Genomic DNA, 72,089 nt, shown 5'->3' with positions numbered 1-72,089 from the left:
TGATAGCATGTTTTAAATATTTTTTTTACAGTTCTACTCACTGGGCATCTAGCTCACCCCTCTCCCCTAACCCCCAGGTTTGCAGGTACAGGATAGATAGAGAAGGCAAGAAGAAAAAGTCCTATGTATGTAATAGTTAGTGTGTGGACATGACAATTGTATTATGATGAAATGTAAAAATATTCAGGATGTTATGTAATGAGGTTATTGAGGATAGAGTTGTGCTTGACCATAATGTATTGTTAATCCCTTTTGTATATACATGATCTTATGTTATGATGTTTATGTAAACTAACTCAACACCGGTTGTTTTGCCTTTAAGGCTTGATGAGATCCCACAGAGGGACTATGTTATGTATATGATCAGAGTATGCACAGGTTGAGTTAGTTGATGACAGTATGTATGAAGAAAAGTTTTAATTTTTATGCAGGTTGTTGATCATGTATGGGATTATACAGGTTTACAGGTTTTATGTCAGGCTTGCTACGGGTCCCGGCGGCCTTAAGTCGACCCGGATCCTAGTGCCGGTAGCGGTCCGGATTTCCGGGGCGTTACAGAATGGTATCAGAGCCCTAGGTTCATAGGATCGGACCTAGAGTGTCGGGCTCATAGATGTTCTAGAAGGTCAAGCATAATAGGAAGGTCATGTCCACTAGGATAGGATGTGGAGTCCTGTCTTGCATGATGATGTGAAATGCCATGACTTTATGCATGTGCATTAATGATATGCTATGCTATGTGATGTATGTGATGAGGGTTCATGTGTGCCCACATGAACCATATGATGCTAATGTTTGCTTGTTATGAGCTGTTTTTCAGAGAATAGGATGAGAGGAACTCGTCGATCTGCGCGATTGACTGGAGTGCCACCTGAGGATGAGGGCACAAGCGCCCGTCCTCCTACATTGCCTAGGGCAATGTCTTGTAGAGCCAACAGAGAGAGAGTGTCAAGGGACCCTAGAAGGTCTTTTGATGCTAGCAGAAGGGGGACAAATAGAGGAGGAAGTTCTTCAAATGTGAGGGAGGTTATGGAAGAGGATCAGAGGAGGGATGGGAACCTGGATGTGAGCATGCAGGAAGAAGGGACAGGGGAGTCTCAGGGAGGCGTCCAGGCCTCGGGGTATGGTTTTCCACCCCATTATCCACCCTTCCCACAGGGTTCAGGGTATCCAATGGGAGGCACATCGGATTACTCCAGCTTTAACCCCTACCCTACCTACATGCCTTATCCACCTTTCTACCCACCCTATACACAGTACCCAGCTTATCCACCCTCACCCTTCTACCCAAATCCGGCAAACCCCACCTCGGGGAATGCTGCACCTCCACCTCCACCACCTACAGAACCAGCAGCCCCAGTTACTCAACCTCCTAGACCTAGCTCAGCTGATGGGAGCAAGGTAAAGATGACAGATTACCTCAAGCTGGATGCTCCCAAATATAAGTCAGGGGATGACCCCTGCGAGTATCTGAGAGTAGTGAAGACAATAACTGATGAGCTAGGGGCAAGTGACAGCAGGGCCATTCAGATGGCAGGGTTCACTTTAAAGTGCAAGAAGGCACGGGAATGGTTCAAGTGTTATGTGGACCCGAGACTAGACGGTATGACATGGGAAGAATTTGCGAATGAGTTCGCTGGATGGGCTTTTCCAGACAGTTCTAGAGAACTGAAAATGATTGAGTTTGAGCAACTGAGGCAGTCAGAGCACATGAGTGTAGAGGAGTTCATGGATAAATTCTTGGAGCTATTGCCTTTTTCAGGGCAAGCTCTAGATTCAGATACGAAGAAAGCCAAGAAATATGTTATGAAGCTGCATTCAAGGTACTCCTCGTTGGTTCAGTCAGCTGAGAGAGAAAGTTTCCACACTGTGGTGGATATGGCTCGAAGAATGGAGGCAAGTGCTATAGTTGAGGGGTCAGTGAAGCAGTCAGTGACCCAGTCTTCAGGGGTTAAGACCCCAAGCAGAGGAGGACCAGGTTTCTCTTCTCAGAGCTCAGGTAAGAAGAGGTGGGATAGTACCACCAAGAAGCCGAAGAAGAATAAGTTTTGGAACAAGTTGAAATCCAGTATGGGATTTGGCGGTGGCTCGAGCTCAGGCTCAGATGGTACAGAATGCCAGAGATGTGGAAGACCGCACAGGGGAGTGTGTCGAGCTGGGACTAATGCATGTTTCAGATGTGGACAGGAGGGACACATAGCTCGGGATTGTCCTAGAGCACCTTTTATGGGCCAGCCCCAGCAGACAGCTTCTGGTAGTTGTAATACCCGGCAGATTCAGACATCAGACGTTCTACCGTCCGGTGGACTTCAAGGATGTTAGAGCGTTCGAGAAGGGTAAGAGAAAGGTTTTCTACAATATGTTCAAGTATCTTAAAGGTTTAGAGTGAAAATGATTGAGTTCTGAAGAGAAAAGGCCAAGGAGGCAGAATGCAGGTTCGGCCCCCGAAAGTTAAAGTTCGGCCGCCAAAAGTCCCCTAGTTTCGGCCCCCGAAGGCAATGTTTGGCCGCCGAGCGTTGCATGGTTTTGCATGCAGGTTTGGCCGCCGAACCTGAGGCGGTTGCTCATCTATAAGGGCACCGAGTGGCAGAAAAAGAGGGAGACTTCTTCTCTCCTTCTGGCCTAGGTAAGTTCTTGATCTCCTTGAAGTGTTTTCATGGTTTTTTCTTCAACTCTTTCAAGGTTTTAATGAGTTTTACCCTTGTTTTGAAAAGCTATGAGCTTTAAACAAGGTTTTGGAGTTTGATGCTTTTGAAGCTTAGTTTCTCCATATCTTTGAGTTTGAATCATACCAGCCTTTGTTCTTCAAGAGGTAAGTGTTGATCCATGGTTTTTATGATGTTTTATATGAGTTTTGTAAAGGGAAAAGGGAGCTAGGCATGAGTTTGCATGAGATGGGCATAATAGGGTTTATGAATCCTTTATGTTTGATGTGTGCCTTGTGAGCTTGTTTTGTTGGAGTTTAAGTTGTTTTAAGCTCCTTTATGCTTGTTAATGTGTTTATGCATGTTTTAGAGGGGTTACATGTATGTATTGAGGGCTGAGCAGGTGATGGAGGGACTGGCAGGCGTCCTTGTGCACGAAACTGAGTTCTGGCTGAACTCAGGTTCGGCCGCCGAAAGTCCAAGTTAGGCCGCCGAACATGCCTGACTTTCGTCTCTGGAGGAGACATTCGGCCGCCGAAGGTGCTGCCGAAGGTGCCCTGTCCAGCTTTCCTTTGCTTGTTTTGCATGCATGTTGTGAGGTGTTTTAGAGGGGTTTTGGGAAGGTGTATAAGAGATGTTTATCTGGTGTATAGAGTATATTTGGTACCTCATTTAAGTCCTCCATTGTAGGATTGGACCCGAGAAAACGAGGTGTTTAGCAGTCTTCAGAGTTAGAGTTGGTCCAGAGCTAGTCAGCCCAGAGTTAGCCAAGCAGAGGCTACAGGTGAGTGGAACTACACTTTCTAATTGTAAATTCAGAAATGACATACTTCTAGCATGTTCCATGCATCATAATGCCATGTTTTATATTAGGTTGTATTGCATTCGTTTCACGAATTTGATGCATTGCATAAGATGATATTTGTATGGATGAATGTTGGAGGATCCTTAGCCCTTGATAGAGCACAGAGTACAGATACAGAGTTATGGCATGAGGTAGCCATACCAGGTCGCTCCTGGATAGGCCAGGTCGCTCCTGGTACTATGAGTTAGACAGACAGTCTGTCAGATCAGAGATCAGAGTAGTCCAGGTGAGGCCTAATCGCCCCTGGCACAGTTGGACATGTTATGATATGAGTTATTTCAGAGTAGTCCAGGTGAGGCCTAATCGCCCTTGGCACAGTTGGACATACTATTATGTATGTAGAGGGCTATGGTGACAAGTTCATCCTTGAGGTGATATGTTTGTGATGTGATACATTTCATGAAAGCATGTAATTAATGAACTGTTTACTGTTCCTTCTCACTGGGCTGTAGTAGCTCATCCCACTCCCTTAACCCCAGGTTTGCAGGTTCTGAGATAGCTAGCTATGGGAAGTCAACGTCAGCAAGAGTACAGAGAACAGTGATGCATGAATGTATGTTTGTAATAGCCATAGTGGACATGATGTAAGTAAAAGATTAGTTGTCATGTAATGTATCGATATGTACTGTCAGTTACTGGATAGACTTGTGCTTTCTCTAGTGTCTTTGCCATAGTGTGATGTATGATTAATCCCTTTGTACATGCATCCTGTTTTACGTTTCTTGATGAGAAATGTGTGAGTTGGGCTTAACGTATGGCTTTGATGAGATACCAATGGGATGTGTTACAGATTAAAAGGGTTTCAATCCCTTGACCCACAGCAGATAGTAGTCCCTGGTATAGGCCCTGAGGGCCATTTCAGATTGACATATCTGAGTAGCAGCAGTTAAGCCTACAGAGTTTTACAGGATTGTTGAGTCGTTTTGTATCATGTATGGGATTTATCAGGTACACAGAGAGTATAGTTGGCTGACTACGGGTCCCGGCGGCCTTAAGCCGATCTGGATCCTAGTGCCAGTGATGGTTCGGACCGTTACTAAGGGGTACCGGTTTCCGGGTCGTTACAGTAGTGTGGCACAGCCAGCAGTTCCAGCCACAACTCAGGGCAGTGGCAGAGGTAGAGGGAGAGGGGCAGCCTCTTCTTCTGGTTCCCGAGGTGAAGGTCCATCAGCTCCAGCCAGGATCTTCACCATGACACAGCAGGAGGCTAACACATCCAACACCGTGGTGTCAGGTAATCTCGTCATTGGGTGTTCTGATGTGTATGCATTAATGGACCCGGGTGCATCTCATTCATTTATTGCTCCGAGAGCCGTTGAGAGGTTAGGTCTGATAGTCTCTGGGTTAGAGTGTCCCCTATGGGTCAGTGGACCCAAGTGTGACCCGTCAGTGGCAGTGTCAGTCTGCCAGTACAGTCCAGTTTTTATTGAGGGAAGATGCCTCTCCGCCGACCTTGTGGTTCTAGATTTGACAGACTTTGACGTCATTCTAGGGATGGATTGGCTATCTACCCATGGTGCTACCTTGGACTGCAGAGACAAGGTAGTCAGGTTCAGAGATCAGGACGGGTCAGAGGTCGTCTTCAGAGGAGACAAGAGGGGCACACCTAGAGGTCTGATATCAGCTCTTCAGGCTCGTAGGTTGCATAGCAAGGGATGTCAGGGGTACTTAGCTCATGTGAGAGAGCTAGACAGTCAGGTCAGGGAGCCGGCCTCGGTGCCAGTTGTCAGCGAGTTTCAGGATGTCTTTCCTGATGAGCTTCCAGGTTTACCACCTGCTAGGGAGATAGAGTTCGAGATAGAGTTGGTGCCTGGAACTAGACCGATCTCTATCCCTCCCTACAGGATGGCTCCAGCCGAGTTAAAGGAGTTGAAAGAGCAATTGCAAGAGCTGGTAGAAAAGGGTTTCATCCGACAGAGTACCTCACCTTGGGGTGCTCCGGTCTTGTTTGTGAGGAAGAAGGATGGATCCCTTAGACTTTGTATCGACTACAGGCAGTTGAACAAAGTCACTACCAAGAATAGGTACCCATTGCCTAGGATCGATGATCTATTCGACCAGCTAGCCGGAGCGGGTTGTTTCTCCAAAATAGATCTAAGATCGGGGTACCATCAGCTAAGGATAAGGGATGAGGATGTGCCAAAGACGGCTTTCAGGACCAGATATGGGCATTTTGAGTTCCTTGTGATGCCGTTCGGGTTAACTAACGCCCCTGCAGCATTCATGGATCTCATGAACAGAGTGTTTAGCCAGTACCTGGATCACTTCATTATTGTCTTCATAGATGATATCTTAGTGTATTCCAGGGATGCAGAGGAGCATGCCCATCATCTGCAGTTGGTTTTGCAGACTTTGAGGGAACATGGCTTGTATGCCAAGTTCTCTAAATGTGAGTTCTGGCTGAGGAGCATTTCGTTCTTGGGGCATGTAGTGTCAGAGAATGGTATTGAGGTAGATCCCAAGAAGACATAAACTGTGGCTAACTGGCCTAGACCCACTTCAGTGACGGAGATCAGGAGTTTCTTGGGTTTGGCAGGTTACTACAGGAGGTTCGTTCAGGACTTCTCGAAAATAGCAGCTCCTCTGACCAGACTAACCAGGAAGAATCAGAAATTTCTGTGGACCGACCAGTGCGAAGAGAGTTTTGAAGAGCTTAAGAAGAGGTTGACTTCAGCACCAGTGTTAGCTCTGCCATCTAGTGATGAGGACTTTACAGTCTTTTGTGATGCGTCCCGTGTGGGACTGGGTTGTGTACTGATGCAGAATGAAAGGGTGATTGCTTATGCTTCTAGGCAGCTAAAGAAGCACGAGTTAAATTACCCCACACATGACCTTGAGATGGCAGCAGTAATCTTTGCACTCAAGATGTGGAGGCACTACCTCTATGGGGTAAAATGTGAGATCTTCACAGATCATAAAAGCCTGCAGTACATCTTGAGTCAGAGGGATCTGAATCTGAGGCAGAGGAGATGGGTAGAGCTGCTGAGTGACTATGATTGCAAGATTCAGTACCATCCGGGTAAGGCGAATGTTGTGGCAGACGCCTTAAGCCGGAAATCACTCGGTAGTTTATCCCACATATCAGCAGAAAGGAGGCCAGTGGTGAAGGAGTTTTACCAGCTCATTGAGGAAGGTCTACAGTTGGAGTTGTCTGGTACAGGTGCCTTAGTGGCCCAGATGAGAGTAGCACCCGTGTTTCTGGAGCAGGTGGCTCAGAAACAGCATGAGGACCCGGAGTTAGTAAAGATTGCCAGGACTGTTCAGTCAGGCAAATGATAACGAGTTCAGATTCGACAGTAAGGGGATCCTCCGCTATGGGAGCAAACTATGTGTACCAGATGACATTGGGCTAAAAGGAGACATTATGAGGGAGGCTCATAATGCAAGATACAGCATTCACCCCGGAGCCACCAAGATGTATCAAGATTTGAAGAAAGTTTATTGGTGGCCAGCGATGAAGAAAGAAGTGGCACAGTTTGTGTCCGCCTGCGAAATATGTCAGAGGGTGAAGCTGGAACATCAGAAGCCGGCTGGAATGCTTAACCCGCTACCTATTCCAGAGTGGAAAAGGGAGAATATAGCTATGGACTTCGTAGTGGGGTTACCGGCGGCGTCCAACAGAGTGGACTCCATCTGGGTGATTGTGGACAGACTCACCAAATCTGCTCACTTCATTCCTGTCAGGAGTGGCTACTCTGTGGACAAGTTGGCGCAGGTATATGTGGATGAGGTCGTCAGGCTGCATGGGGTTCCTGTTTCGATAGTGTCAGATAGAGGGCCCCAGTTCACCTCCAGATTTTGGCGGAGTCTGCAGAATGCCATGGGTACTAGGTTGGATTTCAGTACTGCCTTCCACCCCCAGACTGATGGACAGTCAGAAAGGACCATCCAGACTATTGAGGATATGCTCAGAATGTGTGTGCTGGACTTTGGCGGTTCTTGGAGGCAGCATCTACCTTTGGTGGAGTTTGCCTACAACAACAGCCATCATGCTAGCATCGGGATGGCTCCATATGAAGCTTTGTATGGAAGGAAGTGCAGATCACCTGTTTGCTGGGAGGAAGTTGGAGAAAAGGCCTTGGCAGGGCCTGAGTTAGTAGAGATCACCAGCAGGGTGGTACCCATAATCAGAGAAAGAATCAAGACTGCTGTAAGCAGACAGAAGAGCTATGCAGACGTCCGCAGAAGACAGTTAGAGTTTCAGGAGGGGGATCTGGTATTGCTCAAGGTGTCTCCAATGAAGGGAGTGGTTCGTTTCGGGAAGAAAGGTAAACTAGCCCCACGATACATCGGACCCTTTGAAATCTTGCAAAAGATTGGGAATGTGTCGTGCAAGCTGGATTTACCTGCTTCGATGGAGAGAATCCATCCGGTTTTCCATGTTTCAATGTTGAGGAAGTTTGTGTCAGATCCGAGCAAGGTTCTTAGTGAGCCTGATGTAGAGGTCCAAGAGGATCTCACCTATGTTGAACAGCCAGTGCGGATCATAGACACCCAGATCAGAAAGTTAAGAAACAAGGAAATCCCGATGGTGAAAGTCCTGTGGAACCACCACAGCTTGGAAGAATGCACTTGGGAGACACGGGAGTCCATGCTCCAGCAATATCCCCACCTCTTTTAACGTTAGTCCCCATGTGTTATATGTATGTTATGTTATTTTACTATGCATGTACTAGTTGAGGAACATTCGGGGACGAATGTTCTTAAGGGGGAGAGAATGTAATACCCGGCTAGACTCCGGTATCGAAATTCCTACCGTCCGGTGGAATCTCGGATGTCGGAGATCTCTAGAAGGGTAGAATCATGTTTTACAAAATGTTTTCATGTTTTAATAGTTTTAAGTATGAAATTAAATGAGTTTTTGCATGAAAATCTTTGGAGGAAAACCCAGGTTCGGCCGCCGAAAGTCAAGTTCGGCCGCCGAACATGCATGCGTTTTGGAGGCACGTTAGGCCCCCGAAAGCATGAGTTAGGGAAGTCCAGGTTCTGCCGCCGAAAGTCAAGTTCGGCCGCCGAACATTGCATGGATGCGGAGGCACATTCGGCCCCCGAACGTGGCCTGGCCAGCCACCTATAAAAGGGGCACTTAGCCGAAATGGGCGAGCTTTCTCCCATTTTCGGCCACAGCAAGCTTCCGACTTTCCCTTTGCAACTCTTGTGTTCTTCTTCCAAATCTCTTCCATTTTTCTTGAGTTTTGAACTCACATTGCAAGTTTTGAACATTTAAACCAAGTTTTGGAGCTTTGGGAACTCAGGAGCTCATTTTCGTGGATCTCCAAGTTTGGGTCGTCTTCCTCTCAATCTTCAAGAGGTAAGAGCCGATCTTAAGCTCCTCATGTGTTTTAAGTAAGTTTTAAGTGATTTTATGGGGTAGAATGGCATGTATAGGGTTGTATGAGTTTTTAAGTTAATGTTAGGTTTTATGTGATTTATGAACAATGTGGCATGTTTGAGTATATTTGAAGTGTTGTAGTTGGGGTATATGCTTGTTTGAGGCCCCTAGGAGCTTGTATGCATGTTTTGGTTGAGTGGTATGCATGATTGGTGAGTTTGGAGGCGAAAATGCACAAAGGAGCCAAGTTTCTGCCCTTTGGCAGAAACCAGGTTCGGCAGCCGAAGGCACTTTCGGCCGCCGAACATGGCTGGGGAGGCAGGCCTTTCGGCTGCCGAAGTTGCCCCCGAAAAGAGACTTTCGTCTCTGTCTGGCACTTTCGGCCGCCGAAGGTACCGCCGAACCTACCTGAGTTTCGTCTCTGTCCAGGACTTTCGGCCGCCGAAGGTGCCGCCGAAAGTGCCCTGTTCAGCCACTCCATGCATATCTCTATGTGATATTTTCAGGATGTTTTAGGGGGTTTTTGGGGAATATATTAGAGTGATGTTTATGTATGTTTGGTCCCTCATTGGAGTCCACCTGTGTAGGTTCGGACCCGAGGAACCAAGGACCCCAGCAGTGAGCCAGCTGCTACAGAGTTTGTCAGAGTCAGCCAGAGGTGAGTGGAACTAAACTTAACCTTTTAAATTAAGAAATGAAATGCTTTTATCATGCTTCATGCATCATGATCATATTATAGGTTGTTTGCATTAGAATTCATGACTATGCCGCATTGTATTGTTGTGATAGATGATAGTGGATGGACATTAGGATGATTCATTAGCCTTCTATATACGAAGTCCTGTGGTGCCCATAATAGGGCCGGGCAATACGAAGACCTGTGGTGCCCATAATAGGGCCGGGCAATAACTCCGAGTACGAAGTCCTGTGGTGCCCATAATAGGGCCGGGCAATACGAAGTCCTGTGGTGCCCATAATAGGGCCGGGCATGGAGTTGAGGGATTTTTGAATCAGTCCATCCGTGGTGTGATTTATTTGTGCAGTGACGCATTTCATGATAGCATGTTTTAAATATTTTTTTTACAGTTCTACTCACTGGGCATCTAGCTCACCCCTCTCCCCTAACCCCCAGGTTTGCAGGTACAGGATAGATAGAGAAGGCAAGAAGAAAAAGTCCTATGTATGTAATAGTTAGTGTGTGGACATGACAATTGTATTATGATGAAATGTAAAAATATTCAGGATGTTATGTAATGAGGTTATTGAGGATAGAGTTGTGCTTGACCATAATGTATTGTTAATCCCTTTTGTATATACATGATCTTATGTTATGATGTTTATGTAAACTAACTCAACACCGGTTGTTTTGCCTTTAAGGCTTGATGAGATCCCACAGAGGGACTATGTTATGTATATGATCAGAGTATGCACAGGTTGAGTTAGTTGATGACAGTATGTATGAAGAAAAGTTTTAATTTTTATGCAGGTTGTTGATCATGTATGGGATTATACAGGTTTACAGGTTTTATGTCAGGCTTGCTACGGGTCCCGGCGGCCTTAAGTCGACCCGGATCCTAGCGCCGGTAGCGGTCCGGATTTCCGGGGCGTTACAGATATTTTTCCCTGACATCTTTGCTATTATTGTTTGTTTTTGTTGGTAGAGTTCAACCTGTTGTATTTGATGTGAACAATTACGGTGGTAAAGCCGACGGCAAGTAAGATATTAGTAAGGTATGCTGACGATTTCTAATTTTGAATTTCGCTGTGATTTTCTTATACCTCATTTTAACTGAACTTTCATATCCGTTTTTTTTCCTTTTCAGGCATTATTGAGCGCGTGGAAAGAGGCGTGTTCAGCAACGGGTTCCAACAGAGTCGTAGTACCCAAAGGGACATATTCCATAGGTTTAACTGACTTAAATGGTCCATGCAAGGGAGCCATGGAGCTTCAAGTCCGAGGAACCTTGGTGTCACCGATAAACCCTAGCGAGCATACCAAGGACAACTGGATTATTTTTGCATACATTGATCGATTCACATTATCCGGTGGTGGAACCTTCGACGGACAAGGGCAAGTTGCTTGGAAGCAAAATAATTGCGGTCGAAATCCAAAATGCAAGAGATTTCCAGTTGTAAGTTTAATTGAATCGTATATTATGCATATATCTTTAGTGCTGTGTAAGATTATTAATAACATTTCCTTTATATACTTCTTGTCCCTTTAAAAACACGCAAGAGTTTATGGTTTGACTTCATCACCAATAGCGTGATTCAGAACATATTGAAAATATTCCCATAAAAATATTTTTCAATAAAAAACTCGTTTTCTATTAATTAATTTTAATTTTAAAAAATAAAAAATATTAATAAATTTATATATAATTGTATTAATAAGATTTTTAAAAATATAAAATGACTTATTCTTTGAAAAAAATCGTTTAAAAGAAAAATACATCGAATAAAAAGGATTGAATCCTTTTTATTTGAAAAATATTTTTTTGTTAATTAATTTTTTAAAATATTTTAAAGCATAATCTACGGTATAGTTTTTGAATTTAATAAAATCTATAATTTAATCTCTATTTTTTTAATAGTGAACAATTTAATTGGAAATTTTTTTATTAATAAAATAATATTTCTGTCAAATTTATTATTAAACTATTAATCGAAAAAATAAATTTAAATTAAAAAATTAAATTATTATAATATTAAATTTATAAAAATTAAATTATTATAAATAATTAAAATAAAAATAATTAAATTAATATAAAAAATAAACTAAATTATTATAATACAACAACAAATTTTAATTAAAACATTATTTTGTTAATAAAACAAATTTTAAAAATTAAATTATTTATTATTAAAATAATAAAAACTAAAATGTAAATTTTATTAAACTTTCATAATTATATTATAAATTATTATATTTTAAAATAATTAAAAAAATAAAAATATATATCTATAAAACAAATAGAATAAATATATTTGGCCTAAATAAAACGGATCAATGAGCAAACTTTAGGGAGGTTCTAAATTATTAAATAAATAAAACAATTGATGGGATGGTCGAGTCAGCTATGAAAAGATATCGCTGCCTTTTACAGTATGCAATGTACTCTTCTTTGGATACACGTAACATATCCGTCTCCTTACAACATAGCCTTAGAGCTTAGACATGTGGGCTCCTATGCCCCCAGCCTAGGCTACAAATACAACATATTTTTCTTTTCCAAAAATATTTTTCTTAACTCATTAAACATTTAATGAAAATTTAATTCGTGTCTTTATTTGAAATGAAAGTATTTCATAATAATTTATTTTATTTTAATTTTTTTTATTAATTTTTTATTTAAAATAAAAATATTGTTTTTTAATTTATATAATATTTTAAAATTTAAGATATAAGTTTACACCGGACGTGTAAATTTAATCAGAAAAAAAGATGTTCATTCTTTTTTATTATATTTTTTTATCTGTTAGTGATATCTAACCGTTTTTTTATTATAGTGACACTTGTTTTTGTTACTAGGTTCGTACGTACGGAAACATCAGAGCACTCCTTCATACCATACAATTATTTAATTCTATCAGCACGTATGCTGATAGGACTGCGAAGTGATTGGACCCGTTGATTGGACCCGTTATTCTCTCTCACTTCATATCACCGCGCTGAATTATTTTTTATTGAACCCGTACTCACGATTGATTCGGCCTGTCCAATGTATCTGAATTAGAACTTACGGTGTTAGATCGGTCTGCTTGAGAATGATCTGATGAATTTTGAGTTTGCATCTTTTTTTAGGATCTGATCTTACCTCAGACGTAGACGTAGGAAATTTAACTGTGATCATTATAAAATTTTTATTTAAAAAAATAAAAAAATAAATGATTTTTATATATGCAAAATTCGTCACATAAGTAAGATAAATTTTATTTATTTCATTCCATAATTTTATATATGCTTTTTATAATTAAAATAAATAGATTTTAAGAAAGTTTGAACTAGAAAAAAACCCTTATAAATGACAACTTAAATATGTTTCTAAAGTAAAATCAATTTATTTAATTTTTAAAACTATAAAAATTTAAAAAAATAACTTTAAATACAAAAATTAATATGTAAATTTCATTGAAAATTTATCCTAAAAATAACCTTACAAATTATTTTAAAAATCTATATTACTTATTTAGTATTTTTATTTTTGATTACTGCAAGAATAAATTTAATTTTTATAATGATAAATTTAATCAATAATATATTTTGATTTGATTGATTATAAGATAGAAGTAAACTTTTCTAGTTTGATTTACAAATTAGCATAGAAATTATAATTGTTAATTTTTACTTCAAACAAATAAATAAATTATTCATCCCCAAATTAAAAGCTCCTAAACGGCCGCTTTTTCACTTCCTTGTCGTGACTGCACATTAGAATAAATTCACCGTTAACTAACGGACAAATTGGAAGGCGTCAACTCTTCTTCTCTATATAGTCCCAACTTATTCTTTTTCCTAGCCTCCAAGTTTCTTCATTTAAAGCTGCTCCAACCGTCTGCCTGTGATATCCAAATCCGAAACATTCCATTTTCATACATTTCGCAGATGTATCAATTTTCTTTTCCTTTCTTCTTTTCGCGTCCTGCTTAGTAATTGGCGAAGTTAAAGCGGTTCCAATGATCATGATTTTGGTGTGGAATTGAAGAGAAAATTTATTGAGATGAAGATTTAGAGGAATTTATGTATGCTGTGCTTCAATCAGTAAGAAACTGCAAGGAACAATCAAGGTGGGCTGATTCATTTCATGGGTGATTTTCTTTGCATTTGATGTATACCTTCATCGCTTTTAGGGGCTTTTCAGTGAGAGATACCTCTCTTATAAACCAAGTTTTAAAAAGATGTTGAGGTGTTCTAAGGCAGGAATCTCTATTTCTTTCTGTTTTTTTTTCCTTAGTTATTTTCTCTTCATTTTCTCAGCAACCAAACGCGCGCATTATTTTACTCATGCTATTTTCGACTTTGTTTAGCAATTAGCATGCTTTTCTAGTCAACAGATGCGAAGTATTTGCTAAAGATAAAGAGCTTCAATCTCCACTCTTTACTGTCTGAAGCATTTTCAACTTTCTCGAAGAGCAAACAGAGAAACACTTTCTGATCTTTGTATTGCATCTCATTCTCTGTTTAAATTCCTTGTTATTCTTCTTTCTCTTTTTATCAAAGCTTTTTGGGCAAAACCCATTCCCGAATTTTTATTTCTGAAAATTTCCCTTTGCTTTTCCTGCATCTGTCTTCCAGTGCCAGAATTTTTCCCTGGATTTATTGTTGATTTAATATGCAGCTGATTCGGTGGAAACTGAAGGGAAACAGAAAAAGAGAGAGAAACCATGAGCAAGTAAAGCGTATCAGGAATCATACAAGGAGATCAATATTTTATGAAGATTAGCTAAGCGAGAGAAAGAGGAACTGCAAACAGTATGTTTTTTTCCAAAATAATAATGCAATAGTTCTTTTTTCTAACAGAAAATGATTTTCCATCTTGTCTCCTTTGTCTATTGAAACCCCCACATCTTTTTTCTCATCTATTATTTTCTTTCTACTATTTTATTATTGGTCCATCATTTCTTCAACAATATTTACTTTAAAAAAAAAAAAAGAAAAGGAAAAGCAAATTAATGTTTTATTATCGGATTCAGACTTTGCAAAGTCTGTAATTTAGACCCACTTTCGAAATTGGGTATGTATGACCCATTTTTGTTTCCTTTTTCATTATTTGAGTCCCAGTTATTATCCAGCAATTGTCGTCTTCTTGGTCTCTTCTCCGATCCCAAGTTGGCTCTTTTCTTTAGCTTTTCTTTTTGTCTTTCTCCAAAACCCACTCCCCATTTCTGTGGCGAACATATACCATCTGTGAAGGAATTTTCTTTTTCCTTTTCCCTTTGGATTGTGTGTACAGTTTCCTTTCCTTTTCTTTTCTGGTTACTACTATAAATCTCTTTATCCTTCGTTTAGATCTCAAATCGTAACATGTGTTTCCTTAGTAGCATAAATCGGCTTTTTTTTTTTTTAATAAAAATTTATTATTTAATTTCTATATTATTATAAACACATTAATTAATTCTTTCATTTAAAAAATACATTAAAATATTTTTAAAATTTTAAAAAATTACTAATTAATCTTTTATAAAAATTTAACTATTAAATTTACATTTCTATCCGCATATTATTAAATTAAAATAGTAATTTAAAGAGCAAACTTTTATTCTAACATTAAGATTTCTTATTTCACATAAAATAACTTGTAACTAGAAAGTATTTTTCAATTTTTTTTTAAAAATCTTATTTTATACTGTTTGTTACATATTAAGGAAAAACCGCCGTAAGTAAAATTTATGTACAAAAATCTAGTAATAACGTTCTCAAATTTTATAAAATGATTTTTTCTTATTTTTAAAAATTATTTTTCTTAAACATTATTTAATTTTTTCTTAAACTAAAAAATATTTTCAATTTATTATTTTTTATATGACCCAAACCCCAAAAATGACAAAAGTCGTCTTTTAAAAAATAAATGGAGCCTAAAAAACTGTTTAAACCTTAGCATTCAATGTTTACTTCTGGATAAATTTCCTTTTCTTTTTATTTATTTGATTTCACCTTAAATTTTACCTTTTTTTAAACATTAAATTTAATTTTAAAATAATAATCATTCGGTCATAATTTTCCTACACTTCACTTTTTTACATATATTAAAAAAATAATTTTTTAATTATATTTTTTAAAAAATATTAAATTTTATTAATGTTAAAAAATATTTTAATTTTTTAAATAAAATAAAATTAAATATAATTATAATAATAAATTTATATATTATTATAGTATAAAAAAATGACAATAATTTTAAAATAATTAAAAAATGAATAAAAATTATAAGATAAAAGAAAATATTATTATTAAAAAATATTAAAATAATCTGCATTTGATTTAAAATTTCATAATGTATAATTCGTTTTATAATTTTTATTTATATTATTTTTTATAGATATTAAAAAAATAATTTTTTATTATATATTATTATAATAAAAAATAAAAAATAATTTTAAAAAAAATAAAAATTATAAAAACAAAGAAATAATATTTTTAATTATAATGATATTATAATTGATTAGATTATTAATTTATAATTTTTTTTCCGAGGGGCAAATGGGTTTTAATGTAATGAATCACTGTTATTTATGTTCCATTTATTTAATTCAGTGTGTTCACCATTAAATACTAATTACTAACAAACTAACAAAATAAACTTTACTTTATTTTTAAATAAAATTACCGTATCAATTCTCCCCATTGTACATCTGCACTCTTTATTTTTGTTTTGTTTTGTTTTTTTTTGCAAGATCCTGGTCAAACATGTCTCAAACGTAATTTTCACTTGTTACTATCCTGCAAAAAGTTAATTTTTAAATAAAAAATAAAAAATATATATATATAGTAACAAATTTTGTAATATGATGTCATAATCAGGGGTAAAAAGGTAATAAAAGAAACAAAGCAAAGAAATAGAAGGAGATGTTTACGTGTATAGCGTGCACAAAGCCAGTGGCAGAAGACGGAGATGACGGAGCGCGTGGAAGTGGAATACCAAGTACTAAAGAAGCCGTCAAAAGCCTGACGGCTCAGGTCCTTACTTCTTATCTCTCTCTTAATATTAAATTCTTTTATTTGCTTTTTCCAGTTTCGTTTTCTTTTAATCTGATTTTATGCTTGATTCCCAAAACAAACATTCAAACAAAATCATGAGTCCAGTCGATACGCGGCGGGTCCACCCGCATGGACCAGCCACTTCCCTCTTTGGCATCTTTATAGGAGTGGCAATGGGGATGGCTTCCTGGTCCTGTCCACGTGTTTGTTCTGGGATGATTTTGAGCCGGAGCTCGTGATGTAAGGCCCGGTCAGGAATGAATCGTTATTGAATCAGTTAGCATTGTTTCCTATGATTCAGTTTTGATTTTGATTTTTTGTTGGAAAATGATTTGGCATACATGACTCCTTCTAAAGTTGCCATTTGTTTTAATCTATTCCAATCTACGAATTAGGGAGGAAGACCCAAATCGGCTACTTATAGCCGTTTCACTTCCAACTCAAGCCCTTAAATAGTTAAATTGAACCAGTTTTTGAGTTTAACTCAGTTTGGTTTTATCAAGTCCAAAACGTAAGGATAAGAAAAAAATTAAATAAGTTTTTATAAAATTATAATAATTTTAATTTTTATTATCTTTTTTAAGTTTGAAACAATTGTATTTTTTATCAGTAACAAAAGAATCAATAGAAAATAAATAAATTTAATTTAATTCTACAAAATTCTTAATTTTAAGGGGGGAATGTATGATCAGCTCAGTCTGCCTATTTTCCAAATAAATTTCATATAACTGCAAGGATAAGTTGCGTTAGTTTTTGACATGATTGGAGCATTTAATAATTTTCCCTGCTGACGTGGTTAAGGGTCACGTTTTAGATCGGTTAATTTATTTAATATGTAAAGAAATTAGAAGGATTTATTGGTCATTGTCTGATGGGCCCAAAGAGGTGGTCAGTGGCTTTGAATGGATTCTAATTGATTGTAGATTCCCTACAATCTGCAACTGCCAGTGGCTATACCTGTGTGTGCCTTATGCCTAGTCTCTCTATTAACAACTGTCAACTGTCAAAAGAGGTATGGTGCAGCAATAAAAAAGACAGATTTTAAGCCACATCAACCAGATTCCTCCAGTAGCCAATTTAGTTCACTCTCCTGCCTGCCTTTATTGCCTTTAAAAAATATTGATTTCTTGCCCTTTTCCTCAAGTCAAACATCTCCTAGATTTGCGAGAGACAAGACCAACAGAGACTTGAGCGCCTCAAGAGATTTTATTCTGGCTTTTTGGTGCACGTTTCTTATCCTCAAATCCCACGGATTTACCATTCATATTTTTATAACCTTTGTGACGATGAAGTACTCAACCAGCCTGGTTTGATTTAATTAAAATATAATTGCTAATTGGAGGCATCCCTTATGCTGGACCTTTATTGCTTATACGAAAATTATCATACCCATAAACCTTGCACCCTCTTCTGCCATGACTCATATATATTTGAAAACTTTAATTTTACAAGTGTAACTTTGATGCAACAAATTGTTTATCTACCTCCGTTGCTAGTAGAAGCATTAATCTATATACTTGAGATGCTTGTCTTGTTTCTTAGGCAAAGTTACCAGTTAAAGTCACATACCAGGAATATCTACGGTTAACGTGCATGTGCATTTAGTATTTTGTTATGGATATATTGTTGCTTACAAGCCTTGGAAATTCAGTCTTTTTCATGAATTTTCTTTTAGCTTTTTTGTTTCTTCTCTGATATTTCATAATGGTTTTTTTTTTTTGAAATATGCAACAAACGATGTTTTGCTCATGAACTTTATGTTAATTTTGAATTTCAATGATATTCAGATCAAAGAGATGGCAATGAAATTTTCCAGTAGGCAATGCAAGCCCTGTACAGGTTCCAGCAGTTTCAAAAAAGGACAGAGACCTTATCCTGACTTTGATATGGCTTCTGAAGGGGTTCCATATTCCTATTTCGGAGGTGGAAGCTCAACCTCAACACCTGCGTGGGATTTTACAAACACTGCTCACCATCGAGGCATAAGATCTGACTCAGGAAGTACTGGACTGTTTAATGGCGATCAGACCCCTGGAAGAGCCGAGTCTATCTCAGCTCAGACTTGTGACGTGGTGCTAGAGGACGAGGATGAACCCAAGGAGTGGATGGCACAGGTGGAGCCAGGAGTTCATATTACTTTCGTGTCTCTTCCTAATGGTGGGAATGATCTAAAGCGTATTCGCTTCAGGTATACATCAGCTATTCATGATTTGTTGTATTGAGTTACACTTTGTGCTGCCATTTTAGTGTTTATCTTTGGCATGGTACAACAATTTGAATTAATTTATATTATAGTCTTTAAAATTTAGCAAAACCATAACTCAGTCTTTACTTTTTTTAATATTAAATAATTTGGTTCTTAATTTTTTTTATTTTATTAACAAAATAATTATTTTGTTAAATTTACTCACTATTTAATTTAAAGAGACTAAATTACTATAAATATTAAAATTATAAAAAATAAATTATTACGTAGGGATTAAATTATTATAAAAAGTGAAATTTTAAAAACTAAATTATTATAAATTGTGAATTTTAACAGAATACTATTTTCTTAAAATAATAAAATTTTTAAAATTAAATTATTTTTTATTAAAATGATAGGAATTAAACTGTTTGTTAAATCTCAGAGATTATTTTATAAATTACCCAATTAATTAACTTGCAGCATTCCATAAAATGTATTATAAGGGAGTGACAGTTAAAATTGTTCAAGCCTAATTACCTTGCACAAGAGCAAACTGACTATACATTTTGGTTTATAGTCGAGAGATGTTTAACAAGTGGCAAGCTCAGCGATGGTGGGGTGAGAATTTTGACAGAATCATGGAGCTCTACAATGTCCAGAAATTTAATCGTCAAGCTCTTCATACACCTTCGAGGTCTGAGGATGAGGTAAATTGCCTTTAGTCTCAATTTCAAGTACAGCAGCTTAGATAGCTAATTTTGCAGATTGGCTGTGACTTGGTGACTCTCCTAAGAGTCCACCAAGGATTCAAGTCATAACGTTTAGCTTATATAATTTTCAGTTATCCTTAATAGGGATGTAAACCAGTAGCATAGCCGTGAGAAATCACCATATTTTGATTAATATTATCAATGTCTAAACCACTATTAAAAATGGAAATATTCTGATAAAATTTAAAAATTATAAAATTAGAGAAAATGAAAGGAGTCCTGTAAATCACTTTCTCAATAAATTTTAGAAATCTCTTTCTCATTATAATTCTTCACATTACAAACTATTTATAGATAAGACTCGAAGAAAACTAAAAGTTCACGATAAATATAATAGATGATCAAAAGTTTCATGAAAACCCAAAAAACTTAATAAATATTAATAAATGACCTCGATAATACAATACTTATTATCTAAGTAAACTTTTAGACTTTTTTAAATGGGATAAACTTGAATTTTTATTTTTAGCAATCCTTCAACGGTCGTCCTTTAAACTTTTCTTGCAAATTTCTATCAATTTCTCAAACTCCTTAAATCCTCCAACGGATAAAGCTTTTGCAAAAAAATCAACAAGTTAAATTTTTGACTTGCAATAAACCAATTTAATTTCTTTTATTCCTTTTAAATTACCTTAGAAAATGAAACTTGATTTTAATATGTTTTATTATTCCATTGAATTTTCTGCAATAACAATTACTGATTTGTTGTCACAAAAAATTACAGTAGGATCCTGCTATTCCAGTCTAAAATCTGCTAATAATTTTCTGATCCAAAATTGTCTGGTTTGCTATTGAAGCCGCTGCAACATACTTAGCAGTAGACTACGCAATAACTTTTTACTTTTTTAAATTCCAGGAAAATAATTCTGAACCAAAAGGAAAATAAGTAACCACTAGTGCTCTTCCTGTTGATAAAACTGTCTGTCCAATCACTATCATCATAACTTTCAAGCTTGAATTATTTTCCTCTTTCATAAAATATACCTTGTTATCATTACCTAAATTATATTTGAACTTGTCTAATGTAACGACCCGGAAACCGGACCGCTACCGGCGCTAGGATTCAGGTCGGCTTAAGGCCGCCGGAACCCGTAGCAAGCCAAACATACATCCTGTGAACCTGTTCAATCCCATACATGAACCAAAACATACATAAAAATTAAAACTTTTCTTTCATTTAAACATTTCTTTACCCAGCCTAGCCTGTGCAAGCATAACCATAACATAAACCCCTCATTGGAGTTCTCAACAAATACTCCAATGGGGTACATAACATATATCAGGCTTGGGTTACATAAACATCATAAAACATTTATCTCATGTATTCAAGGGATTACAACAGACTCTAGTCAAGCACACTATATAACTTACATTACATTACATAACATACTTTTACATTATGAATAAACCATGTCCACTTCTATGCTATTACAGAGACTTCTCTTACTCTTGCTGACTTCTCTATCTACACAGTACCTGCAAGACTGGGGTTAGGGGAGAGGGGTGAGCTAAAAAGCCCAGTGAGTAAAAAGTAAAAAACATGATATTAATTCCTCCCTTTTTAGGTATTTTATTCTTAATTTTATTATTATTATCATTTGATTTAGTTCCACACTTTTTAGGTATATTATTATTCATTTTATTATTAACATTGAATAACTTAACTTTTACTTCACATGCTTTCATGAAATGCAACACATCACATTTAATCACATAAAGGATGGTATTGTCACCATTAGTCCTCACATCTCCAAGTGCCAGGGGCGTAGAATGGGCCTCGCTGGTCTTTCTCTTACATAACATACATATCATAACATTCCAAAGTGCCAGGGGCGTAGAATGGGCCTCGCTGGTCTTTCTCTTACATAGTGCCAGGGGCGTAGAATGGGCCTCACTGGTCTTCCATAACATATCATCATAACATAACATTAGAGGACTATGGATCACCCAATAACCATCCACATCAACATCAAATTATGCAATGCAACATATTCGTGAATTTCTAATGCAAACATCCTGAACATCACATGGCATTAATGATGCATGAGTATGCTATCAGATTCATTCATTTGTTCATTCATTCATTACTTAAAAACTTAGGGAATAATCCCACTCACCTGGTGACCGAAGCTTTAACGACGGACTCTGAAAGACTATCTCACAACCGGGGGTCTCGGGTCCTCGGGTCCGAACCTACACAGGTGGACTCAAATGAGGCACCAAACAACAAGAACATAACTCTAATCATACCCCCAAAAACTTCCTAAAAACACCTCAAAACATCCCTAGAAAACATGCAAGAAAAGGCTGGGAAGGGCACTTTCGGCGGCACCTTCGGCGGCCGGAAGTCCCTCCAGAGCCGAAAGTCAGGCAGGTTCGGCGGCACCTTCGGCGGCCGAAACTCCCAGACAGAGACGAAACTCATGCATGTTCGGCGGCACCTTCGGCGGCCGAAAGTCTCGGACAGAGCCGAAACTCAAACTTTCGGGGGCAGGCTTCGGCAGCCTAAAGCTGCCTCCCACGCTGGTTCGGCGGCCGAAAGTACCTTCGGCTGCCGAACCTGGTTTCTGCCAAAGGGCAGAAACTTGGTTCCTCTTGCCCAAAACAACCCCCTACACAACCAATCATGCATAAACCTATTCTACAACAATCATACTCAAGCATACAAACTCCTAGGGGCCTCCAACAAGCTTAAACCCCAACTACAACACACAAGCAAGCCACATTGCACATAAACACACATTAAACCATGGATTTTTCATAAAAACTCATCAAGCCTACTCATGCATTTCTACCCCAAAAACTTGCATAAAACTTACTTAAAACACATATAGAACTAGAGATCGGCTCTTACCTCTTGAAGATCGAGAGAGAAACGATCCTAGCTCGAAGATGGGGAGATTCGAGTTCTTGAACCTCAAAGCTCCAAAACTTGCTTAAACTTTAAAACTCTTCAAAAACAAGATGTAACTTGTTAAGATCTAAAGGATTTGAGGGAAAACACTTAAAATGATCATAGGAGGGCTAAAGCTTACCGTCGGCCGAAATGGGAGAGAAAACCTCGCCTGTTTCGGTCACGGGGTCTCTTATAGGGCAGGTTCTGTCACCTTTAGGCGGCCTAACGTGCCCCCACATCTCATGCATGTTCGGCGGCCGAACATGAGGTTCGGCGGCCGAACCTTGAGTCTTTCAAACAAGGCTTTCGGAGGCCTAAAGCGCTCCCAAAACCCCACCATGTTCGGCGGCCGAACCTCACTTTCGGCGGCCGAACCTGGCAAAGCCTCCTTTGGTCTTTTTCATTCAAAAACTCAATTTCCTTTTTGTTTAAAACATAAAATACATTAAAAACATTTCATAAAACATGGTTTTACCCTTCTAGAGGTTTCCGACATCCGAGATTCCACCGGACGGTAGGAATTCCGATACCGGAGTCTAGCCGGGTATTACATTCTTCCCCCCTTAAGAACATTCGTCCCCGAATGTTCACCAAACAACACATAACATGGCAAACATATAACATACATACTAAGCACATCAACACATAGGGATCTAACCTTAAAAGAGCTGAGGGTACTGCTGGAGCATAGACTCCCGTGTCTCCCAAGTGCACTCTTCCAAGTTGTGGTGGTTCCACAGGACTTTCACCATCGGGATTTCCTTGTTTCTTAACTTTCTGATCTGCGTGTCTATGATCCGTACTGGCTGTTCAACATAGGTGAGATCCTCTTGGACCTCCACATCAGGCTCACTAAGAACCTTGCTCGGATCTGACACAAACTTCCTCAACATCGAAACATGGAAGACCGGATGGATTCTTGCCATTGAAGCAGGTAAATCTAGCTTGTACGACACATTCCCAATCTTTTGCAAGATTTCAAAGGGTCCGATGTATCGTGGGGCTAGTTTACCTTTCTTCCCGAAGCGAACCACTCCCTTCATTGGAGACACCTTGAGCAATACCAGATCCCCCTCCTGAAACTCTAACTGCCTTCTGCGGTAGTCTGTATAACTCTTCTGCCTGCTTGCAGCAGTCTTGATTCTTTCTCTGATTATGGGTACCACCCTGCTGGTAATCTCTACTAGCTCAGGCCCTGCCAAGGCCTTCTCTCCAACTTCCTCCCAGCAAACAGGTGATCTGCACTTCCTTCCGTACAAAGCCTCATATGGAGCCATCCCGATGCTAGCATGATGGCTGTTATTGTAGGCAAACTCCACCAAAGGTAGATGCTGCCTCCAAGAACCGCCAAAGTCCAGCACACACATTCTGAGCATATCCTCGATAGTCTGGATGGTCCTTTCTGACTGTCCATCAGTCTGGGGGTGGAAGGCAGTACTGAAATCCAACCTAGTACCCATGGCATTCTGCAGACTCCGCCAAAACCTGGAGGTGAACTGGGGCCCTCTATCTGACACTATCGAAACGGGAACCCCGTGCAGCCTGACGATCTCGTCCACATACACCTGCGCCAACTTGTCCACAGAATAGCCACTCCTGACAGGAATGAAGTGAGCAGATTTGGTGAGTCTGTCCACAATCACCCATATGGAGTCCACTCTGTTGGACGCCGCTGGTAACCCTACTACGAAGTCCATAGCTATATTTTCCCATTTCCATTCTGGAATAGGTAGCGGGTTAAGCATTCCAGCTGGCTTCTGATGTTCCAGCTTCACCCTCTGACACACTTCGCAGGCTGACACGAACTGTGCCACTTCTTTCTTCATTGCTGGCCACCAATAAACCTTTTTCAAATCTTGATACATCTTGGTGGCTCCGGGGTGAATGCTGTATCTTGCATTATGAGCCTCTCTCATAATGTCTCCTTTTAGCCCTATGTCGTCTGGTACACATAATCGACTCCCATAGCGGAGGATCCCTTTACTGTCGAATCTGAACTCACTATCATTGCCTGACTGAACAGTCCTGGCAATCTTCACTAACTCGGGGTCCTCATGCTGTTTCTGAGCAACTTGCTCAAGGAACACGGGTGTCACTTTCATCTGAGCCAACAAGGCACCTGTACCCGACAACTCTAACTGTAGCCCTTCTTCGATGAGCTTGTAGAACTCCTTTACTACTGGTCTTCGTTCTGCCGTGATGTGGGATAGACTGCCGAGTGATTTCCGGCTTAAGGCATCAGCTACTACATTAGCCTTACCCGGATGATACTGGATTTTGCAATCGTAGTCACTGAGCAGTTCTACCCATCTTCTCTGTCTCAAATTCAAATCTCTTTGACTCAGGATGTGCTGCAGGCTCTTATGATCTGTAAAGATCTCACATTTTACCCCATAGAGGTAGTGCCTCCACATCTTGAGTGCAAAGATTACTGCTGCCATCTCAAGGTCATGTGTGGGGTAATTCAACTCATGCTTCTTCAGCTGCCTAGAAGCATAAGCAATCACCCTCTCATTCTGCATCAGTACACAACCCAGTCCCACACGGGACGCATCACAAAAGACTGTAAAGTCCTCATCACCAGATGGCAGAGCTAAAACTGGTGCTGAAGTCAACCTCTTCTTAAGTTCTTCAAAACTCTCTTCGCACTGGTCGGTCCACAGAAATTTTTGATTCTTCCTGGTTAACCTGGTCAGAGGAGCTGCTATCTTTGAGAAGTCCTGAACGAACCTCCTGTAGTAACCAGCCAAACCCAAGAAACTTCTAATCTCTGTCACTGAAGTGGGTCTAGGCCAGTTAGCCACAGTTTCTGTCTTCTTGGGGTCCACCTCAATACCATTCTCTGACACTACATGCCCCAAGAACGAAATGCTCCTCAGCCAGAATTCACATTTAGAGAACTTGGCATACAAGCCATGTTCCCTCAAAGTCTGCAAGACCAACCGCAGATGATGGGCATGCTCTTCTGCATTCCTGGAATACACTAAGATATCATCTATGAAGACAATAACGAAGTGATCCAGGTATTGGCTAAATACTCTGTTCATGAGATCCATGAATGCTGCAGGGGCGTTTGTTAACCCGAACGGCATCACTAGGAACTCATAGTGCCCATATCTGGTTCTGAAAGCTGTCTTCGGCGCGTCCTCATCTCTGATCCTCAGCTGATGATACCCAGATCTCAGATCTATTTTGGAGAAACAACCTGCTCCTGCTAGCTGGTCGAATAGATCATCGATCCTAGGCAACGGGTACTTGTTCTTGGTAGTGACCTTGTTCAACTGTCTGTAGTCGATACAAAGTCTAAGGGATCCATCCTTCTTTTTCACGAACAACACTGGAGCACCCCAGGGTGAGGTACTCGGTCGGATGAAACCCTTATCTACCAGCTCCTGCAACTGTTCTTTAAGCTCTTTCAGCTCTGCTGGCGCCATCCTGTAGGGAGGGATAGAGATCGGTCTGGTTCCTGGCATCAATTCTATCTCGAACTCTATCTCCCTAGGAGGCGGTAAACCTGGCAGTTCGTCTGGGAAGACATCTAAGAACTCTCTAACCACAGGCACTGAGGCGGGCTCTCTGACATCTCTGTCTAGCTCTCTCACATGAGCTAGATAACCCTGACAACCCCTCCTGAGCAGCCTACGAGCCTGTAGGGCTGATATCAAACCTCTAGGTGTACTCCCCCTGTCTCCTCTAAAGACAACCTCTGACCCATCCTGACATCTGAACTTAACTACCTTGTCTCTGCAATCCAAGGTAGCACCATGGGTAGATAGCCAATCCATCCCTAGAATGACGTCAAAATCTGTCAAGTCTAGAACCACAAGGTCGGCGGATAGGCATCTTCCCTCTATGAAAACTGGACTGTACTGGCAGACTGACTCCGCCACTGACGGGTCACACTTGGGTCCACTAACCCATAGGGGACACTCTAACCCAGAGACCATCAAACCCAACCTCTCGACCGCTCTCGGAGAAACAAAAGAATGGGATGCACCCGGGTCCATTAAGGCATAAGCATCTGAACAACCAATGATGATATTACCTGACACCACGGTGTTGGATGCGTTTGCCTCCTGCTGTGTCATAGTGAAGATCCGTGCTGGAGCTGACGGACCTTCCCCTCTGTAAGCTGATGAAGAAGAGGCTGACCCTCTCCCTCGGCCTCTGCCACTGGCCTGTGTCGCGGCTGAAGCTGCTGGCTGTGCCACACTACCCGAAGTAGTCTGCTGGGGCCGTGCCATAGGAACTGCTCTAGGACACTCCATGGACATGTGTCCCTCCTGCCCACACCTGTAGCAGGCTGTTGTCCCAAAACGGCATACCCCTCTGTGTAGCTTACCACACCGTGCACACACTGCATTATCAGCACCAGAGCTTGAGCCACTTCCTAGTCCCAGACCTGATTTGATCTTGCTCCAGAACTTATTCTTCTTTGGTTTCTTAGTGGTACTGCTCCACTTCTTACTAGCTGAACTCAAGGATGAAGGATCTATCCTTCCCCCACCTGGGGTCTTAGAACCAGAAGGTTGTGCCACTGACTGTTTAACTTTTCCCTCTATTACGGCACTAGCCTCCATTCTCCTGGCCATGTCTATAATGGCATGGAAACTTTCTCTATCGGCTGACTGAATCAAAGAGGAATACCTGGAATTGAGCCTCATGGTATACCTCCTCGACTTCTTCGAATCTGTGTCCAGATGTTGCCCAGCAAACGGCAACAACTCTAAGAATCTATCGGTGTACTCATCGACACCCATCTCATCTGTCTGTTTCAGCTGTTCAAACTCAATCATCTTCAACTCCCTTGAACTGTCAGGGAAAGCCCAACCTGCGAACTCAGTCGCGAACTCCTCCCATGAAAGATTGTCCACCCTCGGTTTCACATAGCCCTTGAACCACTCACGGGCCTTTTTGCATTTCAGGGTGAAACCAGCCATCTGAATGGCTCTGCTGTCATCAGCACCTATCTCATCTGTAATTGTTTTGACCTTCTCCAGGTACACAAACGGATCATCACCTGTATCAAACTGGGGAGCACCCAACTTCATGTAGTCGGTCATCTTGGCCTTGCTCCCTCTAGATGAGGTAGGTTGAGGTCTTTGGGTTTCTGGAACTGTGGGTTCTGCTGGTGGTGGTGGTGCGACATCCCCTGGGATAGGGTTTGCCGTGCCTGGATGGAAGGATGGAGGTGGGTACATAGGGTACTGTGGATACTGTGGGTAGAAAGGTGGGTATGGCATGTGAGAAGGGTAATGATTAAAACTGGGGTAATCCGATGTACTTCCCATCGAATACCCGGGGTATGGTGAAAAAGGTGGGTACTGGGGTGGTAGAACAAACCCCGAGGCCTGAGTGCCTCCCTGAGACTCACCCATGCCCTCTTCTGGCATGTTTACACCAAGGTTACCGTCCCTCCTCTGCTCCACATCCATCTCTTCTTCTCCATCAACTGACATTCTTTCCTGAACTGTACCCCTTACTGATCTGCTTCTACCCAGATCCAAGGACCTTCTAGGGTCCCTCACTGTTCTGTCTCTGTTGGACCTGCTTGACATTGCCCTTGGCAATGCTGGAGGACGGGCGCTCGTGCCCTCATCCTCCGGTGGCACTCTAGTCAATCTAGCTGATCGACGAGTTCCTCGCATTCTGTTTACTGAAAAACAGCACAGATAACAAAACATTAGCATCAGATGGTTCATGTGGAAACACATGAACCCACATCATATACACATCATAATCATAGCATATCTCATGGCATACATACTTGCATTCTAGACAGGACTCTACATCCTATCCTAGTGGACATGATTTCCTATTGTGCTTGACCTTTCTATAACATCTATGAGCCCGACACTCTAGGTCCGACCATATGAACCTAGGGCTCTGATACCATTTTGTAACGACCCGGAAACCGGACCGCTACCGGCGCTAGGATTCAGGTCGGCTTAAGGCCGCCGGAACCCGTAGCAAGCCAAACATACATCCTGTGAACCTGTTCAATCCCATACATGAACCAAAACATACATAAAAATTAAAACTTTTCTTTCATTTAAACATTTCTTTACCCAGCCTAGCCTGTGCAAGCATAACCATAACATAAACCCCTCATTGGAGTTCTCAACAAATACTCCAATGGGGTACATAACATATATCAGGCTTGGGTTACATAAACATCATAAAACATTTATCTCATGTATTCAAGGGATTACAACAGACTCTAGTCAAGCACACTATATAACTTACATTACATTACATAACATACTTTTACATTATGAATAAACCATGTCCACTTCTATGCTATTACAGAGACTTCTCTTACTCTTGCTGACTTCTCTATCTACACAGTACCTGCAAGACTGGGGTTAGGGGAGAGGGGTGAGCTAAAAAGCCCAGTGAGTAAAAAGTAAAAAACATGATATTAATTCCTCCCTTTTTAGGTATTTTATTCTTAATTTTATTATTATTATCATTTGATTTAGTTCCACACTTTTTAGGTATATTATTATTCATTTTATTATTAACATTGAATAACTTAACTTTTACTTCACATGCTTTCATGAAATGCAACACATCACATTTAATCACATAAAGGATGGTATTGTCACCATTAGTCCTCACATCTCCAAGTGCCAGGGGCGTAGAATGGGCCTCGCTGGTCTTTCTCTTACATAACATACATATCATAACATTCCAAAGTGCCAGGGGCGTAGAATGGGCCTCGCTGGTCTTTCTCTTACATAGTGCCAGGGGCGTAGAATGGGCCTCACTGGTCTTCCATAACATATCATCATAACATAACATTAGAGGACTATGGATCACCCAATAACCATCCACATCAACATCAAATTATGCAATGCAACATATTCGTGAATTTCTAATGCAAACATCCTGAACATCACATGGCATTAATGATGCATGAGTATGCTATCAGATTCATTCATTTGTTCATTCATTCATTACTTAAAAACTTAGGGAATAATCCCACTCACCTGGTGACCGAAGCTTTAACGACGGACTCTGAAAGACTATCTCACAACCGGGGGTCTCGGGTCCTCGGGTCCGAACCTACACAGGTGGACTCAAATGAGGCACCAAACAACAAGAACATAACTCTAATCATACCCCCAAAAACTTCCTAAAAACACCTCAAAACATCCCTAGAAAACATGCAAGAAAAGGCTGGGAAGGGCACTTTCGGCGGCACCTTCGGCGGCCGGAAGTCCCTCCAGAGCCGAAAGTCAGGCAGGTTCGGCGGCACCTTCGGCGGCCGAAACTCCCAGACAGAGACGAAACTCATGCATGTTCGGCGGCACCTTCGGCGGCCGAAAGTCTCGGACAGAGCCGAAACTCAAACTTTCGGGGGCAGGCTTCGGCAGCCTAAAGCTGCCTCCCACGCTGGTTCGGCGGCCGAAAGTACCTTCGGCTGCCGAACCTGGTTTCTGCCAAAGGGCAGAAACTTGGTTCCTCTTGCCCAAAACAACCCCCTACACAACCAATCATGCATAAACCTATTCTACAACAATCATACTCAAGCATACAAACTCCTAGGGGCCTCCAACAAGCTTAAACCCCAACTACAACACACAAGCAAGCCACATTGCACATAAACACACATTAAACCATGGATTTTTCATAAAAACTCATCAAGCCTACTCATGCATTTCTACCCCAAAAACTTGCATAAAACTTACTTAAAACACATATAGAACTAGAGATCGGCTCTTACCTCTTGAAGATCGAGAGAGAAACGATCCTAGCTCGAAGATGGGGAGATTCGAGTTCTTGAACCTCAAAGCTCCAAAACTTGCTTAAACTTTAAAACTCTTCAAAAACAAGATGTAACTTGTTAAGATCTAAAGGATTTGAGGGAAAACACTTAAAATGATCATAGGAGGGCTAAAGCTTACCGTCGGCCGAAATGGGAGAGAAAACCTCGCCTGTTTCGGTCACGGGGTCTCTTATAGGGCAGGTTCTGTCACCTTTAGGCGGCCTAACGTGCCCCCACATCTCATGCATGTTCGGCGGCCGAACATGAGGTTCGGCGGCCGAACCTTGAGTCTTTCAAACAAGGCTTTCGGAGGCCTAAAGCGCTCCCAAAACCCCACCATGTTCGGCGGCCGAACCTCACTTTCGGCGGCCGAACCTGGCAAAGCCTCCTTTGGTCTTTTTCATTCAAAAACTCAATTTCCTTTTTGTTTAAAACATAAAATACATTAAAAACATTTCATAAAACATGGTTTTACCCTTCTAGAGGTTTCCGACATCCGAGATTCCACCGGACGGTAGGAATTCCGATACCGGAGTCTAGCCGGGTATTACATCTAATTTTATATATTTTATTTAATAATTTTTATTTTAAAAGTTAATATTTCCAATAAATATTTAAATTCTAATTTTTATATGAAAATATATAAAAAATGTACATTTTATATTAATTTTTTTTATATATAAACAAGTTCAGATAATGGATATAATATATATATATATAACCCAAATCTTCTATGGCATTGATTTTCAAATTTGAATCCGTTTCAAACCTGATAAGATATAAAAAATAGGATTGGGTAAGATCATAATACGTGTACATGGGATTCAGAAAGATTGTGCGAACCTTTCCATCTGGTCGGATCAGGCAATAAGAAATCCGACTTATGGAGTACTAAGATCAGACCATCAACAGCACTGACTTTACCAAAGCCTGGAACGGATAGACAGACCTCTTCAAAACTCGTACCAACAAACGAGAATTAAATACTGGCACTATCGACCTTAGTAACTTAGGAGACCCCACTTCAATGCAGACTGGGTGAGCCGAGTACGACTTCATAAGACTAGGGTAGAATGTCGACCTCCTACAAAAGTCGTCTCCTTGGTATAGCACCGGGATCATAAATGCGCATGCGGTAAGTACGAACTAGCCGACTCCTCATTTATTATCCTGTCGCCCATCATTAATGAGCCGCTTGATACACACACAGAAACCTGGAACACATCCTCCCTCTCTCAGGAGCTTTCTCTTCTCTTCTTTCTATTTTATTTCTCTTGAAACTATTAAAAGGTCTCAGATCTGACTTGAGCATCTGAGGGTCTTCACCGAGGCATCTCCGGTAGACCCCTAACATTTTTTTCCATATTTTGCAGGCCCTTTTCTTAAGATCGAGGATGGAGGAACTCAAATAAAATCTCAAAGGCATTCTCCTTTTATCAAACCGATCACAGTTTATTGACCTACCCATTAAATCAAACTACAGTCCAGGTGTTCGTATCTGGTGACTCTGTTGGATCTCAATTCATCAAGTGGCGCCGTCTGTGGGAACAAAGGAGATTTTACTGTCTCTAGAGTTTCCAAACTTACCCATTAAGATCCACATGAATATCTGAAAGTGTGTGTGAAAAGAGAGCTGGATATATGCAACAACCCAACTATAAGAAAACTCATTCTACCCAAAACCTCTTGGATGAATTTTGAAGTTGGCTCAAGCAAAGTTGTAAGCCTTACGGACATAGGATACTAAGAGAGAAGATATCAAATACAATTGGGACAATAAAGTAATGCGCTCGAACGTGAACCACAAAAAGTCAGATGAATGGGAGAAGGATTATTAATGGTCGTAATCTGAGCAGACCCACAAAGCTGCATCCTCAGATTGTAGCAAGCTTGCCAAATTGAGCAAATCAATTAGCTAAATCGGTAGTTTCGAACTTGGGTTCCTTAGAGTGTAGTAGCCAGATTAAGCAAGTTAACAAGGTCAATGAGGTCGGCCGATCAATGATACAAGTATCATGATAGATAGACAGTGGAAAAGCTTGAGCGAGTTAATAAAATACACTAAGTAGGAAAACTTCGATTGGTTGATGGACAACCTTGATTGGTTAATGGACTACCTCGATTAGTTAATGGATGACTTAGGCAAGTCAGTCTTTGCTTGATCGATGAAAGGACGACAGCACACAATGCGGGTTCAACTGATTGACCCAACCTATTGATGGAATAAAAAAGCAATGAGACGGACTGTTGTTGTGCCTGCATGAAGCCATCCGAGTGAGTATGATGAATGTGCATGTCTTGGAGAATGGATGAAAATTGAGTTGCAGTGGTTGTCTAGGAAATTTTATATGGACAAGCGTTTACATGGAATAGTCGAGCACCCATGTGTAGAGCAGATAGGAGCTCGCACCACCATGAGATCATGCTTGTCACACTAGAATGATCCTTGCGGGTCAGCATCAAGGTTAGTGGAGGAGCTTGACTGGATCACCCTCGGCAGGTTGGCAATCATGAGCTCGGTTTTCATGGAGCATGACAGCCAAATTAAACAGGTTGATCAAATATCAATCAACAGCTCCGGGCCTGAGTTTCCTGAAGCATGATAGTCCAATTAAGCAGAATAGCTAGGTCGGCTAGGTTTGCAGGAACCCAATCATCACGTGCTAGAGCTCAGGATTGATAGGACCAAGTCGAGCAAGTTACTTTGCTAGTCACCCTAAATTGCCTCAAGTTGTCGATGTAGTTGACCGATCTAGGAACGATTGAATCGATGGAAAGTATTAAGCTCACCAAAGTTCACGATCAAGGTAGCCAATGAAATTGGTTATCACTTACATGCCCAAAGCCACTAAGCAAATTCAGGACCATGCAAGGAGGAAGGCTATCAGGAGTTGACGACACGTCACCTCAATTTACAAAGGCTTACTCACATATGGGTCTCGACTAGTGAGGTGTAAGTACTCAAAACCCTTGAATTAAGAACATGTTAAATTAATTTAGCTTCTGAAATTAATTGGGATGACTACGCACATACAAATAAAGTTAATTAGTTTAAATATTATCTTTCCTCATAAATAAGAGTACTCAAAACCTTTTTAAAGTTGTTTCTCCAAAATTAAATATCTTGAATTTTGCACTTAATAGTACATTCTACTAAGTTTGTGCCATTCATTTCATTTTTATGTGTACACATAAAGCGCATACAAACACATGATACGCTATATTCAAATGTTAACTTCGTATGAAAACTTCTATTGTTAATTAATATTGGCACAAACATTCCTAAGAAAAGGGTTATGTATTTCATGAAGTGAAAAATCTTGAAGACAGTTACACATGCAAAATGTTATTCAGTCAAAATTAATATTTACATTCATTTGAAATATGAAACTAAATGCCATGTGCGACATATTATTTATTGATAAATATTATTGAATTCACAATGAGTATCTTCATTACATATATGTTGTAAAAGATTTTATTTTGCAGATAAATTTCAAAAGCAAAAGTAAGGCCAGAGACAAAATATCGATCAATGCTAATATCCCTAGAAGCGATAGTAAGGCTAATGAGTTTGAATACTGAGCAAGGCTAATAAACCTAGAAGCGACAGTAAGACCATGAGCCTGAAAATCGATTAAGGCTAATAAGCTGGGAAGCGAGAGTAAAACCAATGAGCCTGAATACCGAGCAAGGCTAATAAGCTTGGAAGCCACAGTAAGGCCATGAGCTTGAACACCGATCATGGCTAATAATTCGAGAAGCACCAGTAAGGCCACGAGCCTAAATATCAAGCAAGACTAATAAGCCTGGAAGCCACGACAACAAAACTAAAGAAAAAAACCAATCACGACAGGTTCCAGCCTCGAAAATTGACTCCTGACACTAGATAAGCCGAGTTGAGGAACAAAATAAAAAAAATCCAACTATTGCAGGAGTCGGCCTTAGAAATTGACCCCTGGCACCAAATAAGCTCAGTTGAGGAATAAAATAAAGAAAAAAAAAATCCAATCACGGTAGGTGCCGACCTTGAAAATTGACCTTTGTTACCATATAAGTCAAGTTGAGGAATAAAATAAAGAAAAACACAACCATGGCAGGTGTCAGCCTCGGAAATTGACCCCTAGCACCAGATAAGCCGAGTTGAGAAATAAAATGAAGAAAAAAAAATCCAACCACGACAGGTGTCGACCTCGGAAATTGACCCCTGTCACTAGATAAACCGAGTTGAGAAACAAAATGAAGAAAAAATCCAATCACGGCAGATGCTGGCCTCGAGAATTGACCCCTGATACCAAATTAGCTGAGTTGAAGAACAAAATGAAGAAAAAATCCAACTATGGCAGGTGCATAGAAGACACTTAAGAGCAAAAATGCTCAGAAGAAGAATCAGGGCCAAGAATCCAAAAAACGCTTAAGAGCAAAAGTGCTCATAAGAATAATCAGGACCAAAAGAGCAAAAATGCTCAAAAGAAGAATTAAGGGTAAGAGCCCGGAAGATGCTTAAAGGCAAAAATGCTCGGAAGAAAAATTAGGGCCAAGAGCCCGAAAAACGCTTAAGAGCAAAAAAGAAACATTTAAGGGCAAGGATGCTCGGAGGAAGAACCAGTGCTAAAAGTTTGAAAAATGCTTAAGAGCAAAAAGAAATGCTTAAGGGCAAGGATGTTTGGAGGAAGAACCATGGCTAAGAGTCCGGAAAACACTTAGAGCAAAAAGAAATGCTTAAGGGAAAGGATGCTTGGAGGAAGAATCATGGCAAAAATGCTCGGAAGACGCTTAAGGAAAGAAATGCTTGGAAGACTCTTAAGGAAAGAAATGCTTGGAAGACGCTTAAGGAAAGAAATGCTTGGAAGACGCTTAAGAGTAAAAATGCTCAAAAGAAGAATTAGGGCCAAGAGCCCAAAAAATGCTTAAAGGGAAAATACTCGGAAGACACTTAAGAGTAAAATTGCTTGGAAGAAGAATTAGAGCTAAAAACCCAGAAGACACTTAAGAGCCAAAAAGCTTGGATAAAGACTCAAGACAAAGAGCCCGATACAGGGAGCTTAAGTGCTCAGACGAAAAATTAGGGCTAAAGATCATGGTAAAGAGCTAAAACGCTCGTAAAAATATTCAGGGCTAAAGAGCTCGGTAAAGAGCTAAAATGCTTGTAAAAATATTCAGGCTGAAGAGCGCGATATAGGGAGCTTAAGAGCTCGGATGATGAATCAGAGCTAAAGAGTCTAGAATAATACAGGGAGCTTAGGATCTCGGACAAAGAATCAAAGGCTAAAGAGCCTGATAAAGAGCTAAACTGCTTGTAAAAATATTCAAGCTATAGAATCTGGTAAAGAGCTAAAATGCTTGTAAAAATATTCAGGGCTAAAGAGTCTGGAATAATACAGGGAGCTTAAGAGCTCGGACGAAGAATCAGATCTAAAGAACTCGGTAAAGAGCTAAAACGCTCGTAAAAATATTCAGAGTTAAAGAGTCCGGTAAAGAGCTAAAATGCTCATAAAAATAATCAGGACTAAAGAGTTCAGTAAAGAGCTAAGCCGCTTGTAAAATTAATCTGCTGAAACGCTCATTAAAAAGACCCAGTCCAGAAAACGCTTCATGGTAAAATACTCAAAAGAAGACCCAAAAGGGCAGACCAATAAAGTTAGATAAAAAGGACAAGACCGGAAGGAATGACCACCAAGGTCAGACCTTCCAAAAGAAAAATCACCAAGGTCAGATCTCCCATAAAGAAGACTACCAAGATCAAATCTTCCAAAGGGAAGACCTTTAGAATGGTAAAACTACTTTATATTATATTGGAAAAATAGTTCATTGAAAATTTTCTTGCTTTTACAGATATAAAATTTACTCCCTTGGTTCGATATATGTTAAGTCGACAAATTCAACTAATCACACTTCCTTTCGAAATTTATAAGCGTCTGCCAAACGAACAATTAGCGTCGAATTAGCAGGTCAAATTTCCTTCTCCTACGGTCATAAATAACCCTTGAAGAAGCGAAAGGGTAACTGATAATATATAAAAAGAGACCCGGTAAGATCATGACACGTGTACAGGGATTCAGAAGGGTCGTGCAAACCTTTCCATCTGGTTGGACCAGGCAGTAGGAAGCCCGACTTATGGAGTTCAAAGATCAGACCATCAATATTCCTGACTTTATCAAAGCCCGGAATGGACATGCAAACCTCTTCAAATCTCATACTAATAAACGGGAATTAAATACTGACACTATCGACCTTAGTGACTTAGGGGACCCCACCTCAGTACAGGCTGGATGAGCTGAGCACGACTTGATGAGACTGGGATAGCATGTCGACCTCCTACGCACTAGTCATCTCCTTGATACAGCACTGGGATCATAAATGTGTATGCGGTAGGTGCGAACTAGTCGAGTCCGCATTTATTATCCTGTCGCCCATCATTAATGTGCCGCTTGATACACACAGAAACCCTGGAACACATCCTTCCTCTCTCGGGAGCTTTCTCTTCTCCTCTCCTCTCTATTTTATTTCTCTTGACACCATTAAAAATTCCAGATTTGACTTAAGTATCGGAGGGTCTTCACCGGGGCATCCCCGGTAGAACCTTGACCTTTTTTCCCATATTTTGCAGGTCATTTCTTTAAAGTCGAGTACGGAGGGACCCAAATGAAATCTCAAAGGCATTCTTCTCTCATCAAACAGATCACTGTTTATTAACCTGCCCATTATATCAAATCGTAATCCAGGTGTTCGCATTTGGTAATCTCGCTGGATTTGGATTCATCAAAATCTAATTATATACTATCTAAATCTATTCTGGAAATAACACAACCTGTTGACATATTTACACCTAAACTTTGCATTATATATATTATTCTCGTGGCCCTTGTTTGGAATCAAAGATTCACAAAAATTCAATTTAATTCGATTAATTTCAATTATTTTTGTTGTTAATAAAAGAATTTATTTCTATTTAATTTGTAAAATTTTTATTTATAAAAAAATGAAATTATGTATGATTTTGTAAGAATTCATGTAATTTTTTTTAAAAAAATAAATTATGCCAAATGGAAGATAGCGATTCTCAGAGAAAATACTACCATTACGTAGAAAATATGGATTTCTATCCATGTCCAAGCGAAGTAAATTAGACTAACCATTTATTGTTAAAAAAGATAATTTGTCTTCTTCATCAACAGAGAGATTCTTCTTACTCAAGGATGGGTTCTGCAAGAGAAAGCCCCATAGTGGCCCCATCACTTACACCAAGAAATCACTATAAGCAGTCTGGAAGTAAAGGGTGTTTCCCATCTGACGTTATGGAACAAGTTGGCAGTCAACATTACCATGCTGGTTTAAGTGGGTATGGTACAGGTGGCCCAAAAGCCGAGGCATCTTCTATGGATGCATCACGGACAACCACATCGTCTAGAGATGGTTCTGTTTCTGTTAGCAACGCTAGTGATTTAGAGACAGAATGGGTTGAGCAAGATGAGCCTGGGGTTTACATTACTATCAGACAATTATCTGATGGGACTAGGGAGCTTCGACGGGTCAGATTCAGGTAATGGAAATCCATTTTGTGCATGGTTTATGTTGGACCTGTTTTCACGACTGAACCAGATAATAAAATCTTATGATTTAGTAAATCCTAAAATAAGTATTAAAATATGGTTTTCAAATTTGCAATTTCATAATGCAAATTTGAGATAAAAATAATGATAGTGAGTCTATTTTCTTAAAATTTGTTTTTATGACGCTATGCTAATGGCCATCTCATTCTTTTTTCCAGCCGGGAAAAGTTCGGTGAAGCGCACGCGAAGCTATGGTGGGAAGAGAACAGAGAAAGAATACAAAATCAATACCTTTAAAAAGACAAGTTCACATAATCTGTAATGGTAGCAACTGAAGTGAATGAATTAAGGGTGCAGTTGGATATAACTCCTACCCCTAGAAAGCAACAAAGAGAATAGGAATATGTTATTCATTTTTCATAGAATGCAAATTTTAAGAATTCTAGTTGCTAGAATGAAACTCTTTGAAAATGTTATCGGAAAACTCTTTGAAAATGGAAAGTTTTCGTCTGGCAAGGCCAAATTAAAATTAACTTTTTAATTTTCATTCACAATTTATTAAAAATAAACTCATACTCAACCATTAGTCTTCAGGATTCAATGGGATTAATTGACTCATAGTTTACATGTTCAGGATTTGTTATCTGTTAACTCCAGCATTGTAGACAAAGGAATGGGATTGAGAATGTTTGTCATCTGTTAACACTGAGATGATAATAATAAATTGCCATTCTTTATTAGCATAAAAATTTATTACTATTTTAAACTTTTTTTTTACTTTGATCCATTAGTTTTCTATTTAAAACAAATTCCTTTCTAACAGGAAATAGTTTTAATTATTTATTATTAATATTAAGATTCCTGTGATATGTAATTAAAATATTTTTTTCATTCTTTCTATTTATATAAATTCAAATTATATGTTTATCGTCTCACTAAATGAATTGATAAAATATGTTTTTTAAATTCTATTTAAAAATTATTTATTAAAACTAATTAAATCAATTGGCAAGACTGATCGAATAAAAATCAAACTTTTATCCTCATTTATTTAAATAAAAAATTTTTAATTTAAGAGAATTGATTTAAATTAATGTCAACTTGTCGAATAATAAAAAAAGAAGTCATCAATAGGTCAGTTTGAATCGAATTTTTCGAATTGAATGGCTCACTTTTAAAATTACTATTATTAGCCACAATATTTTATTATGTGAGTTATCATCAATGTGAGTTATTATAACACTCCTATTCGATCTAAGAAATAAACATAATCATAAATATTGTATATTATAAAAGAATTATTTTATATGCATCTAAAAATTTCTGACTCTCGAAATATAATTTTTTTTAAAAAGGAAACCATTTGCTATTTTGAAAATCCTCATTTAAGTTTTATAAATATTCATTTTCCACTATTTAGAATTCGAATGGAGGAACTACAATTCGTTTCCCTTTATTTTGACATTTTCAAAAACTTGTAAATATGTTTAAAAGCACTTCTATAAACAATTTCTTTCGAATCAAACACAACAAAATTCAAGACACTTTAAATATTTTTTTCAACATGTTCAATTTTCTACGAATCAATTGTAAAAATTTACATTTATCCAAAAATCATATTATATATACATATATATAATATGTCTATTAAAATTTTACAATTTTATGTATCTCTTGTAAAAATATTGAAGGAAAAAGTTAATCCATGATTAAGTCCAATATATAAAAGGTTTAGAAAATACAATTTTATACTTTATTTAAATAAAAGTCCATTTAACTTTTGATTTGAAAAAAGAAAATCAAAAGAAAATAAAAAAAATTAATTGGGCAGTTAAACGGCAGTTCCGTGGCAACCAACCCCATATCTTAATTATCTTTTTCATTTTTTTTAGCGCTTCTTCTCTTTCTCTCACTTCTGCTCCTTCTCACATAGTTGACGATATTTTTTTTTTCTTTTTAATAAGAATCTATATGATTCTAATACGAGAATCTAAAATTTTAATTTTGAATCAGACTCTTCTGAGAGAATTTTGAACTAACTATTTCAATACTCATTCTTGGAGAGGATAATTTTACAATCATGTGAAAAAAAAATAGTTGAATCAATAGTGCGGTGTTGATTTGTAAAATTGTGATTCAATCACTATACTCAAATTGATGAGAAACACTGCAATTTCAAGTAATTCTTAGACGGTGAAAATTATATGCATAATTCGTTTAATAATGTGATTATGTATAGATTACGCTATACAAGATAATTTTTGGCATGTTTTGTTTTTATTTATTTTTGGATCTTGAAAAAATCTTTTTTTTTTTTTAAATATTGGTATATGAGCTATTGTTCTTGCAATCTGTAGTTTTATTGTGTTTCACGTGATTATAGATGATTGATGAATTAAAATTAAAATTAAGTTTTTTATTTAAAAATATTTAGGTAGGTATTTTTTTATTAATTATATCTTGCAATCTTAGTTGTTTTTGTATGTAACATTGGTATTATTAGAAAGAAGACAACATAATCTTTCCAATGGTGTATAGATAAAAGATGAATGAGATATCATGATCAAAATTGGGCACAAATGGTTTTTTTAAAATAATTTTTAAAGAGCTATTTCATTTTTGTTCCAGCCATGATAAGGGTTTAATAAATCCCTAAACTCTAAGATAGGCTAGTTTTAACAAAACTAAATACCATAAAATAACTCAGAGCATCCAAAAACTCTCCACCAAAATTAGAGTTTGAAGGTGGCGTGTAGGTTACATGTGCTGCCATTGACGCGTGAAACACCTCATGAGTGGCGCTGGGTCGTGGGCTAAGGTGCGTTGTCGGAACATTGGGCTGCAAGCCGAGGCACGCTACTGCACTAGGTCGTGAACCTAGCCGTGCATGAGTGTTAGGCTTAGGCCCAAGCTAGGGGCATGAGCCTAGGTTGTGCCCAGGCTTGAGCACGCTGGGCTAAGTCTCGAGCTTGTGGCCTAGATCTTGGGAGGCCAAGTTGTAAGAATGGCATCTACTTTCAAAACTTTATAGCTGATCTTAATAAAAGAGAGAAGTTAAATGAGGATAATTATGAAATCTAAAGTTTAAAAAAAATAATATGTGCTTGAGGAACAAAAGGTTCTAGAAGATATTGACATAGTTTAAGAAATACGAAAACAAGGCAAACCCAGCATAGGTAGAGGCATATGATGCTTAGAAGCATATGAATCCAATTGCTTGCATAACTTTGCCGAGCGATATGGATAATGCTATTATGTGTGAGTTCAAAAAATATGACTTAGTTAGGGACATATGGTCTTTATTGAAAAAGAGATATGATAGGAGGTTTATTATCGATCTTATAGCTCTCATTATAAAATTAGACACTTATAAAAAGTATTCTGATCATGATATTAAAAAACGTCTTAAGTTCATGAGTAAAATGGTGAATGAACTAAGGGATGCTAGTCATATTTTAATTGAAAAGCAATAAGTCTAAGTTGTCATATGCTCTTTGCCTAAATGGCTAGGAATACATAAAAAATACTATTTACCTGCAACATTTATATTAAGTATATGGAAGATGCTATGCGCTACTTAGAGCTAGAATAGAAATGTCTGCGTTTAAATCAAATGGGTACAAAAGTGTCCATAACTCGCTCTAATTTCTAAGGAGGAAAGGGGAATAAGTGCAAACATCAAGGTGAAAACTAGCAAGAGATAAAAAAATAATAAAAAAAAAAAAACAAGTCCAATAAGAAACAACAATAAGGGAAAGCGTAAAGGTCCTTTCGGATAGAAGAAGAAAAGCATTGTAAGGTAAAATATTTTAACTATATAGAATAGGATCAAAATACCTTCATGAAATTTTAATGACTTCTTTAACGGGCAAGATGGATATACATTAAGAAGGTGAATGGTTTATGCACCTACAAGCTTGTTGTGTGGCCGACGAACTCTACTATTAAATAATCCTATTCATTCCATAAATTCATCGAAATTATATTTCTGTGTTGGTATTAATTAAATTTTTTCTATTATTTTTCATGAATAAGATTTAAACTTATTTTAAGTTTAAGTGGTTCTAGATTTTTTCTTAAATGTTATTATTGGGTTTGGGTGTTATAATTAACTCCAATTTGTATACGTATATTTTTTCCTATTTTATATCTTCTAATATATCTAAGAATGATGTATATGGCAGGTTATGCTTAGCTATCTAAGCTAAAACGTATGCAATGATTAGCCAAATAGTTCTTATTAGGTAACATTAATAAAATAGATATTTCAACTTATAAATATTGCTTAATTTAGAAAATATTTAGGAAACCATTTTGCAAGAGAACAAGAGCTGGATTTCCATTGCGATTAATCTATTCTAATAAATGTAGTCATATGTTTCTATTGCGATTAATCTATTCTAATAAATGTGGTCCTGTGTATGTGGGACTAGGCATAGGGGTACCTATTTCATAATTGATGGCTATTCTCTATAATATAATATCTATTTAATAACTCATAAATTTGAGGCTTTAAATTGCTTGATTTTTTTTTTGTATTTAACTGAGAATCAATTAGGCAGAAAAAGTAAAGGCTTTAAGAACTGATGGAGATAAAAGATTTCTATTAGAGTATTTTGAGGAATCGTTTGATAGAAAGGAGAAATAGAACCCTATTAGTGATACGGATCCAATAGGGCAGATTTACAATAATAGTGTGGAGTAACCTTATATCATTCAAATGGGTCTAAAAAGAATTTAAAATCATGTTCATATGATCCAAATATACTTGAAGCGACTTCAATTCATATAAGGCAGATTTAGTGCAACACTTGCAAATATGGGCTTAAGAAGCATAATCAAGCTTATGAGCTAAAACTACACAAAAGGAAGCCTAAAGTGAAGATTAAAGAAGACTTTTTGTGAAGATTTAAGTCCATTGGGCCTAATTAGAAGGTGTACAAGGCCATCAAACTAGGGGTGAGTATTATTTAGTTTAAACTGAATAAACTGACCGAACCAAATCGAATAAAAAAAATTCAATTTAGTTTGTTAGGTAATTCGGTTCAATTCAGTTGTAGTTTTTTATAATTCAATTTTATCGGTTTGATTCAGTTTTGGAAGGAAAAAATTGATGAAAACTGAATCGAACCGATATATATTATTGAAGAGACCTTTTTATTTGTTAAATAAATATTGCCTAGTGGATAAGGGGCTTTCTTAATTAGCAAAGATTCAGTGTTCCTTGCTTTCACCCTTTTTTTTTCTCTATTTCATATAATTTCATTTGAACTGTTTGACCATTTGATCAAATGATCTTAGCCATTGAAATGAGTGGTATATATTCATCTTTTATTCTGAAACCATAGCTGCAACCATTCTCCTCTCTTGAAAATTTAGGACAACTCAGAAGCCTTATTTTTTCTCTCACCAAAGTACAAGCCACTATCTGTAACGCCCCGGAAATCCGGACCGCTACCGGCGCTAGGATTCGGGTCGACTTAAGGCCGCCGGGACCCGTAGCAAGCCTGACATATAACCTGTAAACCTATATAATCCCATACATGATCAACAACATGCATAAAATTTAAAACTTTTCCTCATACATACTGTCATCAACTAACTCAACCTGTGCATATTCTGATCATATACATAACATAGTCCCTCTGTGGGATCTCATCAAGCCTTAAAGGCAAAACAACCTGTGTTGAGTTAGTGTACATAGACATCATAACATAAGATCATGTATATACAAAAGGGATTAACAATACATTATGGTCAAGCACAACTCTATCCTCAATGACTTCATTACATAACATCCTGAATATTTCTACATCTCATCATAATACAGTTGTCATGTCCACAAACTAACTATTACATACATAAGACTTTTTCTCTTCTTGCCTTCTCTATCTATCCCGTACCTGCAAACCTGGGGGTTAGGGGAGAGGGGTGAGCTAGATGCCCAGTGAGTAGAACTGTAAAAAGAATATTTAAAACATGCTATCATGAAATGCGTCACTGCACAATTAGATCACACCACGGATGGACTGATTCAAAAATCCCTCAACTCCATGCCCGGCCCTATTATGGGCACCACAGGACTTCGTATTGCCCGGCCCTATTATGGGCACCACAGGACTTCGTACTCGGAGTTATTGCCCGGCCCTATTATGGGCACCACAGGTCTTCGTATTGCCCGGCCCTATTATGGGTACCACAGGACTTCGTATATAGAAGGCTAATGAATCATCCTAATGTCCATCCACTATCATCTATCACAACAATATAATGCGGCATAGTCGTGAATTCTAATGCAAACAACCTATAATATGATCATGATGCATGAAGCATGATAAAAGCATTTCATTTCTTAATTTAAAAAGGTTAAGTTTAGTTCCACTCACCTCTGGCTGACTCTGACAAACTCTGTAGCAGCTGGCTCACTGCTGGGGTCCTTGGTTCCTCGGGTCCGAACCTACACAGGTGGACTCCAATGAGGGACCAAACATACATAAACATAACTCTAATATATTCCCCAAAAACCCCCTAAAACATCCTGAAAATATCACATAGAGATATGCATGAAGTGGCTGAACAGGGCACTTTCGGCGGCACCTTCGGCGGCCGAAAGTCCTGGACAGAGACGAAACTCAGATAGGTTCGGCGGCACCTTCGGCGGCCGAAAGTCCCAGACAGAGACGAAAGTCTCTTTTCGGGGGCAACTTCGGCAGCCGAAAGGCCTGCCTCCCCAGCCATGTTCGGCGGCCGAAAGTGCCTTCGGCTGCCGAACCTGGTTTCTGCCAAAGGGCAGAAACTTGGCTCCTTTGTGCATTTTCGCCTCCAAACTCACCAATCATGCATATATCTCCACCAAATCATGCATACAAGTTCCTAGGGGCCTCAAAACATCAAATACCCCAACTACAACACTTCAAGCATACTCAAACATGTCACATTGTTCATAAATCACATAAAACCTAACATTTGCTGAAAAACTCATACAACCCTATACATGCCATTCTACCCCATAAAATCACTTAAAACTTACTTAAAACACATGAGGAGCTTAAGATCGGCTCTTACCTCTTGAAGATCGAGAGGGAGACGACCTAAACTTGGAGATCCACGAAAATGAGCTCCTGAGTTCCCAAAGCTCCAAAACTTGATTTAAAAGCTCAAAACCTTCAATGCAAGCTTAAAACTCAAGAAAAATGGTAGAGATTTGGAGGAAGAACACAAGAGCTGCAAAGGGAAGGTCGGAAGCTTGCTGTGGCCGGAAATGGGAGAAAGCTAGCCCATTTCGGCTAAATGCCCCTTTTATAGTGGCTGGCCAGGCCACGTTCGGGGGCCGAATGTGCCTCCGCATCCATGCAATGTTCGGCGGCCGAACTTGACTTTCGGCGGCCGAACCTGGACTGCCCTCACTCATGCTTTCGGGGGCCTAACGTGCCTCCTAAACGCATGCACGTTCGGCGGCCGAACTCGACTTTCGGCGGCCGAACCTGGGTTTTCCTCCAAAGACTTTTCATGCAAAAACTCATTTAATTTCATACTTTAAAACCATTAAAAACATGAAAACATTTTATGAAAGCATGGTTCTACCCTTCTAGAGGTCTCCGACATCCGAGATTCCACCGGACGGTAGGAATTCCGATACCGGAGTCTAGCCGGGTATTACACTATCGCTTTACTTCTGTTGTTGATGCCACTTTGCTCCCGCTGTTGTCGCCTCTTTTCTCCTATGATCGTCACCTTTTTCCTCCCGCTGCCTTCGCCTTTCCTCTCACAGTCGTCGCCTTTCCTCCTGCTGCCGTCGCCTCTTTCCTCTTGCTATTCTCACCTCTCTCCTCCTACCGCCGTCACCTCTTTCCTCTTGCTTCCATCACTCCCTCTGCTAGGGTATTGCTTTCAATTTGGCATCCTTTTCTCTTGTTTTGGTTCAGCCATAAATGGATGAATTTTTGTAGATCTCAAAGGCTACCATATCGTGAAGTGTTCTTTGGACTGAATTCCAACTTGGATGCCAAAGAAAATTTCAAAGCACATGGCCTGAATATTTGAAATTCACTTTAGGTATTCATTTTGGGTCCGATCAGATTATTGTTCTGGGTACTAACTTTGGAACCAATTTAATTCTTCAATCTATAAATTCTAGGTTGTAACTTGTATATTTTTAAGAATTTGTGAATTATTAGTTGAAATATTTGAAATTTTTATCTGATTTGGGTGAATATTCTTGTGGAAAGATGTTCAATCTGTTGAAAATGTGTTGTGATTTGCTTGATAGCTGCAATTTTGTCTTGAGAATCAATCAGTAATAATCGAACCGAACCAATTTATTTCAGTTTGGTTAATCTTTACAATTCGATTCGGTTTAGTTTTTTAAAAAATTAAATTTTAATTTTCGATTTTTCAGTTCGTTTGATTTTACACCAAATCGACCATTTGCACAGTCCTACATCAAATCAAGTGGGCAGATTTGAAGAAACATGTGTAATGCATGTGCAACTTAAGGAGCATGTGTAAGGCATGTGCATAATTCATAGGCAGTCTTAGGGAACGTGCTATACATATTATTTGGGCCTTAATGATATATTTTATAAGCTCATTTTTTTGGGTTAAGCTTATGTCATCTTATTTTCTTTAGTTTGCTAGTTTAGTTGTTTGAACCTAGTTTTGGGCCTTATGTGTCATGCTTACTTTATGGACCTTATGTTGATGTTATGTAAGTCCAATATACTTTAGATGGACCTTTATAGGATATTGAGCCAAGTAATTTTTTGGCCAGCCCTTGATAGAGGCACATTGGGGCTAGTTTTTTCCTTATTCTCTTAGGATTAGGATTAGGTTTTAGTATTTAAGCTTAAGTTTTTTCTTTGTTCAGGAGAACTTCTTTAATCAAAATTTAGAATTATACATGCTAATTGCGTGCTTTTATTATTGTGAGAGTGTGAGATTGCATTCTTCTAATTGCATCAAGAATCAATGTAAACTTATTAATTCAATTGTGGCATTTGTCTTGTTTCTATAATTCTCAATTATTAGTGATCTTGTTGTCCTTTGCGTGGGGTACTATTTAGGGAAATTTATTGTTGATCTTTAGAGCTATTCTATCTTGTCATAAATTTCTTAGACATGATTGATGAGGTGGAGGAAGCGAATGAGGTTGTTTTGAAAGTTGTAGAGGAGAATGGGTCACATCCACATGATCTTTCTATGGCTAATATTGTTATGCCTAGTTCTTTTATTCTTGATGTGTAAATTATTGATGAGTAAATTATTGATGAGAACATCCATGAAGAGAGTTGTATGCTATTTCCACCTATTCAATAGGAGGTTTTCGAAGATGCATTGGTGCCTAAAGCTTCCATTTCTGATATAAAAATGATCAAGATTCAAGGACGAATATTTTCTAAAGAAAGAGGGAATGTTACGGATCCAATAAGGAAGATTTAGAACAATAGTGTTGAGCAATCTTATATCATTGAAATGGGTCTAAAATGAGTTCAAAATCTTATTAATATGATCCAAATATACTTGGAAAATGCTTCAATTCATATGAGACAGATATAGTGCAACACTTGCAATTATAGGCTTAAAGAGCATAATTAAGCCTATAGATCAAAGTTACACAAAAAAAAGGCTAAAGTGAAGATCAAGGAATACTTTTGTGAAAATTCAAGTTCATTATGCCTAATTAGAAGGTTTACAAGTTCATCAAATCAAGTGGGCATATTTGAAGCAAGTTAAGAAGCATGTGCAAGGCATGTGCATAACCCATGGGCAACCTTGGGGAATGTATTGTACATATGATTTGGGCCTTAATGATATATTTTATAAGCCCATTTATTTAGGTTAAGCTTATGCTATCTTATTTGCTTTAGTATTGCTAGTTTAGTTATTTAGACCTAGTTTTGGGCCTTATGTGCCACACTTGTTTTATGGGCCTTATGTTGATGTTATGTAATTCCAATATACATTAGATGGACCTTTATAGGATGTTAGGCCAAGAAAGTTTTCGGCCAGCCCTTGATAGAGGCACATTAAAGCTATTTTTTTTTCTTATTCTCTTAGGATTAGGATAGGTTTTAGTATTTAAACTTAAGTTTTCTCTTTGTTCAATAGAACTTCTTTAATCAAAATTCAGAATTATTCATGCTAATTGTGTACCTTTGTTATTGTGAGAGTGTGAGATTGCATTCTTCTAATTGCATCAAGAATCAAGGCAAACTCATCAATTCAATTGTGGCATTTGTCTTATTTTTCTAATACTCAATTATTGATTTTCTTAGTGTCCTTTATATGAGGTGCCATAGAGGAGAGTATATTGTTAGTCTTTGGAGCTATTCCATCTTGTCATAGAGTTCTTGAACTTAATCCATAGGGTTCCACGTCAATTAGATTAGGTCAATAATGAAAAGCTAAATTGCAAATCATCTAGTGGGGTAATACATTACAAGTAGCTACTATTGTGCTTAACCGAGTACCTACATAATGTAACAGCCCGGAAATCGGTACTCTTCCGTAACGACTCCAAACTGTTCGGCACTAGGATCCAGATCGGCTTAAGGCCGCCTAGACCCGTAGTAAGCCTACTGTGAACTCTGTGTACCTGTGTAATCCCGTACATGATCATACATTCTCTGTAAGAATTAAAACTTTTCCTTCTCCACGGCTTAACCTGTGCACATTCTATCTCTATACTATGAAAACTTGCCAAAGCTCTCATCTTAGCTCAAGGCATCTCAAACTCATACTCTGTTAAGCCTGGCTTTTTCATACATAACACAAAACATAATCTCATAAAGATCGTGTACAAATTCAACGGGACAACACGCATATACATCAAGCACCATTCTATACACTGTCCTTTACATTATCTTTTTACAATCTCATGTCCATTCCATACTACCTATTACATAATCTCTATACATTCTTCCTGTACCCTTCTTATTCTTTTCCGAACTCAGAACCTGCAAAACTAGGGTTAGGGGAGAGGGGTGAGCTTCTATAGCCCAGTGAGCAGGAACGATAAAAACATTAAAACAAACATATGCCAGAATGCATCAAAGCACAACATCTCACATCACGGATGGACAGATTCAAAAATCCCTTAGCTCTATGCCCGGCCCTAAAGAGGGCACCACAGGTCTTCGTACAATTGCCCAGCCTTAAAAAGGCACCACAGGACTTCGTGACTCAGAGCTATTGCCCGGCCCTACTCTGGGCACCACAGGACTTCGTATGCTATACTCAAGGGCTAGTGAATCATCCTAATGTCCATCCACTATCATCTATCACAACAATGCAATGCGTCATCTTCGTGAAGTCTAATGCAACAACCTATTATCTCTCATGGCAATCATGATGCGTGTCTCATGCTCATACTGTTATTATCTACCATCCTAATATAAACATGGTATTCATGATGCATGAATCATGCTAAAACATTCTTTAATTTTAAAACATGCATAGTTAGTCCCACTCACCTCTGGCTGACTCTGTACTGCCTCTTGCAGGTTCTGTAGCAGTGCTCACTGCTGATCTCTCTGATTTCTCTGGTCCGTTCCTACACAAGATAGACTCGAATGAGGGACCCAACTAACCTCATAACATCTCTACTAACTCCCCCAAAGGCCCTCTAAAAGACCTTAGAACTATCACATAAAACCTGCAAGAGAAAGCTGGACAGGGCACTTTCGGCGGCAGGTTCGGCGGCCGAAACTCCCCTCCAGAGACGAAACTCACTTACTTTCGACGGCCGAACCTCTACTTTCGGCGGCCGAAAGTCCTATGACTACTCCTTCGGGTGCACCTTCGGCGCCTGAAAGTCTCGTCCAGAGACAAAACTCAACCTTCGGCGGCACTTTCGGCGGCCGAATGTGCATGACAGATCCGAAAGTCCAGCTTCCGGAAGCAGCCTTCGGCAGCCGAAGCCACCTCCTCAAGGCTTTCGGCGGCCGAACCTGGTTTCGCCCGAAGGGCAGAAACCTGCTCTGCTTCATGCACAACTCCTCCTATCCCTCACCCAACATGCACATACAACTCCTCAACATGCATATACACTTGTACATGCTCAAAGGGGTCCAAAACTAGCCTATAACCCCAACAAACATAACATATAACACATAAACATGCTTGAACATCACAATCGCTAAAAATCTCCTATAAACCTAATCATGCATACTGTAACAGCCCGGAAACCGAACTGCTACCGGCACTAGGATCCAGATCGGCTTAAGGCCGCCTAGACCCGTAGTAAGCCTACTGTGAACTCTGTGTATCTGTGAAATCCCATACATGATCATACATTTTCTGTAAACATTTAAAACTTTTCTTTCTCCACGGCTTAACCTGTGCATACACTATCTCTCTACTGTAAAAACTTGCCAGAGCTCTCATCTTAGCTCAAGGCAGCTCTAACTCATACTATGTTAAGCCGGGCTTTTCATACATAAACATAAATCATTTACATAAGATCATGTACAAACTGAAAGGGATACAACGCTTAGCAATCAAGCACCATCTATACACTGTACATTTCCTTATCTCTTACATTTACATGTCCATACTATCTATGACATACATCTCTTTACGTTCTTCCTGTACTCTTCTTACATCTCTCTGTACTCTGAACCTGCACAACTGGGGATAGGGGAGAGGGGTGAGCTTCTATAGCCCAGTGAGCAGGAGCTATATAAAACAGTTTATAAAACAGATGTCTTTATGCCATGCAGCACATCACAACCATATACATCAAGGAAGAAGTTGTCACCTATAGCCCTCCACATAACTGACTCACATATAGTACTAGCACAGTGCCTGGGGCGATTAGGCCTCCTCCAGGACTTAATTTTCTGAAAAGGTTTTGTCAGGGCGATTAGGCCTTCTCTGACTGTTTTCTGAAAACGTTTTGCCAGGGCGATGAGGCCTCCTGGCTATCTACCTTTACTAACAGGGGCGGTTAGGCCTCCCTGCTCACACTTATCATGCTTGACTCTTTACTTAAGTCATATCATGTCATAGCATACCAAACTGAGGGCTAAAGGATCATCCAACATTCATCCGCATCCTCATCAAATTATGCAATGCAACACCTTCGTGAATACTAATGCAACAACCTAATATCTCATGCTCATCCATTATTATCTTTTATGTTAACCATCCTAACATTATGGCAATTATGATGCATGAATCATGCTAAAACATTCTTGAATTTAAAATATGCATAGTTAGTCCCACTCACCTCTGGCTGACTGTAGACTGACTTTGCAGGTTCCGGAGCAGTGCTCACTGCTGATCTCCCTGGTTTCTCTGGTCCGTTCCTACACAAGTGGACTCAGATGAGGGACCAAACTCACTCCATAACAGTTCTAAGAACTCCCCCAAAAGCCCTCTAAAAGACCCTCTAACTATTACATAACACATGCCAAAGCCAACTGGACAGGGCACTTTCGGCGGCAGGTTCGGCGGCCGAAACTCCCTTCCAGAAACGAAACTCACCTACTTTCGGCGGCCGAACCTCTACTTTCGGCGGCCGAAAGTCCTATACCTACACCTTCGGGTGCACCTTCGGCGCCCGAACGTCTCGTCCAGAGACGAAACTCAACCTTCAGCGGCACTTTCGGCGGCCGAATGTGCATGACAGATCCGAAAGTCCAGCTTCCGGAAGCAGCCTTCGGCAGCCGAAGCCACCTCCTCAAGGCTTTCGGCGGCCGAACCTCCCTTCGGCGGCCGAACCTGGTTTCGCCCGAAGGGCAGAAACCTGCTCTGCTTCATGCACACCTCCTCCTATCCCTCTCCCAACATGCACACACAACTCCTCAACATGCATATACACTTGTACATGCTTAAAGGGGTCTAAAACTAGCCTATAACCCCAACAAACACAACATCTAACACATAAACATGCTTGAACATCAAAAACTCTAAAAAATCTCCTAGAACCCTACTCATGCGTACTACCCCATAAACTTCCATAAAACCTTTAAAAAACATAGTAAAAGCTTCGGATCTATCCCTTACCTCTTGGAACACTTGAGGTTGGAAGCCTCTAACGTGGAGTTATGGAAAAATCCTCACTCAAAGCTCCAAACTTCAAACTTTGCTCCTTTTTGCTTAAAACTTCACAAATCCATAAAAACTCATCAAAACCTTGGAAGATTTGAAAAAACACAAAACTAAGCTAAGGAAGAGCATGATCTCACCTAGGTCTGGCGAAATGGGAAGCAAACTTACCCATTTGACCGACCTAGGGCCCTTTTAAAGATGGGTAGCCAGTCCACCTTCGGCGGCCAAACGTGAGATCCGAAAGCCATGCAAGTTCGGCGGCCGAAAGTGACCTTCGGCGGCCGAACCTTTGCATTTCTTCCTTAGTGCTTTTCCTTCAAAAACTCACTTCTCTAACCCTTGAAAACCTTAAAACTCTGTGAAAACATACTTAAACATTCTTTAAAACATATGTATGACCCTTCTAGAGGGTTCCGACACCCGAGATTCCATCAGACTACAGGAATTCCGATGCCGGACTCTAGCCGGGTATTACACATACTATCCCATAAACTTCCACAAAACCTTTAAAAATCATGTTAAACGCTTAGGATCTATCCCTTACCGCTTGGAACACTTGTGGTTAAACAACTCTAACGTGAAGATATGAAGAAATCCACACTTCAAGCTCCAAACGTCAAAACTCACTCTTTTTGCTCAAAACTTCAAAACAACCATAAAATCATTAAAACTCATGGAAGATTTGAAGGAAAACTCAAAAATTATGAAAGTCAACGGGGGAGGGGTTTTGCTCACCTTTGGCTGCTGGTGGGAGGAGAAAATATCCTCCTCTCACCGACCCTCGGGCCTTTTATAGATGGCTGGCCAGACCACCTTCGGCAGCCGAACGTGAAACCGAAACCATGCAAGGTTCGGCGGCCGAAAGTGACCTTCGGCGGCCGAACATTAATACGCATTTAAAACATACTTAAAACTCTTGAAAACACTTTAGAACATATGTATTACCCTTCTAGAGAATTCCAACACCCGAGATTCCACTGGACTATAGGAATTCCGATGTCAGACTTTAGCCGGGTATTACATTCTCCCCCCCTTAAGAACATTCGTCCCCGAATGTTCCTCAAACATATAATCACATAGAAAAGGGGAAAAACTCACTCTAAACAGACATAGGTATTGCTGAAACATACCTCCTGTGTCTCCCCCATGCACTTCTTTTAGACAATAATGCTTCACCACAACTTTTTACCATCAAAACTTCTCTGTTTCTCAACTTCTTGATTATTCCTTTTTATAGTGAACCTTCGCTTGCTTCGGAGACATCCTCAGCAATACCATATCTCAAATACTTGGCAACCTGACTATCTCCGTTCAACTGCGCTCAATCATACAAGGTATTAAGGCGTAATCCTTCGTTTCCCCCATCCACATTAAACACTCTAGAGTGGGGTACTAGGTCGGATCAAACCCTTATCTACCAAGTCTCTCAACTATACTCTTAACTCTCTTCACTCTGTTGGTGCCAAACGTTCACTCTATCTCCAGGCACTGAAACTGGTTTCCTATCCTAATCATCTTACTTTCTCTCATGAGCTACAACCCCTGATCACCCCTTCCCGGGCAACTTATGAGCCTGTAGGGCTGATATCAAACCTCTGAGCATCTATACTCTGTCCTTTAAAGGACTACTTTTGATCCATCCTATACTCTGAACATCTCTACCTTGTCTCTGCAGACTCGGCAGTACTACGAGTAGCTAGCCAGTCCATCACTAGACTGACGTCTAAACAGTCCAATCTAGAACCATAGGGTTAGATGGAAGGCACCTACTCATCACTAACTGACTCTATCATTGATGAATCACTCTGGAGTTAGTAAACTCCACAACACTCTACGCCCAGCAGCTATCAGACCTACTCTCTCTATGGTTCTAAAACCAACAGGGGAAAAACAGCAAAACGTAAACAGATATACACGTCAAAACATCCAAGGATGGAATTACCTCACACCCTGGTGTTAAACGTGTCTGCTTCTTGTTGTGTCATAGTAAAGATCCGAGCCGGAGCTGACGGACCTTCACCTCTAGGACCTGCATATGAAGAGGTTGACCCTCTTCCTCTACCTCTGCCTTGTGTCGTGGCTGGAGCCACTGATTGTGGTACACTTTCCAAAGTGGTTTGATGGGACGGTGCACCAAAAACTGCCCGAGGACATTCCCAAGCTATATGTCCCTCTTGACCGCACCTGAAACATCCTGTAGTCCCAAAACGACATTCTCCCCTGTGCAGCTTACCGCACCTCCTACATACTGGAACCTCCGAGCCCGTGCTCGAGCCACTGCCTGAACTCAGTCCTGCTTTCATCCTATCCCAGAACTTGCCCCTCTTTGGTCTTCTAGGATCTCTTCCTCCCTTTTTACTCTTAGTAACTGCTTCGTTCATAGAGGAGAGATCAACATCACCTGTCTCCAGGTTCTTGGGACCTGAAGACTGTGCCACGGACTGCTTAACTGTCCCTTGTATAATGGCACTGGCCTCCATCTTCCTAGCTGCGTCCACTATTGAGTGGAAACTCTCCTTCTCCGCCGGAAGGATCAAGGAGAAATACCTAGGATGAAGCCTTGTGGCATATCTCCTCGCCCTCTTTTGAGCCGTATCGTATGCCTGACCCACGTACGGTAACAATTCCAGGAACTTGTCCGTATACTCATCCACACTCATTTCTTCCGTCTGTCGGAGCTGTTCAAACTCTACTACCTTTCGTTCCCTGGAACTGTCCGGAAAAGCCCATCCGGCGAACTCGTTCGCAAACTCTTCCCATGTCATACTATCTATCCTGGGGTTCACGTAGTTTTTAAACCATTCTCTTGCTTTCTTACACTTCAACGTGAATCCCGCCATTTCTATGGCTCTACAGTCATCCGCTCCTAACTCACTTGTAATCATCCTAACTGCATTGAGATACTCAAAGGGATCATCTCCAGTGTTAAACTTAGGAGCGTCCAACTTCAAGTACTCAGTCATCTTCACCTTACTCCCCCCTGAAGAACCAGGTTGCTGAACTTCCACCGCAGGGATTACTGTTTCTGGTGGTGGTGGTGGAGGTACTGTTTCTCTTGGTTCGGAATATGCTGGACTTGGTTGAAAAGGTGGGGGTGGATACATGTAGTAGGGTGGATAAAAAGAAGGATATGGCATATAAGGCATGTAAGGTGGATATGGGGTATAACTGGAGTAGTCTGACGTACTTCTCGTCGGATACTCGGGGCCCTGTGCTCCTCTCGGAGACTCCCCCATACCTTCCTCAGACCTTCTCACACCCATGCTTTCATCTCCTCTCTGCTCTACTTCTATAGCTTCTCTTACTTCCTCTAATCTTCTTCCTCTACTTACTTCTCTTCTGCTCTCGTCCGGAGACCTCCTAGGGTCTCGTGACGTTCCCTCCCCGCTTAACCTATGCATCCTTGCTCTTGGAACTGCAGGAGGATGTGCAGCTGTACCCTCACTTTCAGGTGGTCCTCTAGTCAATCTTGCGGATCGACGTGTTCCTCTCATTCTAACTCTCTCTCTGGAAAACAACATATACATAGCACATCAGCAGCATATAGTCCATGTGAAACACATGAACCTCAAGCATTCATCACATACAATATCCTGCACATGCGTAAATCATGGCATTTCACATCATCATATAGACAGGACTATCATCCTATCCTAATGGACATGTTTTCCTATGGTGCTTGACCAACTCTAACCTCTATGAACCCATCTCTAACCATCTAGGTCCGACCATGTGAACCTAACTGCTCTGATACCAACTGTAACAGCCCGGAAATCGGTACTCTTCCGTAACGACTCCAAACTGTTCGGCACTAGGATCCAGATCGGCTTAAGGCCGCCTAGACCCGTAGTAAGCCTACTGTGAACTCTGTGTACCTGTGTAATCCCGTACATGATCATACATTCTCTGTAAGAATTAAAACTTTTCCTTCTCCACGGCTTAACCTGTGCACATTCTATCTCTATACTATGAAAACTTGCCAAAGCTCTCATCTTAGCTTAAGGCATCTCAAACTCATACTCTGTTAAGCCTGGCTTTTTCATACATAACACAAAACATAATCTCATAAAGATCGTGTACAAATTCAACGGGACAACACGCATATACATCAAGCACCATTCTATACATTGTCCTTTACATTATCTTTTTACAATCTCATGTCCATTCCATACTACCTATTACATAATCTCTATACATTCTTCCTGTACCCTTCTTATTCTTTTCCGAACTCAGAACCTGCAAAACTAGGATTAGGGGAGAGGGGTGAGCTTCTATAGCCCAGTGAGCAGGAACGATAAAAACATTAAAACAAACATATGCCAGAATGCATCAAAGCACAACATCTCACATCACGGATGGACAGATTCAAAAATCCCTTAGCTCTATGCCCGGCCCTAAAGAGGGCACCACAGGTCTTCGTACAATTGCCCGGCCTTAAAAAGGCACCACAGGACTTCGTGACTCAGAGCTATTGCCCGGCCCTACTCTGGGCACCACAGGACTTCGTATGCTATACTCAAGGGCTAGTGAATCATCCTAATGTCCATCCACTATCATCTATCACAACAATGCAATGCGTCATCTTCGTGAAGTCTAATGCAACAACCTATTATCTCTCATGGCAATCATGATGCGTGTCTCATGCTCATACTGTTATTATCTACCATCCTAACATAAACATGGTATTCATGATGCATGAATCATGCTAAAACATTCTTTAATTTTAAAACATGCATAGTTAGTCCCACTCACCTCTGGCTGACTCTGTACTGCCTCTTGCAGGTTCTGTAGCAGTGCTCACTGCTGATCTCTCTGATTTCTCTGGTCCGTTCCTACACAAGATAGACTCGAATGAGGGACCCAACTAACCTCATAACATCTCTACTAACTCCCCCAAAGGCCCTCTAAAAGACCTTAGAACTATCACATAAAACCTGCAAGAGAAAGCTGGACAGGGCACTTTCGGCGGCAGGTTCGGCGGCCGAAACTCCCCTCCAGAGACGAAACTCACTTACTTTCGGCGACCGAACCTCTACTTTCGGCGGCCGAAAGTCCTATGACTACTCCTTCGGGTGCACCTTCGGCGCCTGAAAGTCTCGTCCAGAGACAAAACTCAACCTTCGGCGGCACTTTCGGCGGCCGAATGTGCATGACAGATCCGAAAGTCCAGCTTCCGGAAGCAGCCTTCGGCAGCCGAAGCCACCTCCTCAAGGCTTTCGGCGGCCGAACCTCCCTTCGGCGGCCGAACCTGGTTTCGCCCGAAGGGCAGAAACCTGCTCTGCTTCATGCACAACTCCTCCTATCCCTCACCCAACATGCACATACAACTCCTCAACATGCATATACACTTGTACATGCTCAAAGGGGTCCAAAACTAGCCTATAACCCCAACAAACATAACATATAACACATAAACATGCTTGAACATCACAATCGCTAAAAATCTCCTATAAACCTAATCATGCATACTATCCCATAAACTTCCACAAAACCTTTAAAAATCATGTTAAACGCTTAGGATCTATCCCTTACCGCTTGGAACACTTGTGGTTAAACAACTCTAACGTGAAGATATGAAGAAATCCACACTTCAAGCTCCAAACGTCAAAACTCACTCTTTTTGCTCAAAACTTCAAAACAACCATAAAATCATTAAAACTCATGGAAGATTTGAAGGAAAACTCAAAAATTATGAAAGTCAACGGGGGAGGGGTTTTGCTCACCTTTGGCTGCTGGTGGGAGGAGAAAATATCCTCCTCTCACCGACCCTCGGGCCTTTTATAGATGGCTGGCCAGACCACCTTCGGCAGCCGAACGTGAAACCGAAACCATGCAAGGTTCGGCGGCCAAAAGTGACCTTCGGCGGCCGAACATTAATACGCATTTAAAACATACTTAAAACTCTTGAAAACACTTTAGAACATATGTATTACCCTTCTAGAGAATTCCAACACCCGAGATTCCACTGGACTACAGGAATTCCGATGTCAGACTCTAGCCGGGTATTACACATAATCAGTGACTTGCACTCCATATGAGTTATGGAATAAACACAAACTTGTTTTTGGAATTTAAAACCATAGAATTGTATGACTATTGCTTACGAATCTTTCTATAAATCTTATGAAAATTTAGGTCAAAGGGGAAGAATATGTTTTTTCTAAGATATTTTAAATCGTTAAAAGGATATGTGTTCCTTAGTGAGCAAGAGAATGAAAGTATAATTGAGTTTAAATAATAGGATATCGCATTTTTAGAATTTTTTTTAAAAGCATGTGGAGATAGGACCTCTAAATAAAACTCACGATCAGAAAGCTTTTGCTATAGAAATTTTGATAGATATACTTCTAAGTGGAAGCAATTTGCATACAGATGAATATAGTCATTACTTTCATAGTTACATCCTGAAGTAAGTCTAGTCATAGAATCTAGTCAAAATAGGAGTAAGATGCCTACTGATGAGTCAATAGACCAATCTCAGCTACGACAAATGAGTCATCTAAAGATTCCTAATTGTCATTTGAGATTAAAAAAAAGTATTTGTTGTTACTCCTGATGAAGATGAGCCGAGAAGTATTAATTGAAGTTCTTAGATCTTTAGTTAAGAAAAATAGATTATAGCAATTGAAGAGGAAATAAAATCAAATTTCTAAGGCTAATGACAATATATAGAGATACAAAAAGCTTGTTAGGTATCTAAGAGGTATACACAATCTAAAAACTCAAAGAAATTCTGGAAAAATAAAGAAAAGCCATCTTCGCCTCATTTTCTTCAAGCGGTTGAATATAAGAGGAGAAAATTCTCCAACTTTTTCATTTTTTCTATGCCAAATCTCACATAATTTTCACTTAAAAGTAATTCTTCATCCACCCCAAATCCCTTTGCTAGCCCAAAATCCAAGAAAGGGAAAGAAATAAGGAAGAAATCAATGATAGGAGGGTTAGGTGAATAGTGACAAGTTATAGGAAATCATAAGGTAATAGTTGGGGTTTGTGCTAGGAAGGGATTCCTTATCATTTTTACAAGTATTTTCATGAAGGAATTTGAATTGATTTGGTTTATTTCATTATATTTGTTGAAGAACAACTTGAAGGGGAGACAAGTATTTCAAAGGGAAAAGAAAAGAAAAGAAAAGAAAGTGTGAAAGAGGAAGTATTAAAGGGAAATTTGAAGGTTCAAGGTTTGATCTCAACTTTTCTTAAATAAATTTTAGAATTTTTTCAATTATGTTCAAATTGAGATTTTTCTATATTGGATGAATTTAAATTAATGGAGTAATATTGAGTTGGAATAAATATGTTATATTTGAATAAATAATGGACTTGATGAAAAGAAGTTTTAGTAAAATTTCCTATTATAACCAAATTTTATAAGATTAGGGTTGAGCAGTATTCGGTTCAAATCGAAAAAATCGACCAAATCAAATCGATTTGAAAATTTAGTTCGGTTTTTTATACATTTTGGTTCGGTTCGATTTTTAATTTCAGAAATTTCAGTTATTTCGATTCGGTTCAGTTTTAATAAAAAAACCGAAAAAACCGAACCGAACCGATTAGTGATAATAATATGTTTTTTCAATAACATAGAGAAATTAAATCATATTAAAATTAAAATATTAAAAATAAAGGGTAAGAAATAAAAGAAATTATTAAAAATCAAAACCGATCAAACCGAACCGAATCGAACCGAATCAGACCGGTTCGGTTCGATTCGGTTTCTGACCAAAATCAGTTCGGTTCGGTTTTTATAAATACTAAAATTTCAATTTTTGGTTTATTCAGTTCGGTTCGGTTTTGAACCGAACCGACCGAATGCTCACCCCTACATAAGATGTAGTAAAAGTGATATTTTGCTTCTTTTTGTATTAAATTGTTATTTGGTACAAACAAACAATGACAAAATTTAATTGGATTAAAAAGAAAATTTTGGTGAATTAAATCTAGGTTGGCCAAAGTCTAAGGAGTAATTGTGAAAATTTCCTACTATTACAAGTTAAATTCTAATTTAGATGATATGAAAAGAAAATATAAATTATTTGGAATAAAATATAATTTTGATAGTAATATAGTGATGTGGCCAAAAAATATTAAGAACTAAATTGAAATAAGTTTAAATAAATAATATATTAGTTAATGTGAATAAATAAATTTAAAAATGATTAAGTACAAAAGTTGGGTTAATTATAAACAATTCAAGGGTTTAAATTGAAAATTTTCAATGACATAAATAAATAAGGCTAAAACAAATTGTAGTATATGGGAACTCGTCAAACTTGGTGAAAGAGTCACATTACACGACAAGTTAAAAGCATTACAATGGTAATTGAGTTTAGCGGTGTGACGTTTCGGTCCGGCAGGAATTTAATCGAAATTAAAAGTTGATTTTTTGAATTTTTTAGAATCAGAGAGTTAGAATTAAATTTTGGTACTGTTCCATACAGTTCTATATATTTTCATTTTCAATTTTAGTATCGATTTTTATTTTAATTCTAGCGTTAATACGAATTTCTATTTTTATAATAAAATTTAAATTTAAATAAAATAATTAATTATTTTTAATATTATATTAATATTATTTATATCAAATTAATCACTTTCATATTTTAACTTTAAAATAATATTAAATATCTATAATATCATATAATATTTTCATTTAAAATGCATTAAAATACTAAATAACTGAACATAATATAATATTTTTATTATAGTTTTTAAACTTTTAAAGAAAAAAAGAAAAAATCTCTAAAAAAACTTTTAAAAACTTTATTGCAATATTTTCAAAAAAATAAATTTTAATTAAATGAGTTTTTATTATTCTTTTTATATGTTGTAAATTTATTTAGCTTTCGTTATTTTTTCATTGTAAAACTATTTAATTTTAAATAAAATGACATAGTATTTAAAATTATATAGTTTAGCTAAATAATATTTTTTAAATAGTCATAATTATTTTACTTTAATTTATTTTTAATTTTATTAAATTATATTTTATTGATATATAATCTAATTAATAATTATATATATATATGGAGGGATAATAATAACAATGCCAATTACATATATATATATATATATATATATATAGTTGATTTTAATAATTTATATTCTATTAATATAAATTCTATTAATATTAATATGAAGATGATATATAATATAATTTATTTAAATAGAACGAAGTATAATTAATGAATTAAATTTATTAAATTATACTATTATAAAATTTTAATAATTAATTAGTGATAAAAATCTATAATAATTATATATTTAACTAGTGATAAAAACATATAATAATTTTATATATATATATATATATATAATCGCTAATAACAATTAATAAATACATATACATATCGATTTATATATAATTATTTTAATAATTTATATTCTATTAATATAATTCTATTAATACTGAGATAGTGTATATATATATATTATATATTATATATTTGTAATCTATTTAAATAGAATAAAGTATAATCAACTAAATAAATTGGCGAAATAAAATAGTAAAAAATATTTAGTAATTAAATAATATTATAATTATGTGCATAATTTTATTAAAATTATATAATATAGAAAATATATTATTGGAACTGATAACCGCTGGATTTCTGCATCCCCTTGCGAGGTCGGGCCTATGGTAGCAGCCCACAATCAGGAGGCTCCTAAGCCCTCGAATAAGCCAGGCCCAGCCCATTTATCAGCCTTAAAGTCAGCCCTTTCCTTGGTTCTGGTCTTTTTCCCTCAAACCCGGTCACAAGAACAAAAGACTGCGAGTCCAGTCATTTCGTAGCCCTGTCCACGCACGCGCCAAAAGGAATTAAATGCTTACCTGACACAGGGAGGGGCATGGGGTCACCCCTACGTACAGACCTATACTAGGGGGTAGGTGGTCCTATAGCGGAGAGGCCATCTCGCGTGGAGGGGAAGAAAGAAGATAAAAGGGAGGAGATACTCTCCTCTAGGGCTAAGTTTTTCTAAGTTCACAAAACCCTTGTAAAACCCTATTTTCTGGATTTCAGATCATCAATTGGCGCCATCTATGGGAATTATGAAGGAGATCTTTACATCGCCGGAGTTCCACTCTTACAATACCCACTGAGATCCACAATGGCTAACCACAACGAAAACAATCTTATTAACACCCTTAATGACCTGAGCTCCGCTCAGGAGGGACAACAGTTCTCTTTTTCCAGTCCCACAACCCCAAACAACAAAACACCCATTCCCTTCAACCCCTCGCCAAGCTTGGCAGGGAACGTGCTTGGAGCTGCTCTATCCAACCAGGACCTTCAAACCATGGCCCTCCAACTACAAAATACTGCTCACTAGTTAGGGCAAATGATGCAACAAAGGGGCCTTAACACCCCGGTGAATGTGTCGCCGGTGATAGAAGAACCCAGAACCAATGAACCTCGCCAACCTACCCTCAATCCTCCTCAAACAACCAGCCGAGAAATAGGAGAGAGAAGTAGGAGAGCTGGTGGAAAAGTAGAGCTAGAAGCAAGGGTTCACAGAAGGAGGGTGAGGGAGTTGATTGAGAATGATGAGGCCGACAGTTATTCTGTCGGAACAACCAAGTGGATGAGAAGTGAAGCGGAGGAAGAGAAGTACTGCCGGGAGAAGAAACCCATGCAAGAGGAGGAGAATATAGACCAAAAGCTGCAAAAGATGAGAGAGCAACTCTTGGCCGAGTTGGGAACGAAAGATCAGAATCAAACTCTTCTGCCTACCTTTTCACCCTTCTCAAAGTGGGTGCAGCAGGAGACCGTCCCAAAGAAATTTATGATGCCACCTATGGCCGCATATGACGGAGCTGGGAACCTCCGGGAGCACGTCTTGAACTACAAGACTTTCATGGAGCTGCAGACTTTGTCAGATGCCTTGATGTGCAAGGTATTCCCGACGACGCTCTCGGGGCCAGCACGGGCATGGTTTAACAGCCTTGAGACAGGAAGCATCAGAAGCTTTGGAGATCTGGTCACTCGCTTCATCAGCCGGTTCATTGCCGGGGTGCCTGCAAATAGAAAGAAGAGTTATCTGGAGACGGTGAGGCAGAGAAGCGATGAATCGCTTAGGGAGTACATCGCCCGTTTCAATACGGAGGCCTTGTAGATCCCCGAGCTAGATGAAGGCAGAGCGGTGGAGGCAATGCAGAAAGGGACGACCTCGCCCGAGTTCTTTGGCTCGTTGAGCAGGAAACTCCCGACCTCACTGGCAGAGCTCATGAAGAGGGCAGAGAAATACATAAGGCAGGATGATGCCTTAATGATGAGCAGGTTTGCTAAAGGGGCAAAAGAAAAGACAGTGGAAAAGCTCCCGAAGAAAAGAGATCAGAGAGGCAGGAGAAGAAGCAAGGAAGAAGGCCTGAAACCTACAGACAGCCCTGGGAGCAAAGAGACCAAAGACCCCCACCCCCAAGGGTCTCAGAACAGAAATCGCTCCCTCCGTGGATTCCAGAGAGTCTGATCCCACTCAACGCCTCCAGAGCCGAGGTGCTCATGGCAGTACAGGAAAAGGAGTTCCTTCAATGGCCCAGACCCATGAAAGCTGAAGCAAACCAGCGGGACCCTGATAAATACTGTCAGTATCATCGTACACATGGCCATGACACCAACAACTGCTATCAGTTGATTGCTGAAATCGAGAGGCTGATAAAAAGGGGACACCTCAGAAACTTCATGAAGAAGCCGGAGGGGCAGAGGCCTCAGCCTAACCCAGCAGCCCAAGCACCAAGGAGAGCAGGAGCCGGACCGGTGAATGATGGGTCCAGTGGGACCATCAACATGATTGTTGGAGGCACAGGAGGCCGGATGAGCCGAAGGGGGAAGAAGAGGAGTCGAGAGGGAGAAAGCAGCAGCGCCGAGGTCATGCAGGTCGTCGAGCACTCTTCAATGGCCATCACATTCTCTCCGGAGGATGCTCAGGGTGTTCAGATGCCCCATGATGACGCTCTTGTCATTGAAGCCTTCATTCACAACTACCGGGTTAAGAAGATCTTAGTGGATGATGGTAGCAAGGTGAACCTATTGCCCTACCGGGTTTTCCAGCAGATGGGAATCCCCGAGGAGCAGTTAGTCCGGGATCAGGCACCAGTCAAGGGGATCGGAGGAGTACCAGTGCTCGTGGAGGGGAAGGTAAAGCTGGCTCTCACTTTAGGCGAAGCGCCAAGAACTCGCACTCATTATGCGGTGTTCTTAGTGGTAAAACCCCCACTGAGCTACAACGCGATATTGGGAAGACCTGCACTGTTTGATTTCGAAGCCGTAACCAGTATCAGATATCTGGCGATGAAATTCCCAACAGAGGCAGGAGTGGGAGTACTTCGGGAAAGCCAGGAAGAAGCGAGAGCGGTGTACTTAGCCACAGTGGCAGAACCGAGCTCGACAGGAGAGAAGTTAAACTCAGAAGTGCTGGAGGTCAGGAACGAAAAGAAAGAGGCCAGGACAGAACCGGTGGGAGAGCTGGAGACTTTTCCCTTATCAGAAGCAGAGACAGATAAAGTCTTCAGTCTCAACGCCGCCTCACCGAAGAGCAAAAAACCGAGGTCATGGCCCTGATCCGAGGTCACGCGTCAAGCTTTGCCTGGAAGCCTGCTGACATGCCCGGGATTGACCCCGGAGTGATGACGCACAAGCTGAATGTCCTCCCAGAAGCCAGACCGGTGAAGCAGAAGAAAAGGGTAGTAGGAAGGGAGAAGCAACAGGCCACCAGGGAGGAGGTCCGGAAGTTAGAAGAGGCTGGATTCATCAGGGAGGTTATGTATCCACAGTGGCTAGCAAATCCTGTATTAGTAAAAAAAGCCAATGGCAAATATAGGATGTGTATAGACTTCACTGATCTTAATCAAGCATGCCCTAAAGATTGTTGCCCCCTCCCCGACATTAATAAAATGGTCGACTCTATGACCGAATTTGATTATATGTCTTCTTTGGATGCTATGTCTGGTTATCACCAAATCCCAATGGACAGGTCGGATGAAGAAAAGACCTCATTCATAACAAAAGATGGGACTTATTGTTATAAGGCCATGCCCTTTGGGCTGAAGAATGCCGGGGCAACATACCAGAGACTGATGAACAAAATCTTCAAAAATCATATCAGCAGAAACGTAGAAGTATACGTAGATGATATGGTGGTGAAAAGCCCTACTTTCTAGCAACACCTGGTAGACCTAAGGGAGGTATTTGAAGTGCTAGAACAGTATAGGATGAAGTTAAACCCAGCAAAATGCACTTTCTTCATCAGGGGAGGAAAGTTTCTGGGTTACATGATGAGCGGGAAAGGCATCGAGCCCAATCCGGAGAAAGTAGAAGCTATCTTGAACATGCCCGAGCCAACCTGCGTGAGAGATGTCCAGAGACTTACTGGAAGAGTAGTGGCGCTCAATCGATTCATGTCGAGGTCGGCAGAAAAATGCTTGCCGTTCTTTAAAAAGCTGAGAAAAGTGTCAAACTTCAAATGGACCGAGGACTATCGAGAGGCCTTCAAAGAACTCAAAAACTATCTTAGCTCGCCCCACGTACTCAATAGCTCCCTAGAAGGAGAAGAACTTCTGATATACTTGGCGGCCTCTAAACAAGCAGTCAGTGCAGTGTTGGTAAGGGTAGATGCGGGAGAGCAGAAGCCTATCTTTTATTTCAGCAGGGTGCTTAAAGATGCCAAGATCAGATATTTGAACATCGAGAAGATGGCATACGCTCTGTTGCTAGCAGTCCGGAAGTTCAGGGTCTATCTAGAAAGCCACCAAGGAGTAGTGATGACAGACCAGCATCTGAAGAAGATTCTGCGCAGACCGAAAACCTCAGGTCGGATGCTGGCTTGGTCTATTGAAATCAGTCCTTATTGTCTGGAATACCGACCTCGGACAACTATAAAGTCTCAGGCCCTGGCTGACTTCATAGCAGAATGCTCATTCAATGAAGAACAGAAGGAAAGGGGTGAGTTGCCTTCGGGAAAACCAGAAAATGAGAGAGAGGGGCAGTCCTCTAAAGAATTTAATTGGAAGCTGTACGTGGATGGGGCATCAGGCGCTGGGGGCAGTGGAGCTGGAATAATGTTGAAAAGACCTGGGGAGTTTAAGGTCTGCTACACCCTGCACCTAGAATTCAAGGCCTCCAATAATGTGGCAAAATACGAAGCCCTAATAAATGGGATGCTGGTAGCGATGGAGGTAGGGGCAACTGACCTCGAAGTAAATAGTGACTCCCAGCTGGTGGTTAATCAGATAACCGGGGCATATCAGGCTAGAGACCCAACCATGCAGAATTATCTGGCAAAGGTAAAAGCCATAGAGGCCGAGCTCAAGGGTCGAGGAGTCACAGTTAAATACCAAAAAATACCCCGAGAGGAGAATGAGGAAGTAGACTTGCTCAGTCGGTTGACCAAAGAAGAACTAGAACAACTTTCCGATGAGGTATACATACAGTATGTCAGCACGCCTGCTTTTAATAAAACAGTCACTGTATTTCAGGTGGAGCAAAACCAGAACTGGATGACCCCGTACCTGGAGTACCTAGAAAAAGGAAAGCTCCCTGAGGACAAAGATGAAGCAAAAAAGATAGCAGCTCACGCCGCTAACTATCAGGTAGTAAGGGGGACTCTGTACAGAAGGGGGAAATCCAGCCCGTGGCTCCGATGTGTGAGCCTGGAGGAGGTAATAAAGGTGATGGAAGAGATACACAGGGGATGTGTGGAGCTCATGAAGGAGCAGGAACGCTGGCTAATAAGATATTCAGACAAGGGTACTACTAGCCCGCTGTCAAGAAGGAGGCAGAAGAGTTCGTCCAGAGGTGTGATGTATGCCAGAGATTTGCCAACGCCATCAATGTCCCAGCCACTCCTCAATGGGGAATAGACATCCTGGGACCATTTTCCAAAACCACGGGGCAGAAAAAGTTTGTAGTGGTGGCTGTGGAGTACTTCTCAAAATGGCCGGAGGCGGAGGCAATCCCCACAATCACAGCCCGCAAGATGATAGACTTCATATGGGGGAACATCATCTGCAGGTTTGGTGTACCGAGGGTGCTCATCTCAGACAACGGCAGACAATTTGACTACAGCGCCTTCAGAGCATTTACAGCAAACATGGGCATATGGCACAAATTCTCCTCAGTAGCTCAACCTCAAACCAACGGCCAGACAGAGGTCACCAACCAAGCTATCCTCCAGGGATTGAAAAAACAACTAGATGGGGCAAAGGCGAACTGGGCGGAAGAGCTCAATAGCATCCTGTGGGCACTCCGAACTACCCCCAGGACGTCCACTAAAGAAACGCCTTTTGCACTCGCATTTGGCACTGAGGCTGTAGTCTCAATCGAGTTACAAGTCCTCACACATCGAGTCCAGTTCAACAGTGAAAGCACTAACGACGATAAATTGAGAAGTAATCTGGATGCCCTGGAGAAAGTCAGGGAGGAAGCTCAGATCCGTACTGTCGCTTATCAACAAAGAGCAGCCCGCTATTATAATCAAAGGGTCAGGGAAAGAAGCCTGAAGGTAGGGGACCTGGACCTAAGAAACCTGGAAGCTACAGAAAAAAGAGCGGCGGCAGGCAAGTTGGCACTGACCTGGGAGGGCCCATTCAGAATAGCAAAAGTGGTCAAGTCAGGGGTATATCGAATCGAGGATATGCAGGGAAACCTTGAGCCTCACGCCTGGAATATCCAGCACCTAAAGAGTTATTTTCCTTAAAATATTTGTAATGAAAATCCTTGTACTCTGAAAACATGAATGAATGGAATAACATCACTGTTTGACAAAGCAATGTTATCTTTATTACTGTGAGTATTAACTCTCTCTAAAAAAGAAAAGAACAGATCCCAGAAGACTTCAGTGGGGTAAGTGGACGGGCTCACAAAGTGCCCCCGCCACCACAAAACCAGTTGAGATGACGAAGCAACAGTAGGGCCAATGAGCCTAAATCCCATACAAGACTAAAGAGCTTGAAAGCAGCAGTAAAGCTGCAGAGCCCGAATCTTACAGAAGACCTCAAGGAGATACAAGACCAGGATCTCAAAGATCTCCTGGCACAAAAACGACAGGCGAAGATCTCAAAGATCTCCCGGAGCAAAAACGGCCGGCGAAGATCTCAAAGATCTCCCGGAGCAAAAACGGCCAGAATTCCCAAAGAATCTTCTGGCGTCATGTGATCAACAGCAAACATCGGCATGCAGAGACAACACGCAAAAACAACTCATAAAAGCACAGTGATAGACCCTGAATCACCAATGAAAGACCAGACCCCGACCTCCCAAAGGAGCTCGGGACTTAAGAGGGACAGACTCTGATCCCGCAGCCAAAGGAGGCAAAATACCGTGCCGACCTCAAAAAGATACTAAGGCAAAAATAAAAGGTCTAAATCCAAGCTCGGATTGCAAGCTAGCAAGACGCTGACCCCCAAAAAATTAATTAATTGCCGACACTAAACCAGTTCGACTAGCTTGGAGAAAGATCTAAGCAGCAAAGGACCCAGCCGAGGCATACCCAAGAACTGAATCATCATATGAAAGACGACAAGGGGCCAAAAATGCCGACCTGAAAATGCGAACTCAGAAAACCAAGCAAAAGAAAGCCGAGCTCAGAAAGCTCAAAAATCAAACTGAAGAAAACACACCTCCTATAAGCTAAGAAAAAGTCCAATGGCATGAGAAGATAAGGCCTCAGCTTCAAAACCTGTCGGAACAGAACTAAAACTGAGAAGGCCAGCCCTGTTTATCCCCCTAAAAGGTACATGATCCATTTTACTTTGATTATACAAAGGCTATACGCCTGAGATCATATGCATGAAGTAATAAAAAAAAATTGAGAACGACTAGTCAACTATTAAAAATCGAGCTCAAGCTGAGGACCTAATGGGGTCAAAATCCATAAAGGAGCACAGCTTAGAGTCTTATCTCCGCAGGTAAATCCAATTCGGAAAAAACCTATAGGTAAGAAGGCCCCAGTGAAATTGAAGAAATTTACAAGCCAGGAGCCAAGTCTTGGATTAAGTCTTCAGCCCTGGTTAGCTTAAAAGCAAGCGACAAGGGACTGTGTGCTCAATTCCTTATGAATTACGGGGAATAGTTTGAGTATTTCATTCTGAAAAAATTTGAACAAATCGTGCTTGTAATAGTTTAGATAGCTCGGTAGAGTATTAAAAAACAGACAAAAGGCAAAAACAATTCAAAGCATGAACACAAGGCAGGAAATAACTCAGGTATGAGTATGAAGTAAGAGACAGAAATAAATTTTCATTAAAAGAAAAGTATATTACAGCCTATCTCATCACCTACGCGGAATAGAAGGAAGACCGTCCTTAAAGGACTTACATGCCTAGGGGCGCTATCATCTATATAATATGCATTTACACTATCTACATTGCTGATTGTGGAAGACCCAGCACTCTCTGGCTCAGACCTCCCAGTACCCTCAAAGGGAAATTCAAGCCGGATAAAAGAGAACCTTCAACGACAACAGATGGGATATGACACTTGGCAAATTCAGTGGCGTTGTCACCCTTTTGCTTACTTAAAGCAGCACAAGAAAAGCCGGTAAAGCATTTTGAAGGACAAGGGAATAAGAAAGCGTCAACGGAAGCTTGACTGAGCACAGCAGATCTCTGTTTCTCATAGCATAAGCGCTCTACATCAAAATCAACAGCAAACTGATCATCTTCACCATTCCCAGCAAGGAAATCCTGACACGAATCTACCATGATCTGCTTTATATTACATATGTGAGCCGCATCTTGTATTCTACAATAAACTTCAGAAATCATGTTATTCCCTAAATTCGAGTCAGGAGCAGGCATCAAAGACACCACGGGAGCGTTCTTTTTCTTCTCAAGAGGAGGGAGGACAGGAGCCGGTCTCCTAGAAGCCCGGGACTCCTTCGAAATGGGAACCGGGGCAGGCACTTCGGTAGGGGCAGGACGCTTGTCCCCAACCTCCTCCACTACACTCTCGCCATCTGCAGAGCCGGACTCCCTCTCCTCTGTAACCTGAACACCCTCGACTGGGGCCCCCTGAACATTCCCCACAGGTGTGATCTTAGTCTCATTCGCAAGGACCTTCACCTCAGTTGCGGAGGTCCCGAGTCCCCTTCCAAAAGCATCACCAGAGGGCAAGGCAGGCTTCGTCCCCATCAACCCGGAGTTCTCGCTCGATCTCGAAGTCCGTGGAGACCTAGGAGCTTGAACAACTTGAGTGGTCGAGCCCGACCTGCTGCAGCTTGACGACCTTGAAGATTTAGCATCTCGAGGGTTTGGCTTCGGAGCTCGGACAGGAGCAGGGGAAGGAGGCCGGAAAGACGACTTAAACGACCCTACTTCGGCAACTTGTTGGGAAGTCTCCCCCCTTGGTTGCCCCGCTCGGAAGGCGCCCGAGGCAGTATTCATGTCTTACCAGGAGAGCACGAAACTCTTAGAGGGCTTAATCTGATCCATTTTCATTTCAGAAGCTACAAAAAACCCAAAATCGAGGCAAGTTAGAAGACTTCTCAATGAAAATTACAAAAGCAAGATTAAAATGGGCCTCCACAAGGGACAAAGTAACAAGATTTTTTTCTCGTCTTGACCCCTCTGAGGAAGGCGATAAACGGACGCGCCGTGGGTATGAACCCCCAGCTCAGACAAACAGATTCGACGAAAGACAAAATCAAGCTCACATCTTTCTGAAAGTCGATTAAACCAGATTCGAGAGATTAGAGCTATCCCTGGAAAAAGAAGAAACGTACCATGAAAATAAAGACAGGGGAACGCAGATAGCAACGTGCACGAATGACCAAGGAAAGTAGGAACTGGGAGAAGACGGAAAAAATTTGGAAATTGATATGACGATAAGATGAAAGGGTGTTCTGAGGCAACCTGTATTTAGATGGCACGGTCATAATGATTCTCGGTATTTACCCCCTCATCAGTCGGGCAATAACTGATGAGAAGGTAAAGGGGCATTTGATGACCGCTGGATTTCTCCATCCCCTTGCGAGGCCGGGCCTATGGTAGCAGCCCACAATCAGGAGGCTCCTAAGCCCCCGAATAAGCCAGGCCCAGCCCATTTATCAACCTTAAAGCCAGCCCCTTCCTAGGTTCTGGTCTTTTTCCCTCAAACCCGGTCACAAGAAGAAAAGACTGCGGGTCCAGTCATTTCGCAGCTCTGTCCACGCACGCGCCAAAGGGAATTAAATGCTTGCCTGACACAGGGAGGGGCATGGGGTCACCCCTACGTACGGACCTATACCAGGGGGTAGGTGGTCCTATAGCGGAGAGGTCATCTCGCGTGGAGGGGAAGAAAGAAGATAAAAGGGAGGAGATACTCTCCTCTAGGGCTAAGTTTTTCTAAGTTCACAAAACCCTTATAAAACCCTATTTTCTGGATCTCAGATCATCAGGAACTATATATATTAAAATTATAATATCAATATAAATTATTTAAAAATACATGTACATAAAACCAAATTTTTAGGTACATAAAATCAAAGTTTTAGATACAGATTCAGTATGGTTTTGATCGATTCAGTACGATTATTGATAAAAAATCAAAATCAGAACTATAGTTAAATAAATTCGGTATGATACAATTTGATTTTTATACCATCGATTTTTTTTCAATTTTAATACGATTCGATATACTTTTTTAATTTAATTCGAGACTCAAAAATAATGCACATCCCTAATTGAGGTATTAAGCTATATTAAATGATTATAAAATATGTGAGATGTTAAAAAGCAAAAGGAATTTTAATGAATTTGTATATATATATATATATATATAAATTTCATAAGTAATTATAGATTTAAATTCTATTGATTAAATAGTTTGACATATGATATGTTGTGTGAAAGGATTTAAATTTTAGCAGAAGAATGCATATGTTAGAAACATATAGTTGTGATATTTTAAATTCTCCTTAATTTAAATATGATAAAAAAATCTAAAATTTTTCGGGATTAATTAATAGATTTTTTAAAAATTTAAGAAATCAATTAATAAGTTTTTCAAAATTATAGAGAGTAAACAGTAAAATATTAAACTACTAAAATTAACAGAGAAATTAAATAATAGACTTTTTAAAATTTTAAAAATATTTTAATATATTTTTTAAAATTGACGGATCAACCAGTAAATTTTTTCATGTCATAAGAATTGAATAATAATTTTTTTAAAATAATATTATAGTGTAATAGGCGATAAATTTGAACCCTAATTAATTTAATGGGAATTATCAATTAGTATAACCATATGACATATCATAACAAATTTAGCTAGTACTACGCGTCAGTTACTTGATTTTTAGGTAACAGTGAAAATACTAAAAGAAAATAAATTTATTTATAT

At 39.8% G+C, this 72,089-nt stretch overlaps 1 protein-coding gene across 2 annotated transcripts; it reads left to right on the top strand.

The window, feature by feature from the left end:
* Positions 1–13,375: 13,375 nt before the first annotated feature.
* On the top strand, positions 13,376–38,433 carry LOC110601347 (protein BREVIS RADIX). 2 transcript variants are annotated; one of them, XR_006348675.1, is made up of 8 exons: positions 13,376–13,630; positions 14,182–14,315; positions 16,365–16,520; positions 18,329–18,729; positions 19,307–19,436; positions 37,345–37,709; positions 37,938–38,069; positions 38,158–38,433. XR_006348675.1 is itself a non-coding variant. In XM_021738446.2 (7 exons), exons 3-7 carry the CDS (start codon positions 16,410–16,412, stop codon positions 38,014–38,016), a joined length of 1,086 nt encoding a protein of 361 aa, XP_021594138.1. In that variant the 5' UTR covers positions 13,376–13,630; positions 14,182–14,315; positions 16,365–16,409; the 3' UTR covers positions 38,017–38,135. The 2 variants fall into 2 exon arrangements, 1 of the variants encoding a protein (XP_021594138.1); XM_021738446.2 differs by lacking the exon at positions 38,158–38,433 and having other exon boundaries at positions 37,938–38,135.
* Positions 38,434–72,089: the final 33,656 nt, after the last annotated feature.

The sequence above is a fragment of the Manihot esculenta genome, chromosome 15, assembly GCF_001659605.2.
Source record: "Manihot esculenta cultivar AM560-2 chromosome 15, M.esculenta_v8, whole genome shotgun sequence".
In the NCBI taxonomy this organism is placed as follows: domain Eukaryota; kingdom Viridiplantae; phylum Streptophyta; class Magnoliopsida; order Malpighiales; family Euphorbiaceae; genus Manihot; species Manihot esculenta.
Note: the sequence above shows the minus strand (reverse complement) of the source record. Positions and strands in the feature narration are given on the sequence as shown.

What these genes read in the sequence shown, in the direction of transcription:
- LOC110601347 (XM_021738446.2), top strand. Translation starts at nt 16,410, where the DNA reads ATGTTTACGTGTATAGCGTGCACAAAGCCAGTGGCAGAAGACGGAGAT. An exon ending in CTTCGAGGTCTGAGGATGAG is followed by an intron (nt 19,437 to 37,344) that starts GTAAATTGCCTT and finishes CTTCATCAACAG; the next exon opens with AGAGATTCTTCTTACTCAAG. An exon ending in CTTCGACGGGTCAGATTCAG is followed by an intron (nt 37,710 to 37,937) that starts GTAATGGAAATC and finishes TCTTTTTTCCAG; the next exon opens with CCGGGAAAAGTTCGGTGAAG.